The following is a 72,089-nucleotide window of genomic DNA, read 5'->3' as shown; positions in this document are numbered from 1 at the left end:
ACGGTCGGATTGATCACGATCGTGCAATCGCATAATTTCTAAACCCTAGCCCTAGGGTTCGCGATTTCGGAGTATCCGGGAACCTGACTCACAATCCGTCGAATCCTACACGATTCTGAAATTGTCTAGAGTAACATATCTGAAAAAGATTACGATCCAACGGCTCAATAGTATTGAACCCGGAAATCGCACCATATGGAAAATCCGTTCGAGGCTCAAACGGTATCCAAATTGAGATCCGCGAATTCCTACGCGCTCGTGACAACGTAAGGATCGCATCAAGACATAGTGCCACTTCACTACCCTCGCCCACATGCCGCCGCACGCGTCGGCAGCGCTGGGTGTCCAAAGCGATTACGCATCGCCGGAAAATCTCAAAACCACGGCTCCAAACTCCTACCCTAGGTATAACACCATATTTGGAACCACTTTTGTTCTTGGACCTACCCCAAAAACGGACCGGAAGTGGCCGAACACGGAGGCCGAAAATTGGCCGAATTCCAATTTGAAAACTGAGCTAGTTACGGTCAAAATCGATACAAACCTACCCAACCATTAGCTAGAGCATGGAAAATAGGTAGAAATCCATACCTTACTCGATAAATTTGGAGAAGAATTGAAGGAGAACGAGCGGGTTGAAGTTTCTGTCAAAACCGGTCGGTTTTCTGCAATTTCCGGCCAGCACCGGCAGTTCCACAGGCTGAGAGTGATCGGAAAAGGAAGAGGAGGTGGTGGCGGTTCGAACAAGACCGGTCTTGTGGCCGGTGGTGCTCTGTGGCGGCGACGGCGTCACAAAAACTAATCGGGGAAGGAGGGGAGGTCGCGCGACGGGAGGGAGGGAGGGAGAGAGAGAGAGAGAGAGAGAGAGAGAGAGAGAGAGAGAGAGAGAGAGAGAAACTGAGGGAGAAGAGAGAGAGTGAGGGTTTAAAAATCTGATTTTTTCTAATTATCGTTTTGCCCCTCGTGATATTTTAACCGCATTTTCTTCGTTAAAACTTCGATTCGAGTCCACTTCATGTCTACGAACTTGTTTCGTCGTGCTCTACGCAACGGTGTATGTGGAATTGTCATATTCCTTCTCGGTCAAAAAGTCAACTTTTCGTTAAGAAATTATTCCAAGGGCAAAATTGTCTTTCCTCATAATAAATTACTAATTAAATATGAATTTTAAGTTTGGGTCATTACATCAAGCCATACGTAGTTCTTTCAACAAAACTTATAAGTAAATCCAATCCGTCCGTTGAAACTCCTCAATCAAGGGCTATTGATGTTAGAATAATCTTCCATTTATCCCACGTGCATAATATATATATATATATATAGACACACACACACATATATATAATTAACATATTACTTATCAGTAGGAAAATGATAAAATTAATAAAATAGCATTGACCTCGTAAAACCTTAATGTCAATACGAACAATTTAAAATAAAATATGCTTCCCTCATTCACATGTAAAAACAGTTTCATCACTTAAGAAAATAGATATGAATTGTAGAAAATCCTTAAAACTTGGAAAACTTCAATCCTTGTCTCATAAAATCAGAAAATAGGTATTAAAACTTTAACTCAAGAATACAAAGGTAAGATCATAAATTTTAGTTTAAACATCTTAAACCCAAAATACTCTCCACCTAGGCGGACCCCCAGTTGTGATCCGTCAATTCCACCAATTTTCCATCAATTCCAATAATGTGCCATCAATTCCATGATTTTCTATTTATTTCCCACGTTATACCGTCAATTCCCTGTGACACATTCTCGTAGGCCTCGGTAACATGAAGTCAACTTGAGCCGCATTCCTCGCAAGACTCAAGGGACATTTAGTCAGCCTGAGCCGCATTCCTTGCAAAACCCAAGGGACACCTAGTTAGCATGAGCCGCACATCCTCGCAAAACTAGGGGACATGTAGTTAGCTCAAGAACTCATATCCTCGCACCACACGACTCATGGGGCATTGTCATAAATGGCAAAACTATTTCAAAGGCAACTGGGTGGGGGGGGAGAGAGGGAGGAGGGGCGGTGGTTACTCCCGTGGTGGGTTTGAAAACCATATTCCGCAACTTATCATAAACTTTCCTTTATTCCACAAATCCATTTTACAACTCTTATATCAACTTTCCAAAAATTAATTCTCAACTACATTTAAAATTTATACCACATTCTGTTAAGAATTAGTGTCCATGATTCATCATTTTCAACCCACTGAGTATATGTCTTAAATTTAAATATATAATAAGACATTTAATTAATTTCTCGTCCACGCCAAATCCAGTTAATAAGCCGCTCCTAACTTTACACAACCAAACATAGTATAATACCCTTAGAAAGTAAAAGCAATTACCTAATTACTCATAAGCATTTGAATAATCCAATATCACCCAGTTATATACTTTAATAATACTCATAATAATAATCAATAAATAAATAACAAGATAAACTTCGAATATAAGAATAATACCCAAGAATAACATAAAACACTAATATAAACTCATAATCCAAACATAATCAAAATAGTTCACAAACTGTCAAGCCTTGTTTACACGGTCGTTCTAGCATTTCTCAAAGGGTGAAACAACCTCGAATGACTCACAGTCAACCGATGGTCAAACTTCCTAAATTAGGTCAACCGAGCCTGCTAGGCCCATGACCTCCGATTTCTGATTCGAGAGTTTCTACAGGTTCAACAAGGTTTACTATACATGTCCTGCAAGTTTGGTCCAAATCGAACGGTTGGATCGCTCATGATCGTACGAAGGGATGATTATCGTTTATCTAAAGTTTGAATTATTGAATCAGAGTATTCGGGACTCTGATTCTCAATCCACGAATTCCTTCACGATCCTAGAAGTGCCTAGACCAACATATTTGAAAATGAAGTCGATCCAACGGTCTGAACATATCGAACCCGGATAATGCCTAATTTGCAATATTCGATCGACAATCAAATGGTAACCAAATTAAAATCCGAGCATACCGTCGTACTTAGGACGACGTGGGGATAATTTTAGGACCAAAACGCAACATAGAAACCCTGCTGACGCGTCGCCACGTTCCACCACCGTCGGCGGGTGTGTAGAGAAATTTTTTAGTGATTGGAAAACTCCAAACCGCCGGCCAATATTCATACCTACAAATCAAGCATATCAAAGGGAGTAACTTTATACCTTAGCTCGAAGATCAATTCCACCGTTAAAGCCCTCTAACGAACGATTTCCTCTTTGAAAAACCTAGAAAGTTTTGGGTTTGGATTTGACAATTTCTACTTGAAATTGGGTCGGGTCTTTGAGGGAAATCACATAGGGGAGGTAGGGGAGTGTTTTGGGAATAATTTGGTGGTGGGTGGTAGCCGAATTTGGCCGGAAATGGCGTCAGCAGCCACTATTTTTAAACAGCCCAATTTTGGCTCGAATTTTGGGTTTAATTCCTTGGGTTTGGGGGCTGGAAATTGGCATGGATGCAAAGAGGAGAGAGAGATATGAAGAGTTTGCAAGTTGTGGCGTCATAATTGGTGGCTGGATGGTGGAGAAATCACTGTCTGAAGTTTGCTATTCATGGAGGAGAAGAAGAGATGAAGAAAATCATTGGACTTCTTTTGATCGTAACTTCTTCAATATAACTCCGATTTGAGCCCACTACGTGTTTACGGACTCATCTCAACGTGCTCTATGCAATGGTACAACTAAAATCTCTAGATTCCCTTCTGAACAAAAAGACAACTTTTAAACCATTAAAATATTCCTAGGATAAAATCATCTTTTACTTGAATACATTAATAATTAATAATTTATTTAGAATTTGGTTATTACATAAACTCCATGTTTTGTTTTGTTCAAGAGTCGATACACTAGTGATAAAACAACGGTGAGGGGTAGATAAATGATCATAAGAAACAAAATTGGATAAAGGATGATGAGTACATTGACTAGAATACGACGACTCGGAGGAAAGCACGGTGGCATTGGAGCAGTGGTAATCTTGGAGGTGTGGTGGTGGGTGGCGTTCACGTTGACTTTGTCATGGAACGACAGGTGGAGTGGTCACTGTTGATGGCATGGGTGTGTCGATTGTAGTGTGTATAGGTTCAGGAGGTGGTAGTTGAGTAGAGGGTGGTGACGGCAAGGTTAACGTGGTGTTATTTTGTGAAGATGGAGTAGTTGGGTTGGGCTGGATGTTGTCATGGGATTGGTTGGGCTGAGTGTGAGATGATTTTGTAATATTTGGTGAGGAAGGTATTGGTGTTGGGTCTGTTGGTACGTGTGCCATGTTTGAGGGATTGGTGAGTGTGGGTTGATATGTGACATTTGGTAAAGGCAAAGGTTGGACTGAGGGGTCTAGGTAGTTGGTTTGTATGTCTTGGGGTAGAGTAGAAAATGAGAATATTGTTTCATGGAATGTGACATCTCGGCTGGAAAAGAAAGTTCTGCCAGAGAGATCATATAGGCGATACTCCTTTTGGCCAAGAGGTTAACCCACAAAAATACTTCTGCGTGCCCTAGAATCAAACTTGTATGAGGGTTTAGTGATAGAGCTTTTCATATGGTGTGCTTTTGGAGAGAATAGGTGTGGATAATCTGTTTATTATGGAAGCAGCAGTAAGAATGCTTTCCCCCCAAAATGTAAGTGGTAGGTGAGCTTGGAATCGCAGAGCATGAACAACATTTAAGAGATGATAATGTTTGCACTCTACGACTTTGTTTTGTTGTGGTGTTGCTGGGCAAGAATGTTTAAAAAGAATTCCCAAGTCATTAAAAAAAGGTTGCATTTGAATGAACTCAAATTCCATTGTCTACCCTAACTTCTTTAACATAGCATTGAAATTGTGTTTTAGCAAATTTTAGTATACCTTGTGTTTTGGATTTAAATGTCATAGATGTACCAAGTGTAGCGTGAGAAATCATCTACATAGTTAAAAAATAATGAGCACCAGTATGTAAATGAACGCAATGAGGACCCCAAATGTCACAATGTATGAGACCAAAAGGCGCATGTGATGAAATTGTACTTAAATTGAAAGACAATCTAGTTTGTTTTGCCATTGGGAAAATTTCACAATGCTTATTAGGATGAAAAAAAATATTAGGAACTATCTTGGATAAAAATTGTAATGGTGCAGTGGAGAGATGTCCTAGGGGGCAGTGCCATAAATCTAGAATAGTAGAGATGGTGTTGGCTCAAATTTTTGGTGGTGGCTTGATGGTCGTGTGTTTGGACAGGTAGTAGAGACCATTATGCTCCTTCACTAGGCTAATCGCCTTCATCATTTTCAGGTCATGTAAGATACAAAATTTAGGATGAAAAATGATGAAACAATGCAATCACGAGTAATTTTACTCATTGAAGTAAATTGATTCGAAAGCGAGGTACATGAATGACATTTTTTTATGAATAAATTTGGATTAACTTGTACTAAACCAACATATAGGATATCTATGTGTGAGCCATTAGGTAAACCAACAATGTCATGGTAAGGTGTTTGATGCAAAAGATGAGATGATGAGGATATATGATCACTTGCACCACTATCAATGATCTAGGCGGTATAACAGTTGGGATTAGGTTTACATATCACATTTCCACAAAACTGAGTTTTACCGAGTAAGGCCGTTATCATTGTACTCCTCCTCTGTGAATTGAGGAAAGTTCTTTTGCGCATTCTCTGCAATGGTGGGTTTGACTGCCTCGCCATGGAACTTGTGCCCTGGTGGAAAGCCGATGATGTAGTAGCAGCAATCAACTATGTGTGTATCACCCTCACAGTGTGTGCAATATAAGGATTTCCCTTTGTTGTCTTACGATTTTGCAAGCTGTCTATTCTTTGTGTTCTTTGTGCTACTCTTCATGTTTATGGCATGAATAGTGACATCACGAGCATCAGCAAGTTGTCGCTATTTTTCTTCTTGGAGTAGGAGTGAGTAGATTTTTTTGATATTGGGAAGTGGCTGCATCAAAAGGATATGTCCACGAATGGCAGAGTATGTGTCATTCAACCCCATGAGGAATTGGAGGATCTGCTCTTGCTCTTCCCTTTTAGCAATTTGCTTCAAACCTTCACAATTACATGAAGGTAGATCGTTATACGATCCCAGCTCATCCTAAAAGGACTTGAATGTTGTGTAGTAGACTGATATGGACTACTGTTGTTTACGGTGCTCAACGATTCTCATTTGAGTTTGAAATAAGGGAAAGATTCCCATATGAGAACCGCTCGTTAAGATCTATCTAGGCTTCAACGGTTGTGTTGGTGTGGGAGCAAAACAATTCGCTACCGATCAGCCACATCACGGGATTGGATTTAGGCGCAACCCAAGGCTCTCATCAGGTATAAATGTGAAGTTGCACAACCAGATAAAGGTATACGATTTCAAATTAACTTGTGCATTCAAATACATACAAAAACTGACTTGAGCGTTGGAGTACCTTTTGCAAGTACCTCATCCTCTCTCATTTGATTTCAAAGGAGTGTCGCTTGGAGATTTACTTATCATGTGTGCGGAGTAAAGTCGACAACCTATGGAAGATATTCTTATTATAAGAATTTTTGCTCTAACAGTTGGTGTTATCTGTAGGAATTCTCATAAAATCAATCAATGGCTGAATTCGCACAAGATACTCTAGCTCGATCTAATCCTCGATCCACAGATGTCATATCAAACACCGAGGAAGGAGAACCCAGCCTCGCAGCCATCCAGTTTAGGAAGTTACTTAAGGAGTTGGGTGAAACGAAGAAGATGGCAACCAAAGCTTTGGAGAAGTCCAAGGGAAACTATATGTTGCATCCAAAAGGCCCTAAGGGAAGCAAAAGGAAAGAGAGGATAGAATTAACTGATGAAAGTTCCACAAGAAGTATCCACCCTGATGATCAGTACAACGACCATGAAGACCATTAGGACCAAAGGAGGGAATTAAAAAAATTCCACAGACAGGGAGTTGGGAAGGCAAATTGAAAAGGTTGTGAAAGGGTACAAACCGCAGACACCTGCCTAATTGGTTGTTGAAGCTGTGAAGGGAATCTGTAAATCGCCCTTCACTGATGATATTTTGAAGACTAAGAAGCCCGTAAAGTTATTCAAAGGCATAGCCGACCCCATCGAGCACATCTATTAGTTTCAGTAATAAATGGTCCTCAAAAGCGAAGACGAAGCATTGTTGTGCAAGCTGTTCCCATCTAGCCTGTCTTGGTCGACCTTGACGTGGTTCAGGCAGCTGAAATGAAAATCCATCGGCAGCTTCACTGAGCTTTACGAAGCTTTCATATCTCAATATGTGCGCAATCAAAGGAGAAAGAAAGACATCACAACATCGTTTAGCACAAAGCAAAAAGCAGGCGAAAGTCTTAAAGATTATCCAAAGTGATTCATGGAGGAAATGTCTACTCTAGAGACTTATGATTCTCATACTGCATCAATTGCATTTTGCAAGGGAGTGACACCAAGAACAAAGATGCATAAGTCCTAGGTATGGCTCGAGCTGATGGAATCATTGTACTTGAAGGGGAAGAACTTACTCTGTCAAAGCACAACGCCACAACCATTTCAGCATCGAAGCACTCGTATGAGATGAGATGAGGGCTGAGGACAAATTTTCCAAGTGGAGGTTTCCACAACCATTCCAAGACCAATTCTCCCCCAACCAAACTTATTGTTAGTCTGGCCAAACTTTTCCACGAAAGCATGGGAAAAGGAATTTTCTGAACGCCTCCTACACTATACGAACCACTAGAGAAACGAGACTGAAGCAAGACTTGTGTACACCATAATGACTTTGGCCACATCACCAATGACTGTCGGAATCTTAGACATCGAGTTAAAGCGATCTAAAAGGGGGATGCTTTTGCAATATCGGGCCCAACCAGAAGATAAGTCGAAGGAGGAGAGTGCAACTGAACCAATGACCGGCAACATCGCCACTGAAGAGGGATCATTGGAAATCAATGCTATCCATGGCCGGCCTCAACCATCAGAAGGTCAGCTGGCTCTAGCCCGAACAGAGAAAAGACAAGCTAAAAGGTAAGACATGTGTGTGGAATTGCCTCAGCACCAAAATCGGCCAAATCATTGGAGAAGGTCGAGCAGCGTTGAGGTAATGTTTTGGGATACTTGAAAAAAAATGAAATTGGATTATAACGATGATATGGTTGTCAAAAGTGCGATGAATACCAAGCACCTAAGTCATCTTCAGGAAACCTTCGATGTGCTGAGGCGATATCAGATGAGGCTCAACCCAACCAAATGTGCTTTCGGTGTCTCATTCCGTCAATTTTTTTGGGGCACATTGTGTATAGGTAGGGATTGAGACAAACCCAGAGAAGGTGGAGGTGTTACGGAACATGACAACCCTGGATACTCTAAGAAAGGTACAAGTGCTAACAGGGCAGATAGCAGCAATAAGCCGGTTCATCTCACATTCCTCTGACCAGTGCAAACCTTTCTTCCGGGCAATCTGGAATAAAAGGAATGAGGTATGGAGGGCAGAGCAAGTGGAAGCTTTTGATCAACTGAAACGATACTTGACAAGTCCCCCGATCTTAACTATATCAAAGCGTGAAGATATGTTGTATATGTACCTCGCCATAACTGAAGTGGCAATAAGTGTAGCATTATTCCAAGAAGAGAACTACCCCTAACATCCTATTTTCAATGTTAGCAAGAGCCTAATTAATGCTGAAAAGAGATACACCCCTATAGAAAAACTAGTCTTGGCATTGGTAGTAGCCAAAAAGGAAGCTTTGACAATATTTCAAGGCTCATACCATTACAGTGGGACAGCTAATTGCAGATTTTCTTGTCGAATGTTATCCTAGAGAAGAAATGCAGTAGAAACTGAGTGATATGACAGAAGTAGGGTGTAGCAAGGAAAAACCGTGGGAATTATATGCAGACGACTCATCCGACCGAGCGGGACCAGGGTTGGGATTTTCCTTTCTTCTCTAGAAGGGATAAAGCTAGAATACTGTATCAGGCTGAATTTCCCCCCCTCAAACATTGCTGCTAAATATGAAGCCTTGGTGTTCTGATTGAAGATTGTGGGACTGCTAAAAATAAATAATTTGAAGGTGTACAGTGATTCCCAACTTATAGTAAATCAAGCAAATGAGGAATGCGGCCAAAGATGAAAAGATGGAGGCGTATCAGCAATGTTAAAGTGTATATCTCAACAATTCAAGATGTTTGAGCTAAAGAAAATTCCGAGAGGGCAAAATGCACAAGAAAACTGGTTGGTATGTGCAGCATCGGCCTCACTTTCAGGAGAGAATTCACAAAGAGTCGTATCTCTAGAGTGCTTGGAAAGCCCTAGTGTTGGAGCTGTTGAACCTCAAGTTATGCAAGTGGACTCGAAGGTAAGGTGAATGACGCCAATAGTAAATTACCTAACGGTAGGAACGTAACCCGCAGATCCAATTGAAGCAAGAAAACTCTGAATGAAGGCCGCTATACGCAATCATAGAAGATGTCATTTTTCAAGTCCTTATCTGCGCTCCCTAAACCCATCCGAAGCATAGTAGACCTAAAAGAACTACATGAGGGAACTTGTAGCAATCATTCTGGGGGAGGAGCTTGGCACATAAGGCAATAACGCAAGGCTACTTTTAGCCTTACATGGCTCGAGAGGCCAGCAATTTGTGCTGAAATGTGATAAGTGCCAAAAACATGCTCCTATGATTAGTGGGCCAGCAAAAGAACTTAGCCCGTGCGTGGGACCATGGCCATTCATCCAATGGGGAATAGATATTGTAGGACCGTTACCAACTACGCCTAGGGGAAAAAATATGTTCCTTTTGCCACAAACTACTTCACCAAGTGGGTGGAGGCTAAAGCATATGGGACTATAGCCCAGATTGATGTGATAAAGTTCGTCTGGTGCAACATCATTTCTAGATTTAGGATACCCAGAGCCATCGTTTCAAATAATCGGAATTAATTCAACAATCGGAGGTTTAGGAAATATTGCATGGAGATGGGGATCATTCAACACTTCTTATCTCACAGCTATCCCTAAGGAAATTGTCAAGCGGAAAAAACAAACCGAACCATATTCAATTGCCTTAAGAAACTAGAGCAATGCAAGGGCAAATGGTTTGAGGAGCTACCAAACGTGTTGCGGTCGTACCTAACCACGAGGCGAAAGCCACAGGGGGAAAATCCTTTTTCTTTGACCTATGAAACCAAAGTCATTATCCCATCTAAGATCAAATTGCCCACAATTCAAACGGTGGTGGTGGATGGTAAGGATAACGATCAACAGATTGCTCGCAACCAAGAGATGATTGAGGAACAGCAAGAGGTCGCAACGTTAAGACTAGCAAACTATCATAACCTGGTTGCTAATTACTTTAACAAGCAGATCCACCCAAGAAGGTTCAAACTTGGTGAGTGGGTCCTCAGGAGAGTAATGGAAAACACCAAGGATCTAAATGCAGGCAAGTTTGGTCTCTCATGGGAAGGACTGTTTGAGGTCACAGAGGCATACAGAGAGGGCGCCTACAAGCTGAAAGGGGTTGAGACTGTTCAGTATATACCACACCCTTGAAATGCAATTCATCTGAAGAAATATTATGTTTAAATTAATCTAATTATCCATCATTCCAGCTATATTTATTAAATAAAATCCGTACTTAGACCCTAAACCTTAAATTCGTACTTTCCATTTAAATGTCAATTCGCGCACTTGGCATAAATTTGTTGTAAAACCGACTATGTTTGAACTTATCAATAGGATCCATGTCTATCACAGCACAACCCTGAGGTTACCAATCCTCTTGGGGTAGTCAGTTGGATCCATACCGATCCTAACATCACCTAGAGGTTACCAATCCTCTGGGAGCAATGAATAAGATCCATGTCGATCGCAACACTATCCAAAGGTTACCAATCCTCTTGGTCAATCAATTGGATCCATGCCGATCCCAACATCACCCAGAGTTACCAATGCTCTGGGGCAATCAATAAGATCCATACTGATCCCAACACTACCCTGAGATTATCAATCCTCTCGGGCTAGTCAGTTGGGCCTAAGACGATCCCAAGATCACCTTGAAGTTACGAATTCTCTAGGGCAATCAATTAGATCTGCACTGATATTAACATCATCCGGGGATTGTCATTCCTAGGCCAAAAATCAAGGGAATTTAAGTATGCTTAAACTTGCACACATTGTGAGAAACCAAATGGGAAGCAGAATCCTTCCAACTTTATTCAAAAATTTGAAAGTACAAGAAACCATAAAAGGCCATGGGCTGATGCAAAATAAAACAACATTAAAATAGATACTACGAAATTGAAGATTGCACAACCAACTAGTTGGAGTCACCCCATTAGAACCCTGGTGAGAACTGGGTATTGAAACCCAACTTATTATCAGACTCCCTAATTTAATTTGTCCATCTTGGAAAGTCATCCCAATCAACGAACGAAAGTAGCTAATCCCCTGCTTGAAGCCGTCATGAATTGCCTCAGAGTGAGCAAGAGCCACAACACGGCCCGCATCTACCAGATCCTTTCTAAGGCAAGTCAAACTTTCCATAAGTGAATCTCGCTCCATGTCCATTTGATAATAACTTGTCTGTGGAGAAGCCTCTCTTTCCCTATCGGAATGCATGACGATGTCTAAAACGTGATGGGCCAAGGTCATCCCTCATTGAGTATGAAGGACCAGCATCTACTCTAGTCACCCTCTCTCTCTCTCTCTCTCTCTCTCTCTCTCTCTCTCTCTCTTTCCTGACACAATCCAGTGAGTGCCCATAATGAACCGAAGGAGGGCTAGAATGAAGTCTGCATCTGTTGTTAGATCTCGATCGAGTCCTGGATTTGCATTCGCGACTAGGCAACAAATTCTGGCCTTCAGAGCCGTCAGACGACCTAACTGGTGAACCCGATAAAGAACCTCTACCAGATAAAATATCTATTCCTCTAGCACCTCCTCTCTTGGAAGAGCATCCATTCTTGGGGATGTCAGTGCAAAGGAGGAAGTGAAGTTTCAGCCTACCCTTGTAAGCAATCATATCTAGGAAGTGGCTTTACCAGGAGAAAAGATGGGCATGAGTGATGAACAAAAGTTATAACTCGCAAGTGCACGAATCGATATGATAGTATAGCAAGCAAATACTAGAGTCTTACCCACAGAGATTTGTAAAGTTTATCAATTAATTCCAAAGATGAATACCTTAAGAAAACTAGAAAATAAAAATAAAAATTAAAAAGTAGCAGAAAATAAGATTACTCAATTTTAATCTAAGTGTTGAAAATCAAGAAAATAAAATTAACACTTTTTAAAATAAAATAAAATCAATGGATGAAAACTAGGATTCCGACTTCACCATAACAATCCTATTCTATGTATTGAGTTGAGTTTGAGAATAAAGTTCCAACTCAATTTCAAGAGTTCATTCTTTCTTTAATATGATGATTCGTTTGGCCGCAATGTCACCAAATATCCTCAATTAAACCCAACTAATGAACCCCATAGCTAAATTTAATCTAGAACCCATTAAGTTTACGAAGAACAATCAAGAACCAAGAAGTGTCTTAGCTCAAGCCCCGGCTTTAACAACAACTCATTGACTCATATTGCACATAAGATTAGGAATGAACCCCCTCACCCAACCTTATCTTAGATAATCCAAAATACCTATAATGGCTAACTACAAGTATCAAGATCAAAATTACAATAATGAATGAAACAAGGAATATGAATTGATTAAAAATAAGATATTAACTAAATAACATAGAATCATCATGTTAGTTACATTAGATTCCTAGCAAAGAATTTAGTTACCCATAGCCATTTTAGAAACAAACAATATACTTATGAACATAGAATACAAAGTTTGAATTAAGATAGAAACACCCTTAGATGAAACCACTGTGGTTGAACTCCTCCTCTGGCAAATCTTGAAGGGTATGAACGGCTAAGAAAGTGAATATGTGAATTGGTTGATTTGAGATATCGAACAATACGCTAGGGTTCTCCCAGAAGCCTTCCAAAGATATATTTATAGGCTACCCAAAAAGGAGAAATAGGTCAGCGTGGGATAGGAGAGAAAAATAAGAATAAAATCCAATTAGAATGGGGAGTTTGTTTTCCTAGTTGAGTTAGGCTTTGACTTTTGATGCACTTCTTTGACCAGACCAAATGCCAACTGATCTAGGCAATTATAGCTAATTTATAATTGACTTAACACAAGATTAGGTGCCGCCTAACTGCCCAAGGACGTCCAAAAGCTTGCTTTGCAAGAATGGTAACTTGTGATGCTAAGTTGTCAAAACTCATGCATAATTCCAACACTAACCCGCTGGTACTCAAACTGATGTAACTTCCTTTAGAAAACTCAAAATCACAAACCGTAAAATTCTCCAAAAACTAGACTTCCAGAGCTTTCCAAGCATATAAAGCATGTTATCTATTTCTTCCTGACCACATACAGTTAAATCCGTAAATCGACCCATCTGCACATGTAATTTCTTGAGTTCCAAGCTGCTAATTCCAAATTTCTGCATTCTTTGCTCTTTTTCACCATATTTTTCTCTTTTTAGCGCCAACTCCCCTCTAGGGATGATTTCCTACAAAACTTACACTAAACACATCAAAATAACTAATTTTACAAAAGAAACTAATGCAAATAATAGGAATAGGGTATATAAAATAAGTGCAAATATGGAGTTATCAATGAGCTGAAGAAATGCTCCCACGATGGACCCTACCAAGAGCAATACAACACCATTTTCCTCAGAAGTTGTGCACTCTTGTTTTGTAAATTTTCAAATAAGCCAATCTACAAGTTCAGTCATACTTAAACAAGGGGAAGGAAATTCATGAGTATATGACAATTTATTTTTCCCTCTACCACTCACAAGAGATGTGGCAAGAGGAAAAAATGGGGCAATGTGGGAGCAAAATAATTCGCTACCGATCCGCCACGTCTCAGGATTGGATTTAGGAACAACTCTATGCGGGTTCGTATGTGCATTAGGCCAATGCGGTTTTGCATGTGCATTAGCCCACTGCTAGTTCGTATGCGCATTGGACCAATGTGGGTTCATATGCGCATTAGCCCAATGAGGGTGTTTGGGCCTAAATTTGGCACGCCAAAGTTCAAAAGACAGGCCCATGGTAAAATTACCTGCCCAGCCCAAAAAACTTGAGGATAACAAAATTAGGATACAGACAGATTGGGCTTCACGCTAGGATGTCGAAAACAAAGCCCCCAGCCCAAGAAAGACCAACGTGGAAACTGTCATTTGGGCTTCAAGGATCAGCCCATAATTTTTGTTGGGTTGAAACCCAAGGGATTAAAAACACACCCACGTGACTACTCAGCTTTGAAAAGTCAGCAATTCCAACTAAGTTTAAAATATGAGAGGGACATCTCTGAAACACTGCCAACAGAAGATCAAAACCCATCTGTGTTCGAGATTTTGCTCCAAATCAATACACCATCTTCCAAGGAATTCACGGGTCACGCTTTCTAAGTTAGAACGGGAAACAGGGAGTTGTTCAGAAAATACAAAAGAAAACCAACCGCCATAAAATTTAGCCCACACAGACGGTGGCGTTGGTTGAAATAGAAAGCTGCCACCCAGGAAACCAGGGAAGGGACTGCTTTAGGAGGTGACTACTGAGAGCCTATCTGCCATGATTGATAAAAATCCCTTTTACTTTACATTATAGGAGATCTTTTTACCGCCCATTATTAAAATTAAAAAAAAAACCACCTCTTCAAGAGGGTCTCTTATAAAAGCAGAAGTAGGCAAGGAAGGAAAGGACACTCAATTCATCAATCAAAAAACACTCAATTCATCAATCAATCAAAAAAACAACAACAAGAAAACAACCAAAAGCTCACTTGGATTCCAAGAGAAACCAGTTTTAGATCAGAATTCCAAAGTTCAGACTTAGAAAATAAGTCTTCTCAAACGAAATCTCTCTCGTTACAAATTTGGTTCAGCAAAAGCCAAGGCATGCAGAGTTTGAGTTTTCACAAACGTGGAGACCTCAGCGAACTTATGAAGAGTCCTGCTCAAGCAGAACAACGCTCGTAGTGCAATCCCTAGCCCACCAAACCCTCGAGAACAGCCACTTCTGCCCCTTCAAACTGAAGAAGCTGCAGTTCTGCCCACTCAAAGGCCTCACGAAGCTTGAAGTAAACATAAAGCTCTGCCAAAATCGAACTTTGGTATCGATTTATAGCTCAGCCTAGCATCTGAAGTCACGAAGCAGTACGGACCAGCCCAGGCGCGTCCAGTCCAGCCCAAACCAGAGCCTTCCATCCAAGCAGAAACGGAGTTCCGGCCATCTTTTAACCTTCCTAGCGTCGATATGCATATTTATTGTTTTGTAAAAGGCAGTTCTGCCTAAAACAGCCCAACTTCTATCGAATATTTCTGGCCAGAACAGCCATTTGATACTGAGATAAATTATGAAAGTCCTCACCAGTCTGAGGCAAGCAAAGAACTTACTTGGGAGATATTCCTCACCCAAATTCACAATCATTTGTTTTAGAAGTCAGTAACTTGGGGCGCAAGTTATCCACTCTAAAAAGAAGTCTGCTAGGATTTACATTGCTAGCAGTGGCACGCTCACACACCAAAGAAAGCTGACTTGTCGACCAACAAATGATCTCCAAGCCAGTGGGGAACTTCGCCCCTCCATCTTAGGAGTAAACACGAAAATGGGTGAACAATTTGGCACGCCCAGTGGGACTTCTCAGTATACATACTCTGACAGAATCATTCACAGATTTACAAATACCGGAAGATCTAGCCAGAACCCACACCAGATATGGAGAGAAACAAGATGGTTCTCAGGGAAGGCCTCGAATCAGAAGAAAGCGATGCTAGGCAATCTGCCCACGGCAGTACAGGAAGTAGACGTTCCAGGACTGGCTCCAAAAGGATGAATCAAATACAGGAGTCAGTACTCCGACAAGAAATCACAGTACAAAAGAGCCAGGATACTCTCAATAACATGACAACCATGATGCAATGGTAGGTTAACAGACAGTTCCGGAAAGACCGAGAATCCGCCATGGCCAGAATCCCAAACCCGGATCCTGTAATCTAGCAGTTAGATCTCTCTTATGGCCCTCCGCCAGGACTAGCTTGGCCATACCAGGAAAACCCCCTAGTTGCATAGATGGCTGGAGTACCAGACCACAGAGAAATTCAGGCTGGTCCGAGGGAAGGAGCCCTTCCTAATCAAGAACACGAAGCCCCAGCCCGACCAGATGACCTTGCACTAGCTCAGCAGAACCAGCCAGAACCTCAGCCCATTCCACTTCATGTGGCCCCGCATGATCAACCTTTGGCACTTCTGCCTGAACCACCAGCAATGTTGCCATATAGACCCAGAAGGATGGACCCTAATCCATTCCCTCCACCCGCAAGAGGGAGAAGAGGCAGAGGGGGAAATAACCTTTTTGCTAATCATGACAGGAATAGGCCGGGGCCAAACTGGAGGAATCACCCAGACATCGAAGAGCAGGAAGAGCGCAGGGAGGAAGCTCCACCCAGACCATACAGAGCAGAGCCTAGGATCGATTATGTCCAGCCAGAACAGGGACAAAACCTTTCCCCCGTCAATGCTTTGAATGACATAGGAGCATTGCAAAGAATGATCAGAGAAATCATGGAGCCCGAGGCTAGAAGAGGGGAAAGGCCTACTTACGAAAAGCCATACCGAGCCTATATCGATCAAATACCGCTGTCTCCAGGTTTCAAAGTACCAAACTTCACCTTGTTCAACGGGGAGGACCCCCATGCTTTCTCAGTTGAACAGATAGGCAGGTTCTCCGTCCAATGCATAGCTATTGAGAACAACCCTGTGTTGAAATTAAGGCTTTTCGGCAATTCTCTCTCTGGACAAGCTTTCACCTGGTACACCAGCCTGCCAGCTAACTCTGTTCAAACATGGGAGCAGATGGAAAATGTCTTCCATGACTACTATTACAGGATTCAGCCAGAAGTCACCATCAGTGATCTAGCTGCCCTCAAGCAAAATGAAGATGAACCGGCCCAAGATTTCATAACCAGGTTCAGAAAACTCAAAATGAAGTGCCGAATCCCTATGGAAGAAAGACACTTCATCCAGATGGCCCAAGCTGCCCTTAAAATCTCTCTCAGGAAGAGGTTCGACGGAATGTTGTTCGGAGACCTGGCGGAACTGGCTGATAAGGCATCCAAATATGAGGAGTTACTCAGGGAAGAACAGCAAAGGAGGAACTCCTCCAAAGGTACATACTACAAAACCCCTTCTTCTTCAGTCCACCTGATCGAGGTGGAATCACAAGAAGATGCAGAAGAATTAGAAGAGAGAGAGGTTTCAGTGGCAGAAATGGCAAAACTAAAACATCCCATTAGTTGCAAAGCCCTTACAAAGCCACCTAAAGACCAAAAGCCACCACCATTCACAGGAGGATTCGTTCCCAACAAGCCAACGCAAAACAAGGTTTACTCTTTTGATTTGACCAAGGTTGATGCTTTGTTCGATGAAATGCTACTGCAGAAGGCAATAGAAACGCCTCACAGAATACCCAAGCCGGAAGAACTCAAGGGCAGACAGTACTGCAGGTGGCACAACTCTTGGAACCATTCTACCAATAGTTGTGTTGTTTTTAGGGACGTAATACAAGAAGGGATAACTGCAGAAAGGTTGAAACTGGCAGAAAAACCTCCAACGGTCATGACGGATCCTTTCCCTCAACCACAAGTAAATATGGTCAACTTGAATTGGCCAGAACCGAGGGAAACTGAGCCAATGACAGATGCTGGTTGCAGCAGAGGCAGAAGAATCATAAGGGAAACCAGTCAAATACCAAGAGCGACCATCTCGGCTGGGGTGGTGCTCTGTAGCAGGTGCAAATGTGAAACAGAGCTAGAGGTGGTTCTAGACAGACAAAATTAGCCCACACCTAGTGTCTTCGACAGGATTGGAACCTCATCCCGAGACAAAACAAGGTAGAAGAGCTGTCTTAGGCCTACACAATACAACGAAAGGAGGACGGAGCAACCCAGAAAGGAAATACCAGTCAAGACACCCGGAAATGAAAAGCCCTTGGCAACGATCATAGAGGGTAGATGGTACTCCGTAGGAAAAAGCGGTAGACCAACTCTGGAGCTAACCAGAACTCAGAAAGAAGAATCCAAAGGCAATACTGCACATATCTTAAGAGCTAGGATAATACGCAAGTACGTCCAAAACCCAATTCTGCCAGGAAAGGAAAAAATCCTGAAACACTTCCCCAGACAGAACAGAAAGCTTGCCAGTCAAGGGAACTGCTAAAAACAGAACCGCCAGCCAGATCTCCTATCCATCTAGCCTCGTCATCCGGCAGTCATCCCGACACCATACAGGCACCAGAGAAATCCGGGTCTACCCCGCTACAAGGAGAAGACGACTATACTGAGGAATATGAAGAAGAGCAATTGGACTACGAACCATCTGCAGATGATCGGAGTGAGCCCCTCGGGGTTGTAGAGCAGGATGACTGGACGGAAGAATACGGGGAAGAATTAATGGAATTTGGTGAAGAATTGGACGCAGAAACATAAGCTTTTGGCGCAGAATTGGAAGACCTGCTACAAGGTGATCTGGGAGTTAACATGGTATTCATCCTACCAGGTAAATTCAGGGCCACCAAGGGACAAGAAAGCACTTTGGAAGGACATGTTCTCTCTCAGGAAAGCTTTGAATGTAGATTGGCAGAAGCAAAGGAGCCACCAGAACGACAAGCAGACAATCCCAGGACAAACGGAACAGCCAAAAACCCAGCTACAGAGCAACTTTGTTTCTCCAAACTAACCAGAGAAATGGTAGATGGAGGTGCATCCATTAACCTATTGCCCCACAGAATGCTGACCAAGATGGGCATAACAGAGAAGGATTTGATTCCAACACGTTTGACCGTCACCAACTTCGCTGGGGGCATCACAAAAATTCATGGCATCTTAGACGTGGATGTCATAGTCGGAAGCAAAGAGTTGAAAATAGCATTCTTTGTGATAGACACTACTTCCACCACCTACAATGCACTACTTGGCAGGGATTGGATTCACCAGAGCCTTTGTATTCCTTCCACCCTCCACCAGCAGTTAGCACTATGGAATGAAGAAGGCTGCATGGAGATTATAGAGGCCGATCCACGGCCATTCCTGCCCTCTGCCATGTGCTTTGAAGCAAGGTATTAACATGATAACCTCGGTCCTTTCACTTTCCTTGGAGTCAACCAGAACGGCCGCCCCCATGGTGTCACGGCCCAAAGACTCATTGAAGAAGGTTTAGCCAGTTCTCTAGAAGACTGGAATAGACCTTTTTGTGCTGAACTACCAGAACTCTGATGTTTAGTCTCAATCAACTGGATAAGGATCGAGCTGCAACAATTCGATCCATCACAAAAAGATTGTTGATATACTGGGAAGAAAGGAGGCTTTTCATACAGAATCCAGCCATCAATATGGCAGAATTCACCCATGAAAGCACAAAGGAACAAGAGGAGGAAATTTTATAGAAGGAAGTATTAGATTTTGCACCAGCAGCACTGGATGACTCCCTGCCAGAAGTGGAGGATCCTCTACAGGAAATAAACTTAGGGACAGAAGAAGATCCAAGGCCTACTTTCATCAGCACACTTTTGAAGGAACCACTCAAGACTGAACTCATGGCACTTTTGCAGGAGTTCAGAGATTGTTTTGCCTGGCATTACCACGAGATGCTAGGATTGGACAGGCAGTTAGTGGAGCACAAGCTGCCAATTAAAGATGGCTACCTTCCAGTTAAACAGGCCAGAAGAAGAATGTCTATGGACACAGAACTAAAGGTCAAAGAAGAGATAGAAAGGCTGCTCAAGGCAGGATTCATCAGGCCAGCCGTCTATGCCGATTGGTTAGCAAATATTGTACCTGTTCTCAAAAGAAAAACAGGGGCAGTTAGAATCTGCGTGGATTACAGAAATCTGAATGAGGCATCTCCCAAAGACGAATATCCTATGCCAATGGCAGACATGCTAGTGGATAGAGCTGCTCATAACCAGATGCTATCTTTCATGGATGGCAATGCAGGTTATAACCAGATTATGATGGCAGAACAAGACATCCACAAGACAGCCTTCATGAGCCCAGGACATATAGGTGCTTTCGAATATACTGTAATGCCCTTCGGTTTGAGAAATGCGGGGGCCACCTACCAAAGGGCAATGAATTCCATTTTTCATGATATGATAAGACATTCCTTGGAAGTATACATAGATGACGTAGTGATTAAATCCCCCGAGAAAGGAAAGCACGTAGCAAGCCTGAGAAAGGCATTCCTAAGAATGAGGCAGCACAAACTAAAGATGAACCCCAAAAAATGTGTTTTTGAAGTCCAAGCAGGAAATTTCTTAGGATTCTTGGTCCACCAGAGAGGTATAGAGGTTGACAGAAATAAAGCAAAATCCATCATAGAAGCCCTACCACCTCGGAACAAGAAGGAACTTCAGAGTCTCCTAGGAAAAATCAATTTTCTAAGGAGATTCATATCTAATTCTGCGGGAAAAATCCAACCTTTTTCTTCCCTGTTAAGGCTGAAGCAGGAACAAACATTCAAATGGGAAGAACAGCACCAGCAGGCTTTCCAGGAAATAAAGCATTACCTCTCAAATCCACCAGTTTTGTCCTCGCCAAAAAGAGGCAGACCACTCAAGCTCTATGTATCTGCATCAGAAGTATCCATTGGAAGTCTGCTAGTTCAAGATAACAAAGAAGGAAAGGAACAAGCAGTCTACTATCTAAGCAGAACATTAACAGAAGTGGAAAGAAGGTATTCCGCAATAGAAAGGCTTTGCCTGGCCTTATATTTCACTGCTGTAAAACTCAGGCACTACATGCTGCCACATACTATCTACATCATTGCCAAGACAGACTTAATCAAATACATGCTAACAAGACCAATGCTGAGGGGCAGAATTGGGAAATGGACTTTGGCTTTGACAGAATTCACCTTCAGGTATGTCCCCCAGAAAGCTGTCAAAGGGCAAGCTGTGGCAGACTTCTTAGCAGATCACCCAGGAGAGGAAATTGAAAACATGGATTCTTTGGACATAGCAAATGCAGATCTGCTAACTAGAGCTCATGTTTGCCTTAACAATCCAATCTATTCGATTCATCTCACACCTTGGAAATTATATTTTGAAGGATCAAAGACAGATAAGGCTTCAGGAGCCGGGATTGTTCTGGAAGAACCATTAGGGGTCAGATATTGCTATTCCTTCCAGTTAGATTTCCAGTGCACCAACAACAGGGCCGAGTATGAAGCTTTGATTATAGGGCTCGAGATGTTGGTAGAATTAGGAATCCAATCCGTGGAGATCTTGGGAGATTCCATGCTTGTCCTAAAACAGATTGCTGGAGAATACAAGTGTCTAAATCCTTCTCTGGCTGTATATCTAGTAGCAGCTAGAAATCTGCTGACAGAATTTAGAGAAGCTACTTGGGAACACATCCCAAGGGAGGAAAACTTTGCAGCCAATGAACTGGCTCAGGTGGCATCAGGCATACAAATGCCCGAAGACTGCGTCCAAAGGATCATCAAGATAGGAAGGAAAAGTCTACCATCTGTTTTGACTAGAGGGATGGAGATGGAAGTCAATTCTGCCTTAATCACTGAAGATGATTGGAGGGAGCCTATCATGACTTACTTAAGATATCCCACTCTGCCCTCTAAGAAAAGAGTCAGAATCATGGCTACAAACTACCTCATGTGGAATGAAGATTTGGTCCGAAAAAGTAAGGATGAGGTGCTATTAAGGTGCCTCGGGAAGACAGAATATATGAAAGTCATGGGAGAAACCCATGAGGGGATCTATGGAGCTCACCAAGGGGGAAGAAAGATGTGCTGGTTAATCAGAAGGTATAGCTACTTCTGGCCAACCATGATGAAGGATTGCATCAACTATTCCAAGGGATGTGAGGCCTGTCAAAGGCATGGCCCGATCCAGCAGGCTCCTTCGGTTCCCATGAATCCAGTGGTAAAACCATGGCCTTTTAGGGGATGGGCAATGGATCTCATTGGCAAAATCTATCCAGCCAGCAGCCAGCAGCACTGTTTTATTATTGTTGCCACAGACTATTTCACCAAGTGGGTAGAGGCCAGGCCAGTAAAAACCACAATATCTCAAGAGATCATCACCTTTATAGAAGAACAGATCATACAAAGGTTTGGCATTCCAGAATCAATCACAACGGATAGGGGTTCTTCTTTCATATCTAGGGATATGCTAGATATGGCAGAAACATTCAAGTTCAAGCTGCTTCAATCTACTCCTTACTATGCTCAAGCTAATAGACAGGCAGAATCAAGTAACAAGGTGATTATCAATATCATCAGAAAGATGCTGGAAAAGAATCCAAAGCAGTGGCATGAGAAGTTATCAGAGACTTTGTGGGCATACAGAACTTCGAAAAGAGAAGCAACTGGCATGACCCCCTATGCTCTAACCTACGGCCATGATGCAATTCTTCCCATGGAGATAGCAGTCCAGTCTCTTAGAATTACTCACCAACACGGTCTCACTGGGGAGGACTACTCTCAAGCCATGTTGCTGGAATTGGAAGAATTGGATGCAAGCAGGATTGACACCCTCAACAAACTCTTAGCAGGAAAACAGGCTGTGTCGAGGGCCTACAACAAAAGAGTCAGAAACAAGAGTTTTGAAGAGGGAGAGATAGTCTGGAAGGCAATTCTGCCCCTTGGAGCACACATAGCTGGATATGGGAAATGGTCACCTACATGGGAAGGCCCTTTTGTAATTAACCAGATCCTCGGAATGGGGGCATACAGGTTGCAGGACCGAGATGGAGTTATTCATACTGCCCCAATCAATGGTAAATGGTTAAAAAAATTTTATCCAACCATGTGGGATTCGCAGGCTGTACAGACAGATCCCGGGATAGAAGAGGAACAAGACTGACCCCTTTTCTGTTTCTTGGAAAGAATTTTGTTTGGATCTATTTTTGCTTTAAAGTTATTTTGTTTTTGCTTTCAATACTTTATCCGTTTATTGCATCAAGAGTAAATGAAAAGCAGTGAAATGCTATTTAAGGGCAACAAATGAACAAGCTTATATAAAAATAGCCACCTTCGCGGCAAATTATTCAAAAAATAAAAAAATAAAAAAAAAACTAAAATCCTAGTTTCCTAAGGGTTTCCTGCAGGTTCGCCTTCTTGACAAAGAGTTCTTTCTGGAGCAGCACCCCCTGGGGAATTGAAGCTTCTGCGATTTCCAAGGCTGGCCTGGAAGCTGCAACCATGCTTTGAACAAGGAAAGTAGCCTTGGCTGCACCTCCCTGCACTCTGCCAGCTGTTTTTGGAGCTCTTCAATTTGCCTCTCCAGCTTGTCTGCGGTAGCCCTGGCTTCCTTGTATCCTGCCACCATCTGATCTAGTTCTGCTTTCTGCTTTGCAAAATCAGCCAGGTTGGCTTCATGGGTGGCCTTGCAGAACTCAGAAGTCTTGAAGGTGGGCCTAAGATCCTCATAATGATCATGCAAGTTGAGCACATCTCTGGCCAAGCTTAGGCCCATCTCAAAAATAGGCTTTGGAGCCATGTTCTGTCTGTGTAGCAGGTCCAAGTCCTTCATCAGCTGATCAAAGGCTTCCTTGTCTTGGTCAAACTCCAGCTCAGTGGACTGCCAGATTTTCAACCTCTCCATGGCCTCCTCCACTGCCCTAGATTTTGCCCTGCCTGGAGGAGAGCTGAGTTTCTCCAATCTATCCAATTGAGCATCCAGATCCATGGCTTCAAACTCTTCCAGTTCTGGATCAGCAAAAGAAGCCGTGGCAGATGATCCTGGAAAGGAATGAATAGGCATCTGCAGAAGAAGCATAAGTTAAGACCAGGCAGAAAGTGGAAAATAAGGGGCCTAAAAGTTATGAAAGCTTACAGCAACAATGGGAGGCTTCAGGGGGCTGGTCACCGCTGCCAGGACGCCAACAGCTTTAGGCACTTCTACTTGGAAAGGATACAATAGTTAAAAATGAAGAAGAAAGCAGAATTGCAGGAAAATATGGACAGGTAAGGAGGAGAATTACCACGACCACAGGAACAGCGGCAGTTGTTTCCACCTCAGCCTCCGAAACTACAACAGACAGTTCTGCCTGATCCACAGGCTCTGATGCAGACCGCTCCGCCTGATCCTCAGCCACTGGAGCGGCAGTAGAGTGCTCTGCCTCGGCATCCTCAAATAAGGCCAGTTCTGAGCTAGTCAGCTCAACCCTTGGACCCCCTTGTTGTTTCTGCGCCAAGGCAATGCTTTCTACAATCACCTCAGCAGGGATCTCCTCCTACAAAACAGGGGTCAGAACAGAAGGAATGGGGAAAGAGGGGAACTGATACAAATCACAGGAATAAAACTCACCTCTCCTTCCACCATTGTTGCTTCTTCCTGAGGCATTCCTTCCAACTCTGCCAGCTCTTTTTCCTGCTCCACCTCCTCAAAAGCCTCTCGCAGCTCTTCATCCGTCCCAGAAGTAGTGGTGGGGACTGCTGCGGTTTCTTCTATGGCAACATACTCCACTTCACTCCTCTTTTTAGATTTTTTCAACTTAGTAGGAGGAAGGGAAGGACTTTCAGCTGGACAGAACAAAATCAAAGATTAGGGAAAAGAAGGCAAGTCAGAATAAATTTGAAAGGAATAGGTAGAACATCACGAGCTTACCTGAAATGCCAGGCCGCGTGGTATTGTCCGGAGGAGGGGCAGGTCCTTTTCTTTTTCTTCTGCCAGAAAGAGCGGCCTCGGCAGGGGTTTGTTCCACCTGGACCTCATCTTCTTCATCTGCAGAAGGAAGCTCCAAGTCCCCGGCGGCAATAACAGAAGAGACTGCACCAAGAAGTTAGAAATTAGAAACTAATTCAGCAGGAAAAGACAGAAGAAACAAATGAAAAAGAAGCTTACCAATCACTTCTCCAGCCTGAACAGATTGCCCACCTACGTTGTTTGTCAGAGAAGGATCTGATATAGGCAGAATAGACATTAGAAATCGATCATCAAGACAGAACCAATCCCAGACAGAATCAGAAATCTACCTTCTATGATTTGTGCATTGATGTCTTTGATGGTCTGGAGCATGTGCGTTTTGGCGCCCCCATCCGCAAAAATGAGCCAGTTTTCCCAACCATCAAAAAGCACCTTGAGGGCAGTAACAGAAGCAGGCAGACCTTGGAATCTGGCTTTCCACCAAGCGTCAAAATCAGCGGAACTGCAGGAATTCAGCTCCCATGAGGGATAGAGGGCATCCGTGCTGTTGTTGATTTTGTTCACTGCACACCGGGCATCCTTGTGCACCTCCAGATCATCTGCATCCCTCCAAGAGGAGGCCCGATTGCAACTCCGATATGATTTCAGCGGAATGAGCTGAGGACAACCAAGCTGCCTTGCACAGAAGTTGGGATGATAGACTTCTGCCCCCAGATGATAATTTGGGGGTTTGCCCCCACCGTGGGTAGATCTCTGGGCAGAGTGATGCTCAGAAATTTCCTCCTGAAGTCTGTTCTGGCAGCCTCGTCTTCTGGCTCCTTCTCGAACAACCGAAATTCGGTCTGGAACCAGGGATAGGTCCTTCTGATCACCACTTGCCACTGAGCTGCTGACCTTTTTGTACAATGCCTGAAGAGCATCAAGTACTCCTCAATAGAACGCTTGGGCACTTCTGCCGATATCAGAGGAAGGGCCAGGACTTGGTCTTCAGGCAGAACTATGTCTGGGAGCCTTAGCTCTGGAAAATAGACCTGCAGCCAGATCTGGATCATCCAGAATGCGCCAGGGGCTGACAGGTTCAGTGGATTCTCCAGGGTGGCAGTGTGCAGATTCTTGAAAAGGTGAGCGAGAACTGTAGGCCCAAGCCCCACATCAGTGTGATTGTGAAGTGCTTCTGCCAAATGTCTGTACTCAAGCAGAACTGTAAAAGACCGATTGAGGAAAACGAACCGATTCAGCCAATACAGAAGGAACAACATGTGTTGCTGATCCTTGTCCTTCTCAGCACTGAATTTCTTTAGATAATTGGAGAAAGAGCAGTTCTGGTTGATCATGGCTGAAGAGATAGTGAAAGGAGTGGCCACTTTCTCTTGGTTTTTTCGCCTGTGATAATCTCCAACAGCATCAACAGGCCTACCATAGGGCATGAACCCAAAGATCTGGGCCATATCCAGCAGGGTTGGCGCCATAGGACCCACACGGAAATCAAATGTGTTGCTGGCAGAATTCCAGAAGCACAAAGCAACGGCAAGCAGGTTCTCATCTCTGTTAATTGACTACTTGGACAGGAGAATGGCATCATAAATCCCGGCTCTCCTCCAGTGACCCCCATATCTCGGGAGAAGTCTGTCAATCCAGTCTGCCCATTTGACCGGACTGTTCCTCACCTCGCTGGACGGGAAAGACCGGCTCAAATTCTTGCTAACCCAAGAATAAGAAGCCAGGGCAGAACTACTCTCAAAACACAAAGGAGCCTCGGCGTCCTTTTTCAGCAAATCTGCCATCTCAGCCGGAACAGGACCAAACCAGTGAGGCCCTAGCACCAGGGTGTTCTCGAACAAATGAAGGACATTCTCGTCCAGATTCTTTTGGGCAAAGGGATGAAGCTTGCTCTTGACTTCTATCGCATGAGCATCAATCCCGGTCCAAGTAATGTAATCGGGAGGAACTGAAACTGAAGAAGACTGAGCACGAGACCTTGGAGAAGACATTTCTGATTCAAGGAAAGAAGCAGAGAGAAAGTGAAAGAAAAGGGAGGTCCGAAGGAAACAATGGAAATCCCGAAGAAAACTCGAAAGAACAGAGTCGGAAGGATTAGGTTTTTTAGAAGCGATGGATTTGAATTTCTTTTAAAGAGAGGCTCGAAAACGTGGGAAGAGGAAGATGGGACAGCACCTGATGATTATTAGCTAGTAACTAGCTAATAAACTAGCTGTTTTCCCACGAACTCTAGTTCGTGGTGGCAGACGTGGGCTAAAAAACGGAAAAGACTGGCGCGTAAATTAATGGCAGAAGCATTAAGTCTGAAACCGTTCCAGTTCCAAAACGATTCAGAATTAGGGGGCATTGTTTGGGCTTAAATTTGGCACGCCAAAGTTCAAAAGACAGGCCCATGGTCAAATTACTTGCCCAGCCCAAAAAACTTGAGGATAACAAAATTAGGATCCAGATAGATTGGGCTTCACGCCAGGATGTCGAAAACAAAGCCCCCAGCCCAAGAAAGACCAACGTGGAAACTGTCATTTGGGCTTCAAGGATTAGCCCATAATTTTTGTTGGGTTCAAACCCAAGGGATTAAAAATACACCCACGTGACTACCTCAGCTTTGAAAAGTCAGCAATTCCAACTAAGTTTAAAATATGAGAGGGACATCTCTGAAACACTGCCAACAGAAGATCAAAACCCATCTGTGTTCGAGATTTTGCTGCAAATCAACACACCATCTTCCAAGGAATTCACGGGTCACGCTTTCTAAGTTAGAACGGGAAACAGGGAGTTGTTCAGAAAATACAAAAGAAAACCAACCGCCATAAAATTTAGCCCACACAGACGGTGGCGTTGGTTGAAATAGAAAGCTGCCACCCAGGAAACCAGAGAAGAGACTGCTTTAGGAGGTGACTACTGAGAGCCTATCTGCCATGATTGATAAAAATCCCTTTTACTTTACATTATAGGAGATCTTTTTACCGCCCATTATTAAAATTTAAAAACAACCACCTCTCCAAGAGGGTCTCTTATAAAAGCAGAAGTAGGCAAGGAAGGAAAGGACACTCAATTCATCAATCAATCAAAAAAACAACAACAAGAAAACAACCAAAAGCTCACTTGGATTCCAAGAGAAACCAGCTTTAGATCAGAATTCCAAAGTTCAGACTTAGAAAATAAGTCTTCTAAAACAAAATCTCTCTCGTTACAAATTTGGTTCAGCAAAAGCCAAGGCATGCAGAGTTTGAGTTTTCACAAACGTGGAGACCTCAGCGAACTTATGAAGAGTCCTGCTCAAGGAGAACAACGCTCGTAATGCAATCCCTAGCCCACCAAACCCTCGAGAACAGCCACTTCTGCCCCTTCAAACTGAAGAAGCTGCAGTTCTGCCCACTCAAAGGCCTCACGAAGCGTGAAGTAAACATAAAGCTCTGCCAAAATCGAACTTTGGTATCGATTTATAGCTCAGCCTAGCATCTGAAGTCACGAAGCAGTACGGACCAGCCCAGGCGCGTCCAGTCCAGCCCAAACCAGAGCCTTCCATCCAAGCAGAAACGGAGTTCCGGCCATCTTTTAACCTTCCTAGCGTCGATATGCATATTTATTGTTTTGTAAAAGGCAGTTCTGCCTAAAACAGCCCAACTTCTATCGAATATTTCTGGCCAGAACAGCCATTTGATACTGAGATAAATTATGAAAGTCCTCACCAGTCTGAGGCAAGAAAAGAACTTACTTGGGAGATATTCCTCACCCAAATTCACAATCATTTGTTTTAGAAGTCAGTAACTTGAGGCGCAAGTTATCCACTCTAAAAAGAAGTCTGCTAGGATTTACATTGCTAGCAGTGGCACGCTCACACACCAAAGAAAGCTGACTTGTCGACCAACAAATGGTCTCCAAGCCAGTGGGGAACTTCGCCCCTCCATCTCAGGAGTAAACACGAAAATAATTCCCAATTTCATTAGGTAATTCCCAATTTGGTTAGGTAATTCCCAATTAGGTTAGGTAAATTCCAATTAGGTCAAATAATTCCCAAATTTATTGGCCTAATTATTTGACCTAGGGTTCAGGTTTAATTTGGTTCCCATAAATGCCCCCCAGCTCTCTATATGGCGTATGGTGGCGTGTAGGAGATGTAAATTATTTGTTTGGCTGTTCAGCTGTAACTGAGCTTTCTTCAGTGAGTTGGACTCCTTTTCCAGATTGGGTTCCCAATTGGAGTGAGCTTTTGACTGTTCTTGGAGTTGGGTTCTCAGTAGGAATGGGCTTGCGATTCCTTCTTGACCTCGGATGCCAACCTGCGTAAATGCAGGGCTTCTCTTCACTCTTCTTCACATCGCAAACTTAACTTTTCTATTTTCTAGCTTGAGAGAGATCTTGGAGAATTTGTACTGCTTGTCGAAGAGAGGAGTCGTCGTGCATCCCAAGGTAAGTCGAGCACGTATGTTACTTTTTCTTCGCCTTTTCTTATTTTTTTGAGGCGAAGGCTAGTTGGGGGAAGCCTGGCTGGTTGTCGTCATGGCAATGGCTGGCAGTGAGCGGCAGCCGTGGTGGAGCAGGTGCGCGCAGGTGGACCAGCTGCTCCCTATTGTCGTAGGTCTAGGCTGGAGCTTGCTTGGCCTCATGCGTTGCGAGCCGCATCAGTTAAGCGGGTATCAGGAGGAAGTCGGTGGTTTGCCCCTTGTCTAGGATGTTGAGAAATGGAAGCAGAATAGTCTAGACTCTAATGATCTGTCGACTGGGTAGGAGGAGTGTTCTGCCGAAACCCCCCTAAAAAAAAAAAGGTTGTTGCCAAGTCTTCAAGAGATGAAGCTACTTCTTCGTAGGCTAAGAATGTGTATCCATTGAGGAAGAATCCAAAGCTCCCTTATGCTGAGAAGACTCAAGTGGGGTCTGTTCCATCGTCATCTACTGGGGTCAAACATCTTGTTTCTGCTGATAGCAGGAACGTTGGTGGTACACGCAGTGCTCGGGATGTTCTACTCAAGCCTCCTGCTGACAAGTTTGAAAACCATAATCTGCTCCGTAGAATAGCCCGTGCACGATCTAGCTCACCTGCTGAGAGGCAAATAGATGCAGGTATTCTTCTGCGAAGTTGGTACACGCAGGCTCTTCTGCAACGTCGGCGGCTGATCCCAAGGTGGACAAGTCTAGCTCTGTAGGGGATGCAATTGTGTCTGATCTGCTCAAGACGAACTTTCTGTCAAGTCCGTTTTCTTTCTTCAAGCTGGTTGATCATATCCATCAGGTTAGTGATCTTGAGATAGTCTCAAGTCTTCCCTAGTAAAAATGAAGGGAAGCAACATTTCATCTGCTTCAAAATGGAGTAGTTCTTGCTGTTGAAACTATCTGAAACTCATCTGTTGTTGCCCCCTCTTCTGTTGCTGACTTGGTTAGTCGAACAGATGCTTACTTCTGTCTTGAGCGCAAGAATGCATGAATGCATACAAGTGGGCTACTTGGACTGCTCAAATGAAAATGATGCTTTCCATGCCATTAAAGATGGAGACATCGGGATGCTCTCTTCTGACTTGCTTCCTATGCATAGTGAGCATATTAATATTGTGAACATGGAAGGAGCTAAAGAGAAGACGGTCGAAGAGGCGGTAGTTGAAGAGGATGAAGTAGAGGAGGATGCAGCAGATGAGGTAGTGACACACATCGCGGATCAGGCAGGTGAAGCTGCTGAGAACTTGGCTGATCAAGGGGATGCCGAAGAGGCTGTAGATCAAGGATTTCCTGCTGCGTCTCGAAGTAGATGAAGACTTCTTTATTTCTTTTCAGATTTTGTAGTCTGCTTTCTCGTTTAGGATAATTGGTCTTGTTTGACCATCTTCTTTGTGTTGAAATTGGCTCGTTGGTCAGCTTGCTTAGCGAATTTCAGTTATTTTTTCAACTCCAATTTGCCTATTGTCTTGTGAACTGCTTAAGTAACCAGCCGGTGTCTTGACGATGTGTCTCTCTTAGGAAATATATAGATGCCAGGGTCCCCCTTAAGGGACTCCGGGCGTTCTCTGCATATCCCATAGGATGGTTCCCCTTAGGAAGTTGGCGAGTGCCACGGTCCCTCTTGAGGGACTCCGGGCGTGTTATGCGCATCCTGTAGGATGCCTTGGTCGTCACCCTCGTCACCCTTAGGACACTCCTTATTGGCAACTGTTTGACTATCCTGCCTCCCTTAGGAAATGGATAGGAACCTGGATACCTTCCTCAGAAAGCATGGAGACCTTCTTTTGGGAAATTTCTGGCGCACCCTGCGTCTCCCTTAGGACGCTCCTTATGGTTAACTGTATGACTATCCTGCCTCCCTTAGAAAAGCGATAGGAACCTAGATACGTCCCTCATAAAGCATGGAGACCCTTTTTCGGGAAATTCCTGGCGCACCCTGCGTCTCCCTTAGGACGCTTTTTAGCGGGCTGTGTCTCCAAACGGACGCTTCTGGTCGTCGCCCTGCGTCTCCCTTAGGATGTTCCTTATGAGCAACTATATGACGATCCTGCTCCCCTTAGAGATAAGATAGAAACCTGGATACCTCCCTTAGGAAATTCCTGGCATCCCTGTGTCTCCCTTATGACGCTTCTTAGAGGGCTGTGTCTCCCGAATGATGCTTCTGGTCGTCGCCCTGTGTCTCCCTTAGGACGCTCTTTATAGGCGACTATTTTGCGGTGATCTGCTTGCCAATGAACTGTGAGCCATTGTCGGGAACCAGCGACTGTGGGCAGCCAAACCGGCAGGTGATGTTTCTTCAAATGAATTTTTCTACATTAGCTTCTTTAGTAGAGGATAGAGCTTCGGCCTCAATCCATTTAGTAAAGTAGTCGGTGGCGACGATCATCATGTCCTTCTTGGTAGGCGTCGGTGGCAAGGGACCCACTAGGTCAATGGCCTATTGCATGAATGGCTATGGACTGTTTTGCAGATGGTAAACTTCTGCAGGCAGGTTAGGGATCGGCTTGTATCGCTGGCAACGATCACACTTCTTGACACATTCAGCGGAGTCGTGACGCATGGTAGGCCAGAAGTAGCCTATGTTTAGAGCCTTCTGGGCGACCGATCTGCCCCCAAAGTGGTTGTCACACTCACCGTCATGAATTTTGCAGAGGACCTCAAGTGTTTTAGGGTACTTTATGTAGGTGAGATGAGGGTCGGAGTATGATCTGCGAATGAGATTGTTGCTATGCATGTAGTATCTTGCGGCCTTCTGCTGGATCTTTCTAGCTTCGGACTTGTCTGTCGTCAGGGTTCCATTCATTACGTAGTCAATGACGGGGTCTTGCCAGCTAAGGTCCTCGTCAATCTGCATTGTGTTGATCGGCTGTATTTCTTCAATGCTTGGTCTGTCAAGGTGTTCGAACGGGATGGAGCGTCTAAATTGGGTATCCAGCATTGACCCTAGGCTGGGCAGTACGTCTGCATGCGCGTTCTCTGCCCGGGGTACTTGTTGGATGGTGAAGGTAGGAAACGCCTTCAATAGCTCTTGGACTTCATCAAGGTACAAGATCATCCTTGGGTGCTTCACCATATATTCACCTGAGGCTTGGTTCATGATTAACTGGGAATCTGAGTAGATGGCTAGCTTCTTGATCGCGAATCCCTTTACCAAGCACAGGCCAGCGAGCAATGCCTCATATTCTGCCTCGTTGTTCGAAAAGGTTCCATCCGAGGTGGTGATGACGACACCTGCTCTAGCTCCATTTTGGTTCGACGCTCCGTCTACGCGCAATTACCACATGTCTCTAAGTTGGCTAGGTTCAGCGGAGGTTCCTTCTGCTTTCGAACTTTCTTTCTTTTTGTCGACCACCTTCTCTTCTTCGGCTGATAGGGTGAATTCTGCTAGAAGTCTACTAAAGCCTGGGCTTTTATTGCAATTTTTGGCCGGTAAAGGAGGTCATACTGGCTTAGCTCTATAGCCCACTTCATGAGTCGCTGAGAAGTGTCAGGGCTGTGTATGATTGATCTCTTCGGGAAAGTTGGTCATGACGATGACTCTATGAGCTTGGTAGTAGGGTCGCAGCTTTCTCGCGGAAACTACAAGAGCCAAAATGAGCTTCTCCAATTTCGGGTAGCGAGTCTCTGTATCGAGGAGAGCTTTTGAAGTGTAGAATACCGGATTTTGGGCCCCTAGTTCTTCTCGGATAAGAGCTGAGCTGACGGCTAAGTTGGACACTACTAGGTACACGAATAAATCTTCACCGGGAACTGGTTTTGAGAGTAGAGGAGGTGAAGTGAGGTAAGCCTTCAGATTCTGGAAAGCTACTTCGCACTCCTCATCCCATTTGTCTCTTTGTCCTTTCTTCAAAGCTTTGAAGAAGGGTCTGCACTTGTCGGTAGATCTCGAGAGGAATCGGTTGAGGGCTGCTGCTCTGCCCGTAGACTTTGTATTTCCTTCACTGTGTAAGGCGACTTCATCTCGAGAATGGCTTTGATTTGTCGTTGGTGTGCCTCGATACGTCGTTGTGTGACTAGGTATCCCAGGAATCGGCCGGAGGATACACCAAAAGTGCATTTTACTTGGATTCAACTTCATGCGATATTGGCGGAGCAAGCTGAATGCCTCAGTGAGGTTTTTGATGTGATCTGCACGCTTTGGGACCTTGACCAGCATGTCGTCCACGTAGACCTCCATTGTTTTGCCGATCTGCTCCTTGAAGATTTTATTCACGAGCCTTTGGTAGGTTGCTCCAGGGTCTTTCAACCCAAAGGGCATGACCTTGTAGTAATAGGTCCCTCTCTCGATGATGAAAGAAGTTTTCGCCTTGTCGTCCTCGTTCATTAGGATTTGGTTATAGCCAGAGTAGGTGTCTATGAAGCTGAGCAACTGATTGCCAGAAATGGAATCCACGAGTTTATCGATTCTCGGCAATGGGAAGTTGTCTTTAGGGCATGCTTTGTTGAGATCAGTGTAATCAACACAGACTCTCCATTTGCCCTTTTCTTGTTTTGCCACCAGAACAATGTTGGCAAGCCACTCGGAGTATGAGACCTCTTCGATTAAGCCGATAGTTAGGAGTTTGTCAATCTCGGCTTCGATGATAATGACTCGCTCGGGTACGAAGTTACGTCTCTTCTGCGCCACTGGTTACAGGCTGGGTTAACGTGGAGTCGGTGGCAGATGATGTTAGGGTCGATGCTAGGCATGTCTGACGGCGACCATGCGAACATATCTTTGTTACTCTGGAGGAAGGTGGTAAGCTCCACCTTCTTGTCTGGGCTTAGGCGCAAGCCGATACGCGCTTTTCTGTCTAGCGGGTCAGGATCCAAGGGTATTAACTCGACATCCTCTTCAGGTTTCCATCCTTCTTTAGGAGAGACCTCTAGACAGATTTCCTCAGCTTGGTCTTGACGCTTTGATTGCTATAAGATAGCAAGATTCGGTTGTTCGACCTCTTTCAGATTGTTTGGCTCACAAGGAGGAACTGCGCTTGTTTGCTTTTCTTCCGCCCCTAGGCAGAGCATTTCCTCACTATTGCTTGATTGCTGCTGATTTGGCCTACACCGCCTCCAAGAATGGCGTTGATCTTGCCGATCCATGGTCTGCCCAGAATGCCGTTGTAAGGTGAGACCTCATTAATGACCATGAATGTTTGCTAGCTGATTACATGTGGGGAGTAGACGTCGAGGTCTATCGTGCCCACGGTAACCGTTGTTGCACCATTAAAGCCGGTCAGCGATCTGGCTGATTTGGTGATCTTTGTCTCCAAGCCCATCTGCTGGATGACCGTCAGCTACAGGATATTGGCCACACTGCCCTCGTCTGCGTGGATTCGGTCGACCATGGCCTAGGCAATTTGAATGCTGACAACAAGAGCATCATTATGTGGCATGTTGAGGCCGATCAGATCTTTCTTTTGGAAGCCGATCATAGGATCGTCTTCTGTCGATGGAAGGTCGATTGAGACTTGGGAGATCACAGTGGTCGGTTTGATCTTTCTCTTATTTTTCTTGCTGGTCAGCCCAGATTCCTCGGAATCAGCTAGGATTGTGTTAATCCTTATGACCTTCTGAGGTGGCTCCTTGGCGGTGTCACGATCCTCAATCCATCGGATGGCCTGCTTTGCAATGAATTCCATGCAGTGACCTCCTCTCACGAGTTCTTCAAGGTGCGCTTTCCAGGTAAAGCAGTTGTTCATCGTGTGTCCGTGCGTCCCATGAAAGGCACAGTATTTGCTAGTATCCCTCTTGTTTGGATCTCCTTTCAAGGGTGGCGGTCTTCTTACCCAAGGTTTGTCTTTCACTTGGGCTAAGATTTGATGTATGGGGATGGTGAACTTGGTGTAGTTCTCTCCTGCCATAGCATCCCCTTGTGGGTGCGACCTGCACTTGTCTTTGTTCCTGTTGTTAAATTTGTCGCTTCTTTGGCCTGGCCGCTTAGTCAGCTGATCTTCCTGCTTTGTAGACTTCTTTGCGGCGATTCGATCGTCATCCCAGAGCCCGTAGCATTCCGCAGTTGCCTAAACCTCTGCCAGAGTCTGGCTGGGAGTGATAGTCAACTCGCGGTACAAGTCATGCTCAGCTGGAAGGCCTTTCTTGAAAGTAGAGGAAGCAATTCGGTTGTCACATCCTACAATGTTGGCCTTTTCTGCCTTGAATCTCTTGATGTAATCTCGAAGGGATTCGTCGGACTTCTTGCGCAGGTTGTACAAGTGGTCAGGGTTCTTCTTGATTGTCTGGTAAGAGGTGTATTCTTTAGTGAAAACGTAAGCCAGCTCCTTGAAGCTGCTGATCGACCCGGATGGTAGGGTGTGGAACCAGTCTTAGGCTGCTCCTCGCAAGGTCATTGCAAATACCTTACACATCAGCGCGTCATCAGCCTAGTGGAGGATCATAACACTTTTGAAATGTTTTAAGTGGCTCTCGGGATCGGAATCCCCTTTGAAGTGTGTGAACGAGGGTGTCGAGAATCGCTTCGGGTGAGCAGCCTACTCGATATCTTGGGTGAAAGGCGTAGAGTTCACCTGGTCCACTTCCTTATGTAGTGAATCCTCGAAGTTTTCTCCGGTCTTTAAGTCTCGAAGTCGGTCATTCACGAGCTTCTCAACGTCTTCTGCACACATTGCTTGTTGGCTACTTTGGCGACCTCCACGATATTGACTGACTTCCTCATTGTCCTCCGATGGTTGACCTTCTCGCCTATGCTGCCAAGGTGGAGCGTTAGTGGACTGTGTTTGTGAACAATTCTCTGTAACTTGTTGGTGAGAGTCAACTCTTTGAGAGTGAGCAGTGGAGCGCCTTTCTTCATGATCCTTATTGTGAGGGTTATCTAGTTGACCTCCCTAGGGCCTTGCCTTTCGTGAATGCTCCTCTGCGAGTGGATAGCTAAGCGTCTTTCTTCATGATCCTCGTTGCGATGGTTGTTTAGCTGACCTCCCTGGGGACCTAGCCTTTGATGTACATTTCCTTGCGGGCCCAGGCGGGCGTGGATGTCAGGTCATGAACCCAGCCTCTAGCGCAAGTCGTTCCTCAAGCTCAACCTGGATGGGTGACTTCATCTGCTCTGAGTGTGGCTTGCGGATGCTTGCGACATGTCGGCAGGCCGATCATGTTATTGTCCCTTGCCTTGTCTGCTTACTCCTGCTCGACCTGCTTGGTACCCGTCGTGCTGCCTTCCGTTGCGTTCGTCCATCCTTCTCTCTTCGCCTAGTTGTCCAAGGCCAAGGTTTTGAACTAAGCTTATTTGGTTGAGGAGCTGCCATATCAGACTGCTTTGGTCGTCCATTCTCTGAGCTAGTTGGCCAACTCTCAAACTAAGGTCTACTTGACTTCGTGGATCGGGAGGAGAGAAGTGTGTAGAGCATGGAAGCAATGGAAGAAATGCTTGAAGTTGCTCTAAGACCGGGCCTAAGTCGGCGGTGGTAACGAGCCCGCCTTGATGGGAGGTTCCACCATATTCGGTGGCGGTGGTTGGTGTAGTGGTCTTAGCTGGAAGTCTGGTAGGTGGCCCGGTGGTGAGAGGTGATGGCGCCACCATGTCGATCGCGGGATCGTGGGTGGAATGGCTTTGGTTGATTGGAAAATAGGAGAAACGGATTCCTTGAGCACGCGTTGAGTATAACCCGTGCTCTCCATGAAAGCACCAATTTGTGGGAGCAAATTTCCCCACGAGAATATTTGATTGGAAAGATTCCCCTTTCTTCTTCGCCGCCTCTTTCTCCCTGCAAAATAGAACAAATAAGAGGACCACACCCGGGGGGGGTTAGCCAAAGGCCCTCCGATGCCTAAATTAGTTCAATTGAAGCGTATAGAAAACAATAGCTAATAGGGTACGGAGATATGTTAATAATATAAACCAGGCGGTCGGAGCCTTATGTAAAAGAGAGAGAGAGAGAGAGGAGGTAGCTGGGGTCTACGAAGGAAGATCTCTACAAAGATTTTAGTAGTAGTTCTGACGTACCTCATCCTTGTGTGCAGCCAAGTATTTATAGTGGCCTTGGAGAGGTTGGTGGGGTTGGTGTACTTGGTGAGGTTGGTGTGGTTGGTGTACTTGGTGAGGTTGGTGTGGTTGGTGAGGTTGGTGTATTTAGGGATTATGGATTTAACCGAATCCCTAATTAAGGCGAGGATCAAATACATCCAACTTGAATTAGGTAATTTCCTAATTAATTCAAGTAACTCCCAATTTGATTAGGTAATTCCCAATTAAGTTAGGTGATTCCCAACTAGGTCAAATAATTCCCAAATTAATTGGCCTAATTATTTGACCTAGGGTTCAGGTTGAATTTGGTTCCCACAATCACAATGAACATGGGCGGAACCACATAGTGGGCTCCACTGGGCTGTAGCCTCTAGAGCTTTTCTATGGGAAAAAATAATATTACACCTATGTGGTATGTTAACTGAAAAGTAAATAAAGTTATACAATTTCATACATTGTTAGAGGTCTTCCACATTTGTAGCTACTGTCAAAGAGTGTTCCAACACCAATACGCATACTAAGGGTAAAATCCTTAGCCCTATAATTTTTTGCATGATTTGTCTCCAAAAAAAAAAGAAAAAAAAATGAAATTCACCATTTTGCGAACAATATGACCCTAATTCCATTGTTCTTGTTTTTACAGCTAATATGCATCATAAAGTTAATTATTTATATTTTGACATTTTGTATTTGGGAAGCTTATTTAGGTGATGCCAATAAATTTTAACGGACTCAAACTGCAAATGTCATATTTTCATTTTGACAATATGTGTTATTTGGTTCCATTTAATATGTATTTTTTTTAATCATAAAAACACTTCATTTTTTATTTATCAAAATAAAATCCAAAAATGGGAAAATAAAAAATGGAGGAGCAAAATAGTGGCCTCGTTAAAACCTTGCCTTAAAAAACCCCGAAGGAAGAAAAATCCGGTCAAGGAAAAAGAGTACCACAGCTCCCCCCTACCCACAAAAACTAAAAGCTCATTCCCTCCCAATCTTTTGCTAAGAAGGCCGATAACCACGTCCGCGCAGCATCATCTCAAACAAAAAACTACCCATGTCGCAAACCAAATTGAGCCAATTCATGAGCAACAACATTGCCCCTGTCATGGTCGATAGATGACATTCACAGCACCTACGACGGAGGTCGGCGACTACATTGCCCACATTACTCCACGAGTCACCTTGAGTCGATAGCATAGGCACCAATTCCATGGAGTCAGAAGCAAGGATGAGTTAGTGATTGCCCCATGAGAGCAACTCCAAACAACCCACTATGGCAGCCACTAGCAGAGTCTCTAAGACATCCAGTCCCAGCAGTCCTTCTCTTGCAAATCCAAAAAGAAAGTCGCCATTATGATTTCATTGGCATCTCCCACTATTCTTTGGCTTCCTTCCGTGCTCACCGCTCCATCAACATTAAGGACTAACAACGGGTAATAGTGTTTTATCCATCGAATATGTTTGGGTTCCTTTGGTCGTTTCACACGGGCATTACACTCCTTATATCTCCCTAGCATTTTAAAGGTCCCTTCCACCGCTTCTGCCAATTTACACACAGATTTCCCATGTATCCAGTCATTTCACAGCTCCCAAGCTTTCCAGCACAAGCATGCAAATTGTTCTAAAGCCAAAACAGAGAAATTCTTAGCTATCATATCAAACAATCAGCAAAGGAGCCTTCACTTGCCACCACGCTAGCTCCAAAAACTGAACAACCCCGGAATTGCTTGATCTTTTTACAACTCCATATTTCATGAAGTGAATATTCTCCTTTTTCCCCACATCTTCCACATAAAGGGGATTGCAGCACATGTCTCTAGAACAAATTAAGAGCTATTGGTAACACATTTGAGCAAGCCCACTAGATAAAGAACTTAATCTTGTTTGGCACTTGTTGTAAGAATATTTTATAAATATTCTGTGTGGCCCACATGAAGTGACCTATGTGGTAAATAAATTGTTTAATTGGTTTAATAAATATTATTCAGAATAATTATATTGGTCAAATAAAGAGAAGTAGTTTCCTATTATTACCGTAATGGGTGGTAATTGATTATGGGCTTCACTAGGAAACGGGTCCTCTCTCTGCCTAGAGAGAGAAATCTATTTTCTCCACACTGACGGCTCGCCTACGGATCGCTCAAGACAAATATCTTGATATGGTAGAAGACTAATCATTCAAGGTATGTATGTAATTTAAGTCTAATTGAATTTCCGCCTAATGCTATTGTGAAAATCATGAAGTTCAAGATCTTGGGTCATGGATTGGGTTCTTATGGTATTACCCAATATTAAGTTTACATGTGGTATAAGAGCATGGTTAAGAAATTTCATGATTTTCCATTATGAATTTTACGATTTGATTTATACTTATTTGAATCATATATATGTATGTACTGGTTGTGCCGTATGAAATATGTACTATTAAACCAAGAAGGATTACTTTCATTTAGTTAGCAGTATGAATGGTCAATCTTATGAATATTATTTCCTTCTGGTTCTGGTGCTGTATCCATGAAGTCGTTTTAACATGCTTCTCTATTCATAGAATGGATAAATAAATAAAAATAGGAATTTGTTTTGGTGAAGAAGTTCTACGTGCAATCATATGGATGTGCCAGCAATTATGTATTTTAATTGCATTAGAGAGATATAAAATATATTTGTATATGCGATGATATTGAGACATATTATGTCTCGGAGTAAGTGCTTTTGGTTACATATCAATCAGTTTTGCATAATTGATTTGGATGCCTAATGTTCCCTTTTATGCAATATTAATTTTGGGAAAATTGCATGATGTTTACACCAAATTAAGAATTGCAATTATATAAAATGAAATTTGTAATAGGATGATGTATTAAATGTATGACCACTTATGAACTCATGGAATGATCCTGGTGTAGACATGTACAGTAAATTAGAGTTATGTAAAATTAATAAATAAATGTACACTAATTGTATTTCATTGTCACTGTACATTGTCTTATGAAGCGAGGCAATCTAAAGGTCTATTACCCACTACTGTGTTAAAAGGTCATATATTTATCGGTTAATCTAATGATCGGTTAACCATTAAAGTGTATTAATTGATCTTATGTAATCGATTAACTATTACAGCTGTTAATTTAATTTGACATTCATATTATGAATAGTTTGTTAGTCACCAAAGTGGCCAAGCTAGAACGTTCCTTGAATATCAAATTAATTAATCTAATGATCGATTAATCATTAAAGTGTATTAGTTAATCTTATGTGATTGATTAACTAATACATTTGTTAATTTAATTTGATGTTCATATTATGAATGGTTTGTTAGTCACCAAAGTGGACAAGCTAGAATGTTCCTTGAATATCAAATTAAATGATAATTAATCAATTACTTGTGATTTAAGGATGCATATAAATAAGGTTGAACCTTATAATGTTTTCAAGGTTCGAACGTCATGAGTATATTGATTTTCATCATTCATAAGATATATGGATCACCCAAAGGTGGATCCACTATTCATATGATTGATGATATAAATGAGGTAACTTGTATATGTCTTATTTAGATTTGTTTTGGATATTCAAAGATATCAAAGCCTTTCTAACTAGGAATATACATTTACCAATAATGTAAAATAAATGCATCGTAATTGTTAATTATTGGTACTGTCATAATTTATCCCAAAGGAGAGTTATGATGATACATCAATTGATGTTCAAACTATACAAGTCTTATATATGTTTGTACGTGTTTATTACTCTAAGCATTAGTATTGTGAGCATATTACAAATTATATTGCAATGTCACTTTTAGGTTCGCTTCATTCTCAGGTTTGATCTAGTTTAGATTTAATTTCTCATTTTGTTTTGAACAAGTCCAGTATCACCAAAGTGTTCTGGGTCTTGATTAGGCATTTCAAAATGAGAAACTCATTGCTATTATGGTAAAGCACTGAGGATTAAAGACTTCCCATAAAGACTATAGAAGATCAAACATATTGAGCTTTATGTTTATGCGAATAAATAGACATTGCAATATAAATTAAGGCTATCCTCCATTAATGTGAATAATGCTAAAGAATTTTTGAGAATTGCTAGTCCATTACATGGACAATATTGGCTGACCTTACCATCATGAAATTTGATGGTATGTGAAGCATGAATGAGTGCATTATTGAGCAGACTAATTTAGCGGCAAAATGAAGTCCTTTGGATGAAGAATATAAATCAATTTCACTTATGAAGAAGGCGAAGCATTTACACAATACGATTCGAAAAGAAAGACAAGTCTTCCTCTTTTATGTGTTTCGAATCAATTGTTTAGATGAATTTTCTTATGATGCTTGATGGATCAAATTATGTACTAAAATTCATGTTTCTAATAGTTCAATGCAAAGTTGCTTTTGATTTCACTTTTGGGAATTATATATTTAATTTAATGGCCATGATTTAGATTTATTGAAAGCATATTATGTTCTTACCGTTTCAAATCTAGTTGGAATTTTGTTTGGAACTTAGCAATAATATTTTATCCTTTAAAGTTTGGTGATGACTGTTTCAGTCTCTTAAAGAATGCCTATTTTGTTAATTATGGTGTTCTATTAATGATTTACGAAATTAAAGTATGATGACATTTTTCTTTAAATGTTTTTGATACTTTGCATGATTGATTCAGAAGTGACTGCTTTTTGACAAATTGAAATTTAATGTTCTTATGGCATAAATGACTGGTAATGTGTTCAGAGAAAGAACTAAGGGATCAATAAGGAATGAGGTTCTTCTGAACCTATATTTTATTGATCTCTTATTGGTGTGTAAGTGGATTGTATTAAGGAAAACAATTTAAATATGCCAAGAAAGATGCCATAGTTGTAGTAACTGAAATTATTTATAAAACATGTGTTCACCTTATAATGCTCTGTCCTTTGGTTAGGGGTATGTGAAGTAATTTATCGTTACGTATACCATTATGGATACATGTTCTTACTACAACTATTATGCTAATTGGGTTCTTATTAAGGCAATTTCAAATAAGAAATTATTTGAACTGCGGAAAGTAAGGAAATCCAGTTTAAGGCACCATTATGTTTTGGGTTGCTTAGTGGGAGTAAGAATGTAATGTTCACATGAGAAGGGATTGGACCTTCAGAATGTTTTCTGATAACCTTATTGGTTACTTAGAAAAGTACCAATGGTATAGATTTTATTATCCTAACCAGGGTATGAGATTTTTGAAATCAGTAACGTCAGTTTCATTTTAAATGGTGAAATTAGTGGGAGTGGATAACCAAGAAAATTGGTTTTATGAAAAGTTAGTGTGCAAATTTTTTGCATGCATACTTTATAATGAAATTGTTATTCCTATAGTTGTGAACAGTTTTAACAACAATGAATAACTAATCACTCCATTATGACTACTTCGCCAGTGAAAGTGTAGTAGAGACCCACAAAGAATAGCATTAAGATTATATCAAGACATTAAGCCTGTTGGTATCTGCTACTCTAAGTGATTATTTGGTATATCTACAAGAATCTAACTGTGAGTGTTAAGTAAGTTTTTTATTTTATTTTCACATGTCGTTAAACATATATTGATTATACTAAATAGATTTATGCTATGAATGATGAGTTGAAATCAATTTGCTGGAATGAAGTTTGTGATTTCATCGATTTGCCTGCAAAGGACGAGTTGTGTGTAAGTGTAATGACTCAAACCTAAAATTCATATTTAATTAGTAATTTATTATGAGGAAAGACAATTTTGCCCTTGGAATAAGTTATTAATGAAAAGTTAACTTTTTGACCGAAAAGGAATTTGACAATTCTACATACATCGTTGCGTAGAGCACGACGAAATGAGTTCATAGACATGAAGTGGACTCGAATCGGAAGTTTAACGAAGAAAATACGATTAAAATGTCATGAGGGGCAAAATGGTAATTAGGAAAAATCAGATTTTTTTTTTAAAACCTCATTTCTCTCTTTCTCTCTCTCTCTCTCTCTCCCTCCCGTCGACATTTCCTCCAACCGTCACCTTCCAAGCGCCAGAACTCCCGCCACTGACCACCTCTGCCCCTGCCGTCGGTGCCAACAGAACTAGCTCGGTTCCGTCTTCAAGCCCCGACCACTCTCTGCTGCCAGCCGTTGCTGTTTTCGCCGGATTCCGTCCAAAAACGAGCCGGTTTTGCATAGTTTTGCAACCGTTCGTTCTCCTTCAATTCTCCTCCAAATTTGTTGAGTAAGGTATGGATTTCTACCTATTTTCCATGCTCTAGCTGATGGTTGGGTAGGTTTGCATCGATTTTGACCATAGCTAGCTCAGTTTTCAAATTGGAATTCGACCGATTTTTGGCCTCCGTGTTCGGCCACTTCCGGTCAGTTTTTGGGGTAGGTCCAAGAACAAAAGTGGTTTCAAATATGGTGTTATACCTAGGGTAGGAGTTTGGAGCCATGGTTTTGAGATTTTCCGGCGATGCGTAATCGCTTTGGACACCCAGCGCTGCCGGCGCGTGGGCTAGGGTGATGCAGTGGCACTGTGTCCTGATGCGATCCTTAGGTTGTCACGAGCGCATAGGAATTCGCAGATCTCAATTTGGATACCGTTTGAGCCTCGAACGGATTTTCTATATTGTGCGATTATCGGGTTCAATACTGTTGAGCCGTTGGATCGTAACCAGTTTTAGATATGGTACTCTAGACAATTTCAGAAACGTGTAGGATTCGACGGATCGTGAATCCGAGTCCCGGATACTCCGAAATCGCGAACCCTAGGGCTAGGGTTTAGAAATTATGCGATTACACGATCGTGATTAATCCGACCGTCCGATCGACACCAATACCCTCGGGACATGTGTCCTAGATGTATTGGACCTTCTAGCGGCTTCCGGATCATATTGTGAGGTCATGGACCTGTGGGGTCCCGGATTGAATTTTTGGACTTTAACGCTATTTGAGTCCCAAGATACCGCTAAACTATCCCACGTGGAAGGGAAGCTTTTATGGGCATAGGGATAACTTTAAATTGATGCACGTACTTTTAGGAGCCGGGGGTAGGGTTTTTACTTTAATGCTATATTGTATTAATAGAATATTATGGTCATTGAATCAGGCACCCGGACACCAGTTGACCTGCAGGAGGGACTTTCAAGAGGTCCAGCGAGCTCGGACTTTCAATGAGTGGACTCTTTGTTTTTATAAATGAATTTAAGCAGTTCAGCTTCAGTTATAAGCTGTTTTATTCTGTTAAATATTTTATGTTGCATGCTGCCGAATGAAATCTCCTTGAAAGAATATAGAAAAAGATATTCTCATTAATTATCAGATAAATGGCAGCAGAATTTTAAAGGTTACAGAAAGTTAATTATTCAACAGTTTTGCTTCAGAAACTTTATATTTTCTTAAACCACCTTGTACCCAGATATTAAATGTTGCCTTCGGATTATATTTGTTGCCTTCGGTTTAGTCAGCATGCTTGACAGTTGCCCCACGAGTTCCTTGGTACTCGAACTCGTGTGGAGCGAGTAATGCGGATCAGGTGAACTACGGTCTCCTATATCCTGCGAGTTGCGGCTCGGACTGATCTCGTGTCACTGAGACCTGCGAGTATGTGTCACCCATGGTGATGCAAGGAATTGACGGAAATAAGGGTACACCTAGGTGATAGTTTTAAACTGTTTTCAAATGTATAATTAGATACATGCATTGATTTCAGAAATAAAGAACATAAGCTAGTTTGTATAACTGTTTTTACAGTGGGGTTAGTATGTTCTTATACTATTTTCTCAACTTTGTTTTTGGGTCCACTCACCCTTTTTGTTGTTTTGCGCCCCCAGGCAGTAGACGTGCATAGGAATCCACCACCGGGCCGTTTCCCATCTTCCGCGCCTTTCTTTGATGTAGGATTTTGTTTTGTAAAAGGATTCACTCCTTTGTAAATTCTTAGTAGTCGCTCTGATGTTTTGCCCTAGATTGACACTTGAACTGTTGGAATGTATATATACGTATGCTGGCAGTTGGTTGTATATATATATACTTGTTTGGCAGGTGAAAATGTTTTGGTATTGAGCCAGTTACAAGGGAAACTCTGTCAGTTTTTCGGTAGAAGTCAACCTTGTATTTTATCATGTTTTGTGTAGAAGGGCAAATAGGTCATTTGTGCCCGACATTCGCCAGGTGTCGAACACGCACAGGGTCTAACTCAGATTCCAAAGTGAAATTTGGATCGGGTCCTGTCAGTAAGAGTGTCTTCATGACTACATACAACTCCAATGGCAATATAGATGGATATAAAGACAAACTATTGGCCAACGATTTTAGTAAGAAAGACGGCATATGTTATAAAGTGGCATTCTCACTTGTTTCTAAGAATAACTCACTTGGAATCATATAGTGGTATTCGTAACTCATTATGAATTAGAGTTACACTGTATGGATGTGAAAGATAAAAGATTAGATGAGTGTTTAATAGAGAAGTCTGCATGAATGAACCTGAAGACTTTTCTTTTATTGAAAGAAACACATGCTTTGTAAACTGAAGAATTCACTATATAAAATTAATAATTTTAATTTTAATTTTAATGAAAGCACTATTAATTGTTGTATGTATCTCAAGGTCAGTGGGAGTAAGTTTATATTTCTCATTTTGGATATTTATGCTATTTTGCTTGCTATATATTGGTCTTGGTTTTCATTGTTGAAACCATTAAGCTTTTCTCTAAGAAGCTTGAATGAAATATATGGATGAGACAATTTTTGTGATTGGAATTGAAATATTCCAGAATGGATCACATAAATTGTTAAGTTTGTGTCATTAAGCATATATTGTAAGTGTTCTAAAGGGACATGATATGGAATAATGTTTATCCATTAATGTTCCTCCAATTCAGAAAGGGGACAAGTTTAGCATTATGTAATGCCCATAAGAGTGAATTGGAACATTAACAGTACAATGAGAATTCATTATGCATAAATGGTTTTCTTTGAGGCCATAGTTGATGAATTGAAGTTGCGGGTTTTAATCTTAGGACTTGGTGTTTATGTTTTATTGCCACGCCGCTAAGAATTTATGTTGATACCGCAATTGTCCTTTTCTCCAAGAATGACAAGTGTTCTAAGAGTGCTAAACATAGTGGAATTAAATACCTTGTCATTAAGGAGGTTTAGAAATAAAGAGTGTCTATAAAGACAAAACTTATGCTTGCAAACCAAGTAAAAGGTTCTGGCCAAAGACATTAATAGTTATATTGAGAGGACTGTTCTTGGTCATAAACATGATAGTATTTATGATGTTGTGGTTTGCATAATGACAATTTATTTATTTTGACACTCTGAGCTCAATAATTGAATATGTTTCTGTTATATCCTGTTTTCCCTTATATGTATACATGAATGAGATTGGATGAATGATAACAAGAGTAGTCTCTGACAAAGACATTATTGGACCTTTTATGATACTTCTCACTTATAGACTATTTTAGGTGATTTGCTAATGTTGTGGTACATGGAAGGGATTGTATCGCTTATTGGTGCATAACCACCATGACTCGCATTAGACAATTGCTTAAATGCGATATTTATGTCGACCATATGAAAGTGAGGATTATTCTGAATGTATCGCGCGCCTAATGTTTATTTATTGAACCATAAAGTAAATTTATCATATGGGCCAAGTGGGAGAATGTAAGAATATTTTATAAATATTCTGTGTGGCCCACATGAAGTGACCCATGTGGTAAATAAATTGTTTAATTGGTTTAATAAATATTATTCATAATAATTATATTGGTCAAATAAAGAGAAGTAGTTTCCTATTATTACCGTGATGGGTGGTAATTGATTATGGGCTTCACTAGGAAATGGGTCATCTCTCTGCCTATAACAGTGCACATACCCATCTTATGTGTACGCTAATGAAAATACGTATTAGGGTTTTCTAAACGTGCAAAAGGCTAGAGAGAGAAATCTATTTCCTCCACACTGACGGCTCGCCTACAGATCGCTCAAGACAAATATCTTGATATGGTAGAAGACTAATCATTCAAGGTATGTATGTAATTTAAGTCTAATTGAATTTCCGCCTAATGCTATTGTGAAAATCATGAAGTTCAAGATCTTGGGTCATGGATTATGGTTTTACCCAATATTAAGTTTACACTTGTAACTTCCAAACTTTATTCCATAAAGCAACTTGAGGACCCGAATCAGACCCTCCTACTTATTCCGCCCACTGTAACTCACACTGGCTTAGTGCAATGTGGTAGCCACTGTTTATAGTATATTTTCCATTTTTTGAATAAAACCAGTACCTGCTATCCCCGGCCTTTACAAGAAAATCCAAAGAACTTCTGAATATCGCTGCCTGATCTTCGTCCCCAAAGAGGCTTGAAGTTTTACCACATCCCATACCCCAAACCAATTCAAAGCTTAGAAACAGTGGCATTTGGTCGCACTCCAATGGTGAATAATGGCTTAAAAGTGGATGGTTTTGGAATTCATTGATCTTGTAATATCCTTACCGAGCTGCCATTACCGATTCGCCATACCATGCCTTCCTCAATAACTTGTCTCCCCCACATAATAGATTTCCAAATTAAAGAAGTAGAGTTGCCAGTAACAATATTCATAAACTCACTGTGCGGAAAATACCTTGCCTTGAAAATTCTTCCCACCAAGGAGGACAAGTTCTCTAACCTGCGCCACGCTTGCTTTGCCACCATTGCTTTGTTGAAGGCTTCAAAATTCTTGAAACCATTGCCCCCAAGACATTTTGGTTGACATAATTTCCCCCAACTCATCCAATGAATTCCTCGTTTTCCTTCCTTTCCCCACCAATACCTAGCAATCATAGCCCATAGCTTGTGACTGCGGCACTTGAAAAACTGCCATTGTGTAAGTAGGCAACACTTGAGCAATTGCTTTGATGAGCACTTCCTTTCCAGCTGTTGACAAAAGCTTTGAATTCCATCTATGCAATGTTTTCCAAAGTGTCTCACGGACATGACTAAACATCTGGCTTCTGTTGCGCCTTGCTAGAGTGGGCAGTCCCAAAAAAATTTCATGGCTGTCCACAATCTTCACCCTAAGAAAAGAAGAAATCAGGTGCTTCATGATGGGATCAATGTTGGGGTTGAAACAAACGGTTGACTTATCAAAATTGATCTGTTGACCTGAAGCTTATTCATAGAGTCGAAGTATATGCAGTAGCTGCGAACAATCAAATAGATGAGCATTACAGAATAAGACTCTCATCAACAAAAAAATAAATGAGAAAGGGTAGGAGCTCCCTAGGCAACTAAGACTCCCCAGATTCGTTTTGCACATTGCACACTAGTAGGCAAAGCCAATAATCCTTCCGCACAAATAAGGAAAAGATACGGTGAGAGAGGATCTCCTTGTCGTAGGCCCCGAGAAGGCACAATCTTTCCAGTAGGTACCCCCAATACTTGCACTGAGTAGGTGACGGTCGTTATATAATCCATTATCAAAGCCACCCATCTTTTGGGAAAACCCAATTTGTTAAGCTTCTCTCATAGGAAGCCTCATTCAACTCGGTGATATGCTTTTGACATATCAAGTTTCAAAATCATCTTCTTCAATTGACTTTGATCCCGACGCCTGATAGCGTGAATGCTCTCAAATGCAGCAATAATATTATCTGTAATCAATCTAGATGGAACAAAAGCACTTTGAAACTCCTAGATGATCACCGGCAACAAAACCATCATTCTGTTAACCACTAATTTAGAGATAATTTTATACAACACAGACAGACTAATTAGGCGGAACTCCATAACTCTTGTCGATTGAAACACCTTTGGTATAAGTGTAATAAGAGTCTCATTGATGTCTTTAACACTAGCCCCACCGTTTAAAACATTGAGACAGAAAGCCATCACCTCATCTCCCACCAAATCCCCGTATCTCTGATAAAACAGTGCCAACATCCCATCAATCCCCGGAGATTTTGTGGGAGCATCATACCTAGAATGGACTCAATTTCTGCCCTTGTGAAAGGAAAGCAAATTGCCTTTGCTGCTCTCAAGAAACCACATTCCTTATACCCTCCAAAATTTCACCATAAGAATTACTACCATTTGACGTGAATAAAGTTTGGAAATACTTGCAAAAGACACAGCCAACATCCTCACGGGATGTACACGACTGCCCCTGCTCATTAAAAATCCCCTTTAGTCTATCTAAATAGAGTTGTACATTACCGTCACCATGTCGCCTATTGTTCCAAGTAAACTTAAAACCTTTGAACTGGAGTGACAAAAGCCCACAATCCTGAACAGCAGCCCTAAAATCAATTAGTTGTGACATAGGTCTAAATCTCCTCCCCTTATATTCACTGGCCGTTAAAATTTCATTAATTCTCCCCCCACCAGCCAAAGTCCAACAACATCTAGTGCAATATGCCGCAACAAGTCCCAGGAATATTTGCGAAATTCATCTCTGGTTACCGTAGAAGCTAGTAAACTGAAAAGTGGCATTCATCAATCCCCCAATTATTACATCAATATGACCTTGCGAAAAGGACCTAATAGTCACCTGGACATCTTTCTGCCATAATAAAGCTAAACCTCCTGCCATCCCATCACGACCATTACTAAAACCTCCAGAGAAACCCAACTTTCGGAGCACCAATTCCATTTGACATTCAATCTTCTTCGTCTCCATTAAGAAAACTAAACGAGGCATTTTCTCTCTGAGCAAAAACTCACAGCCCTCACGAATTTTCCAGCTGGATCGGTAGTAACTTTAGATTCTACAACTCCCTTTTGCTTATTAAGAACTCCCTTGGTTTGGCTTCCTCGAGGTCGAGCATAGCCCACTATGGAACCCCTACTTCTCCCTTTTGTACTTTTTCCTCCAGGGGATGGAGGCTCATGTGAATCGACAGTTTGAGTTTCGAATCCCAAATCACACTGTTTTTTAGACCACGGTGCAATAGGAACATCCTCCCCATCACTTTTCTCCCCCGCTAAGGAATAGGTAGCCATGATTGGCACGTCATGAAAGCCAGTCATAATATTTGCCACAAAACGCTTAACCTCCCCATCCTCACTAGAGGCAAACATCACTCGTCGTTTCTTGGTATTTTGCTGTACTAGTGGCACTTCTGACGCAATATTTACGTTCAGACTAGTCTCAATATCTGGCAGCTCTTGTATGTTGCCTGGGCGCAGCCTCATAGCATCGATAATTTGATTGAGCGAGACCCGAGGAGGATTTTGCGCTGAGGTACTCCTTTCCAACTGTTTGGGCCTGGTCGAAGTCCAACCATGGTCTTGGAAAACCAATAGGCCAAAATATAAATTGGTGGCTCAAGGTGCCTAATAGTATCGAAACAAGAAGGCCCGGACTTAGGGGTCATCAAGCACCCCACATCGTTTAATCTTCAATAAAGTCTATAGCTTTAGATGCGTGATGTTCCACCATAATTCAGACCAAGAACTTAGAAGTCCACACCCAACTTCCAACAATGGGTTGAAAACATCTGTCTTCCAAAGTTGGAACATCTAGAACTTCTGAAGTGGGTGTTTAGTTGTGGTCTAAAATTCAGCCAAGGTTAAGTCCTCTGATAAGCCAAGGTCAAGTGCAATGACCACCCAAGATCGAGTGCTTCGATCAGCCAATATCGAGTCCTCCGATCAGCCAAGATCGAGGCCTTTGATCAGCCAAGGTCAAGTCCTCTAATCAACCAAGATCAAGTCCTTTGATAAACCAAGATCAAGTCTTCTAATCAGCCAAGATCAAGGTCTCTGATCAGCCAAGATCAAGTCCTCTGATCAGCCAAGGTCAACTCATCTAATCAGCCAAGGTAAAGGTCTCCGATAAGCCAAGATCAAGTCTTCTGATCAGCTAAGGTCAAATCCTCTGATTAGCCAAGGTCAAGTCCTCTGATTAGCAAGATAAAGGCCTTCAATAAGCCAAGATCAAGGTCTTCAATTAGCCAAGATTAAGTCCTCCAATTAGCCAGATCAAATCCAACTCCAAGTCGGGTCGAGCAACTCCAAGTTGAGGTGGAACCCAGCTTCAAGTTTGGGTGGAATCCAACTCCAAACTAATTTCAAGTCTGGGTGGAATCCAACCCTAAACCAATTCTACGTCTAGGTGGAACACAACTCCAAGTCAACCCCAAGTCGGGGTGGAACCTAACTTCAAGTCGAGGTGGGAACCTAACTCCAAATCTAGTCGAGCAATTCCAAGTCACAAACATCAGTGGGTGTTTCAACCAACATCAGAACTCCATAAGTTATGATGTCTCACCATATGTCAAGCTAAAGTCTCAGAGGTCCAAGCCCAAGCCACAGATCCGAACACAAGATTTTCGGAGGATCGCATGCACGTGACGGAGGCTTCATAAGGAAGGAAATCAAGGAGATTAACGATAATTCGGAGTATTCGAAAAGAAGAGAGAATCAAGCAATCAGAAGGTCTCCATCAATGTGATCCCACATATTGTAAGTTTTATTTCCTTACAATTTACATTATCTTGCTTTTAAATTCAAGTTTATTTCTATTGCTTTACTTTTCATTATTATCAAAATTTTATTAAGTTCAATTTCAAGTTTAATTTAGTTTATCGTTCTTATCGTTCTTATTTCGTTCTTCATTTGTCGCTTTGATCTATTTTATCGCACTTTAATTCTTGTCTTTTAATTTAATTTAATTGCATCATTTTCACTTAAAACTCATAAGAATCACAAAAACATCCATACGAAGCTTAACAATCCTCGGGCCCGAGGAAGTGAAAGAACCTAGGCCAAAAAGAGGTTCCTTGCTTGGCCGATCAATCACTTGATCAAAAGTTAGAAGTGCAACATATCCATCCAAGCCATTCAGTGGCTTGATGGTGGCACACCTATGCAACTCAAGAGAAGAATGACCGAAAGTTCTTTTCGTCGACCACCTCAGTCAAAAAGAGGTAAACATAATTTGGCAGGCCTGGTAGGACACACTATATAAGCATCGAAAGGAATGGCAACTTTCCTATAAGCTAATAAACTACAGCAACTATGATTCTTATGGCTTGAGTAGCCAATCCATCGGCCAACATAGTGGCCAGACCACTATAGCCAATCCAATGGCCAACATGGTGGCCACAACCACAATGGCCAATATAATTTTACCCATCAAGGTGGGTTTAACAACCAATATGATTCGAGTAGCCAATTTGGTGGTGAATATGGTGGGCACAACTACATTGGCAGATGTGATGTTATGAACCAAAATGGTTCGAATGATCAACATGGTCTTGGTGGCCAAACGAGTCAATTGGCATGGGGGCAATACACTTACCCATTTTGCCAAAACGGATACTGTAATAACCCGCATTTTTAATTATTAATTTATTATGAGAAAAGACTATTTTGCCCCTAGAATATTTTATTAGATAAAAAGTTGACTTTTGTTTAGGGAGGAATTTGGACATTTTTGTTGGACCGTTGCGTAGAGCACGGCTATATGAGTCTGTAGACACGCAGTGGACTCAAATCAGAATTGTAACGAAGAAATGACGATCAAAAGAAGCTCAGTGGCATAATCGTAATTTTTATGAAGTCAGATTTTTTTTACAAAAAGCTGAAACATCTCTGTCTCCTCTCACGCAAACAGACCTCTTTTTCTCTCCTCTCTGTTCAGGCCAGCCACGACCTCCATGGCTTCCGATGAAGATTTCGGCCACATCCGGCCGCCTACGACCACGATTTTGAATTCATTCTCTTCGTCTCTCTCTCCTCTACACATCTATACCAATTTGCATCCCCAAATCTAAGGAAATTAAAGCCAAAATTAGAGCCAAAGTGAGCTAAAAAATGGGCTGTTTCAAAACAGTAAATTTCGGGGTATTTTTCGGCGGATTTCGACCGCCATAGCTCAAGTAATTACACCTAAACTACTCTCCTACCTTCCCTTTCTGTCATCCCTCGAAAACCTAACATGAATCCATTCCAATTTCGTTGATTTTGAAACTAAATTTTCTAGGCTTCCAAGTGACAGAAAGCTTCGTTCGAGGGCTGTAGAGATGGAATTGATCGTCGAGCCAAGGTATAAAGTTACTCCTCTTGATGTGCTTAATCCGTAGGTGTGATTATTGGCCGGCGGTTTGGAGTTTTCCAATTGCCGGAAAATTGCTCAATGAACCCGCCGGCGGTGGCGGCGCGTCACCGGGGTGTCAATGTTAGGTTTTTGTCCTAGAATGTTCTCCACGTCGTCCTGAGCATGACGGTATGCTCGGATTTCAATTTGGTTATCGTTTGGTCGTCGATCGGATATCTCATATTAGGCGTTATCCGGGTTTGATACATCTAGACCTTTGGATCAACTTCATTTTTAAATATGTTAATCTAGACACCTCTAGGATCGTGTAGAAATTCACGGATCGAGAATCGGAGCCCCGGATACTCCGATTTAATATTTCAAAGGCTAAGTTAAACAATAACCATCCGATCGTATGATCGTGAGCAATCCGACCGTCCGATTCGGACCAGGCAGGACATGGTTATTTAAATGTGAGGAACTTATAGGAACTCTCGGATTGGTAATTGGAGGTCGTGGACCCCACGAGGTCCCGAATTGACCAATATGGAAGTTTATCGCTTAGTGAGTCTCGGGTCTTTTAAGACAGCTCTAACCATCTGAAATGCTTAAGTAGGCATAAGAATGACTTTAAAGTTAGTGCACACACTTCTAGGAGCCGGGGGTCAGGGTTTAATTAAATACTTATACCGAGCAGTTTTATTAATTAAATATTCATGGTGGTTTAAGCAGGCACCCGGGGCCAGGCAGACCCGCAGGAGGGACCTTCAGGAGGTCCAGCTAGCTCGGACCAGGAGTGAGTGGACTTTTATTTTATAAATGATTTTATGCAAATGAATTTCATTATTTGATCTTGAATAAGTTTTATTGATTATGGTTTTCCTAACATGATTTGTTGAAGTTAAATATTTTTATTTATATGCTGCCTAGTTAAATATGCTAAAAAGATATGGAAAGTAAAGATTGAGATATATATCAGATAAATGGCAGCAGAGTTCTAGATTTAACAAAAATTCAGTTCTTCATCAGATCTTTCAGAAAGTTTATATTTTCTTCAGCCACCTTAGGTACCCAGTTATAGAAATAGGTTGCCTTCGGTATATGTTGCCTTCGGATATGACGATGTCCACGGACATCCAGGTTGCCTTCAGTTTTGTCAGCGCGCTTGACATTTGCCTCACGAGTTTTGGGGACGCCGGAACCGTGGGAGTCAAGATTGCGGATCAGGCTGACTACGGTCCCCTGAATCCTGCCAGTTTGCGGCTCGGGTTGACTTTGTGTCACCGATACCTGCCAGGGGAATTGACAGATTATCAGGAATTGACGGATTATCGGGAATTGACGGATATCAGGAATTGACAGAATTAAAGGGATACACCTAGGTAGTAGTTTTAAATTGATTTCAATGCTTTTAAGAGAGTTTTATTGACCTTAAGTATGATTGGCATATACGTATATAAATATGTGAATGCATTGATTTTAGTACGAATATAATGAAGAGAAAAATTCAGTTTTGCATAACTGTTTTTAAAGTGGCGTTAGTATGTTCATATGCTATTTTCTAAACCTTTATTTTTGTCCACTCACATTTTTGAATGTTTTGCGCCTCAAGCAATAGACGTGCGCCAGAGCGCCACCACCGGGCAGATTCCATACTCTGCTCCACTCTCCCTGTTATATAGAATTTTCTTTTGAAATCAAATTGTTCTGTTGTATATTCTTGAATGATTTGCTCTGATGAATTGCCCTAGGACTTTCTGTGTGGCCAGAGGCCGTTTAGTTTATCAGAATTGTTTGGATGTAAATTGGAAGCATGCTGGCAGTTGGGATATGTATATTTATGCTTTTGACAAGTGGAAATTCTGGGAAATGATCAAATTGCTGGGGAGATTTAGTCATTGTGGGACACGAACAGGGTTCAGCTCGGATTCCAAAGTGGAATTTGGGTCGGGTCCTGTCAGATACACCTATATGTACAATGAGCCTAATTATTGTTCCCAACAAGCATATCATCCTATTGGCTATGATGGCCAATATAATCTCAAAATGGGTGAGAGGCCATCTGGTGGCCTTACCAATATGGTGGAAGAATATACGAATAAGATCAAGAAAACATCTAAGATAGATGTTTTACTAAAAGAGTTCGCAAATGGATTGCAAACTTCCCATGACCTTTTCGTCCAAAGTTTGCGTGAGATTTCATTTTGACTTTGCCAGTGTAACACCCCGACTCCAAATTGAGTGTCTATTTTAATTGATTTAAAATAAATTTTGAATTTACCCTTGGGGTAGGGGTAAATCGGTCATTTTCTTATCCGGAAGGATTTTGGGACCACGAATCATATTTTTGGGTAGGTGGTACTGAGACGAATTCGTAGACATGCGGTAGGCTTGAATTGGAGTTGTAACGAAAAAGTTACGATCAAAACATTACCAGTGGCAAAACTGTAATTATTTCGAAAAGGGTTAGAGTAAAAATCAGATTTTTCATTTTTACCTCACTCTCTCTCTTTCTCCCGATTCTCTCTCTCTCCCGTGTCGTCCCTTCCCTCCTCCACCAACTGCAATTCACGTAGCCACCGTCACAGGCCACAGCCAGCCTCTAGATCGAACCCAAAACATCCAACCCGACCTCGTCGACGTTCCCCAGTCCACCTCCAGCCGTTAGCCGCCGCCAAGTCGCCGGAAAATACTAATTTCAGGCCGGTTTTCGTCCGAATTTTCAGTCACTCGATCTCTCTCCTCCGACCACTATTTCCGACGGGTGAGGTATGGTTTCTCATCCATTTTCCGAGTTCTAGCTGATTGTTGTATAGGTTTGGACCGATTTGTTGTCTAGAAAATCAATTAGAAAAACTAAGTTTTGTCCGGATTTCAAAGTAAAATTCCAGCCAGTTGCCGCCCGAATTGGACCTTCCCGTAGTTGAATGAAGTGATCCTGACCTTGAGTAGAAGCTAGGATAGGAAGGGTGAGCTCGGGTGTGGAGTTTTTCCGTCACCGGAATTACTCTACACACCCACGCGCTGCCGGCGCTTGTGGCGGCGCGTGGGCGAGGCTGGTGAAGATGCAATTTAACCCGATGAGATCCTTAGGTTGTCACGAGCGCATAGGAATTCGCGGATCTCAATTCGGATGTCGTTTGACTATCGAACGGATTTTTGCATATTGTGCGTTATCCGGGTTCGATAGGTTCCGACTGTTAGATCTTTTCCGAATTAAAATATGTTGTTCTAGGTATTACTAGGACCGTATGGGACTTCACGGATTATGAATCGGAGCCCGGATGTTCCGATTCAATAATGCAAAGTTTGCTGGTTAGCGATAACCGTAAAATCGTGAACGATTCCTAAACCTGTAATCGGACCTTAGGATACCTTCTTAAACGTACACGTATTGGGAATTTGGGGATTTAAACATTTAATTTGTGATTTCCGCTTCGACATAATTTTATATTAATTAACGGTTCGTATCTCGAAATAGGTGTTTCGACTGCACGTACTCAGCAGGCAGGACCCTCACGTGGTCAGGCAGCGTGGGAATATTTGTGAGTGGACTTTGTTTTCAATTATATGCATGGTTTTATTGATGAAGGATTTTTGCATAATATTTTTATGGCTTATTAAATATATTATATTCATGAGATGAATTTGATGTTGTATAGCGCTTTGACAATATATTGTGAGTTTGGCATTTTGGGTATTGAGAGTGTATTTTTATAAAGGTTGTGGGGAAGTATATATATATATATTCTCTCTATCGACGAGATACTTGGGTTGTTGAAGGGTGTTGTGGAAGAACTTGATGATGAGGGGTTATTGAGAGAAGTTGTATGATTACACTATGTAAGTACCTTCTCCAGTATTAGACTTTCCACACGCGGCGTTGGATGTTCCAACGTGTGGGAAGAATAGGTTATCCGTCTCACTCGCGGCGTTGGATGTTCCGGCATGTGAGACACTTTCCATATGCGGCGTTGGATGTTCCGGCGTATGGAAAGACTTTGTATAGTGTTTAGGGTCATCACCCATGGCGTTGGATGTTCCGGTGTGTGATGATCCAGTCTGCGCGCGTAGGACATAGTTTGGGAGCTACACATGGTGTTGGATGTTCCGGTGTGGGAGCTTTGGAGTTTCGTCCCCCGGTTGGACCGCTCATCCCTAGACGCAGGACATCACTTGTTTCCCCGGTACCTAGGTAGTGTGATGGGTATATCATATAGCTATGTATAGTTATATTTATATGTATATGTATAGTTGAGTGAGTGAAGAATTAGAGTTTTTCAGTGGTTTGGCAGGAGTTGTAAGTTTGAAAGAATGGGGTTTATGAAGGAGATTATTTGTATTTTGAAGAGTTTTAAATGAATCATGTTTTGAGTAATTCAATATTGAATTGTGAACCTGCATGATTTGAGCATTATTTTTACACGGTGGGGTTACTATATTGTTTTAACTCTAAATCTGGTTTTTGTCCACTCACATGTTTTCTGTTTTGCACCCCCAGCCAGTAGTCGCTCCAGGAAGCGTGCAAGTGGTGTTTGAGGCTCGAACTGTGAATCTTCCTAGTTAGGAATTGAGTAATTTCTTCTACTCAACTGTTCTTGTAATCTAAATTCAGTAGATACCCTGTTATCGCCCATGGTAGATTTTACTTGTGAGGCCGGAGGCCATTTTAGTATGACTTGTTGAATTATGAAAGCATGCTGCTGGTTGGGATTTTTATTTTATGTATGTTGCAGCTTGAAAAGTTGTGATGGGTTTGCTTAAATTACAGGGGAGACACTGCCAAAATTTTGGTAGAAAGTCTCGGTTTCTTAGTAAGTGGGCCCGGCATCGGGAAGATGTCGGAACAAAGACGGGGTCCGCTTCGGTTTCCCAGAAATTCCAGGACGAGTCCTGTCAGCCAGTGAGTCGAGGATCAAACTCTCAACCCCAACCTTGATTCTTAGTCAAAATAGGGAAATTCTCATATGGTTGCAATTCGGTCACCCATTCCACCTAGAGGAAAATGAGATTGGTAGAGAAAACAAGAGTGAGAAAGATGTGGACGAAACGACCTTAAAATTGAATATTTACCTTATTATCTAGAACTTGACATTGGTTGAAGACACCCAAGAGGATGAAACTCAAAAGGTGGTTAACGTTGAGGATGGAAATATTGTCCAACCCAAAGCAACCATCATAGGATGGAATGACCTACAATCTAGTGAAAGAGAAGGTCGAAGCACGACCCCAAGTGCAATCATGGTAGACATGAGTGTAGGAGAAAAGCTCGACATTATGAGACCACAATTACTAATGGTTAAGTTTATTGATCCTCAGTCAAAGACAAAGATTGGCTAACCAAGTGGACTTGGGGGCATGAAGGGTTGGCCAAACAAATCTCCTCTAATTTTATCAAACTCATCACCTAGACGTACAAGAAAATCATAAATACGTTCTTTCTGTATCTCAGCCTGTCGAATCTTCACATCATCAAGGCACTTCATGTTGATTGGATGATGACGGTTTAGTTTCAACCAAACGCTCTCTAGCTCAGCAAAGTAGGATGCAATATCGCGACCTCCTTGAGCAATATGGGTTGCTTTACACTGTAATTCATAAATCTACGACTCATCAGACGCATCATAATACATCTGGGCTGTACTTTCCCAAACATCTTTACCTGTTAGTAGATCTAAGAACAATGCTACCAAATCAGGTTCCACGGTTTTTATCAACCATCCTTTAAAAATGGAGTCCTCAATACACCATGAATCAGAGCCCGGAGCGTCTTCCTCCACTTCAGCCACCTTCCCTATCAGATAACCTCTTTTTCCCTGGCCTAACACATGAAGCAACATCATCTTCGGCCAAGTTTTATAGTTCTTTCCATTCAACCATATCGTGAATGGGGCAGCGGAAGTATCATTGCAAACTGTAACAATTAGTAACGCCATGTCAAGATTTTTGCAGGTTTCTAAATCACTGGATTTTGTGGCTGTGATGGGGTTGTCTAGGGTATCTTCAAAAATCATGGAGAAGAGAGAAAAAGTTTGGATGGTTGGTGTTGTAGTAATCTTTTGCCGCACTAGGTTTGTGACGACAAGGTCTTAGCCGCTGTTTTACAGCAGTTGGGGTTTTTTTTTCTTTTTTTTCTTTCTATAGTCAGCGCCAGAGGATGCCGATGGGTAAGGTTTGCATTTTTGTTTGAGAGACCATGATTAACCGGTAATGATACCAACTCAAACTAAACACATGATAGAATAATTGTGATTGATATTATATTCCTCCAAGAGGAGGATATATATACAACTACAAATTGACTTTTCCTACTAGGAAAAGTAATTAGCTAATTACAAGGAATCCTAACTAGGTAATTATTCTAATTAGGTAAGGTGAATTACACCAGAAAATCGGGGATCACGGGATCCATGAATTATGGCTTATGCCAACAAGATGATCCTACAGCAAGAGCTGCATGCGAGTCTCTAAGATTCCTTAAGTTCCCTAGGAATTGCAATAAATGCAAGGAAAACAAAGATGCCTTATTAGAAATTCATGCTCATACCAATAGTACTACTAAAAATGCAGCATTATACAATTTATTAATTTGCATTGATGCTCCATATCCAAGTAACCTCACCTGACCTAGAAACTCCACACCCCCTTGCCCCTTGCCCATTGCACCTACACCACACACTCTCACACGTAAAAACACACACACACAAGGTCATCAGGAAGCAATACCATCACTATAAAAAAATAAAAAATAAAAAACAAAAAATGGCAACAGTCACCATTATTTGGTGATATTTGATGACACTTTTTTTTTGTAGTGCATGTTGAAGAGCAAGAGAGAGAATGGGATGAGAGAAAATTCAATGGACGATTTTAGTGTAGGTTTTCTGCTACTGTTGGGTTGAAGAACATGGGAGGATAGGAAACATATGGAGAATGGATGTTCCATCTTCTGAAAGAATTTGAACTAATTGTGCCACAGTTGAGCGTTTCTGTCCAATTGCTACATAGACACAACACAAGACAATGTCTCTCAGAGGCGGCCCTCGAGTTTAGGGAAAAGAAGAAATCCTTTCCTGGCCTCAGGGGGAATGCTTTTCCAACTCAAGGGAAAAGTACCTCGCCAACTTTCTTTTCTATGTCCTCCCTCCTACTTCAAAACAAAGAAAATTATTTTTCCCCACCCCGACATTCCTTCCCCTCCAACACAAAAGGTAAATAATTTAACTAGGCATTCAGTATGCGTCTAACAAGCAATTGGCAACGCTAGACGAAAACCATGGAGCTGGGGTACCTCCATCATGTGTGTCCAGGGACATATTTCCTACAAAAAGCATGACATTTGAAGGGATAACAGATTGTCAAAAGGCAGAGTATATGAAAGGAAAGAGCAGGTCAAACCTTAGTATAAATCGTATTGAATGATCTTGCAGTTTCTAGGAAAGATGCCAAATGTGCACACACCTCTGCATAATCCTCATCTGGATTGTATGCATATGCTATATGCAATAGCACATAATCAGTGCAAGAAAAAGAAGGAATATAATCAACAGCACAACTTGGGGGGGAGTTCATATAAATAAAATGTACACTGAGTTGCTAAAATGCACATTGAGTTCATATGAGGAATTAATTAATCAAATTGTTAAGTTTATGCATTTTGAGTTTTTCTTTTGCCTTCCCTTGACAATATTGTAATAGGACATACATTATAATCACCCAAGCTCAAGTTTAGATTAAGAATTGTTTCTCTAAGTGTTCTTATCTGGCTGCTATTTGAGGTGAGGTTTTGAAAAGGTTTTTCCTATCCTTTTGCTCTCTCTTCTTTCTCAAAAGAAAACCACCATTTTCATCTATGAGTTTTCTAAATTAATTTTTCAAAAACTACTTTTGAAATATGAAATATGCATCTAGATTGAACAAACACATTCTCATATACATCTAGGTTAGATTCAAGATTAGTTTATTCAAGAATATGGTTTCTTGAACAAATTGGCCATTTCCATGAATCCAAATTTTGGTTTCTGTCTGAGTTTGAGCTGGCTAGCTAATGTCATGGGATAAAAGAGCTGAAGAAGGAGCTGCCATTGCCATGAAGGACTAAGCTACTAGTTTTGTTAAGTTGGAGAAGAAGATTGCAGAAAGGAGGTACAACTTATCTTCCTAAATAGATCTAGGATTTCTTGAGCTTGCTTGTGTTTCTTTGTAAGAATCTTTGCTTAGTGGATTGCCTAGTCAGTTGATGACCCCCAGTTTTTCCCAGTGGTGGGTTTCTGGGTGAACAATTTTTGGTTTGCAGCTTCGTTATTTTCTGGGTTTATGTTCTTGATAGTTGACTAGTCATCACATGATGTTCATGCATTTTTGGGTTAATGTTCTTGCGGTTGACTAGTCAACATTATTTGTTATTTGTTGTTTACTTGATTATAATGTTTCCACACACACTTTCACCATAGTTGTTGCTAGCATAGGGGATGCCTAGATTGACGGGTCCTTCTAAGTGCCTAGGTTGTCACTAGTAATCTTCTAGGCTTGCAGGTACAGATTGTTATACTCTGTATGTGTTCTTGGTTATGGTTTTTCATGACTAGCAGTTGACTAGTCATAAGTATATTTGGTCAAGGTTTAAAGTGTGTAAAATCACTGTGTCTAATTGAATAGCATTTAAATTTACCCCTCGTCACCTAAGTACCAATTTCACAAATAAAACTCACATTATGTAGATTCCACGCTAAATTCATAATTCAAATATGTAAAAATAAAATAAAAATAACAACCTGCATATTCTATCAAATACAACATAACAAAAGTCCAATTTTTTATTTTTTTTTAAAAAGAAACATAAGTCTAATTGTGCTAATTCAGTATGTCATCTCCCTTGCACATCGAGATTGCTATATATTAAATTGTTTAATCCGCATCTACAATCGAAACGATTTTTGTAGAATTTGTCACAGTTGATGCACTTGTGGTACTTGAATTGTCCCCAGGAACAACTTCTGGCATCTGTTGTGGATACAAGAAAGGCTTTGGAGGCATTTCAAGGCTCTCAATTTCTCCTTCAAGCATCTCAACTGCTTTATTCATGGAAGGACGGTCACTAGGTTTCATTTGCACGCACCACAATGCTACAATGATCATCTTCTTTATGATCTTCTCTTCCTCATCTGTGGCGTCGCCAATTTTTATGTCCTTTCCATCACTCAATTGGTCAAAAGCCAATGTTGGAAAGTATATTTGGCTCGACTTCTCTATGGTTGCATTTAAATTCTTTCTTCTGCAAGCCATTTCCATCAATAGCATTCGGAAACTATAAACATCAGCTTTGTATGAAATACCTCCAATGTTTTTATAGAATAACTCTGGTGCTATGTATCCGAGAGTTTCTCTTGCTGCCATCAAAGATACAATGCTATTATCTAGCGGGCATAGCCTTGCTAATCCAAAATCAGACACCTTGGGAAGAAAATTATCATCAAGAAGAATGTTATGAGGTTTGATGTCAAAGTGCAGAATTTGCATTTCACATCCTCTGTGCAGATATTCAATACCACGAGCCACTCCAAGCGCGATTTCAAACATTTTCTCACAATTCAAAGAGATAACTCCTTGTTGAGAAAATAAGTATTTATCAAGCGATCCACTAGGCATGAAGTCGTATACGAGAGCACGCTTTGAACCCTCAACACAGAAGCCAATGAGTTGCTCCACGTTAACATGGTGAATCCTTCCAATGGTAGCAACTTCGTTGATGAAGTCTTGCCCATTAGCATTGGACTTACCCAACATCTTAATGGCTACAAGGCGACCACTACGAAGCTTTGCCTTGTATACAGAGCCATAGCCTCCTTCACCCAATTTTTCCTTGAAACCTTTGGCCATCTTTTTTATGTTTGAGTAAGAGTACCTTACTGGCATGAGCTTATTGTTCTGCAAAAAGTCTTCTATATTGTCATGCATTGACAAGTGCCTCCTTTTCCACTTGTATATTATTAATGCAGTTGCACAGGGAAAGCCAAACACATATATGACTATGTGCAATATTCCTGCGCAGTTCACAAAAAGTGGACTCAATAGAGATCTTAATTGATTGCTTCAATACTATCAACATTTTCCTTAGTACAACAGTTTTCATTAGTCAAGGGCCCGGCCATCTGGTAACATTTTCGTGTTTAGTTTTTAGTTGTTACTTTTTTAGCAAAGATGGAGAAACAAATTTATGGGAGAAATAATGGAGAAAGAAGAGATGGGGAATGGAAAAATGAAGGAGAACGTAATAAACAAAAACTTGAAAAGAAGAGGTATTTGAAACTGCTTTTAATTAGTTTTCTTATTGTGCAACATTTCATTCCATTTTCTCCCTCTCCTCCTTTCTTTCTCATTTTTTCTCTCTATCTCTTTAACTTAAAAACCAAATGTTGAAAAGAAAAAAAATAAAATGGTTATCAAACGAGTTCATGCTTTTCTTCTTCAGTTATCAATAGTTAAAACTGAAAAATGCTGCACAGTAACTGATTTCAAGTAGTTCACATTACCTAAGTAAGGGATTACACAGGTTAACGGAAGCAGATAAAGGGGGATTCCCCTGTAGCACTCGTGGGTGAGCCCATAGAAATACAAAGAGATTACCCAGCCTGCAACACAAGTGAAAAACTCGATCATAAATTCATAATTCAATGAAGTACACTTTGATGAATGTAATGCCGGATTAAGAAACTAAGTACTACACATTTGAATTATATGTAAGTTGGATTAGAGAGTCGGCTAATTTGCCTGGTATAGAGCGTATGAACTCTAAGATCTTCTTGTACAAATGTTCTGCATTGCAAAAGAACATGTGATTCATATTTGCATACAAAATGATCATAATATATATGTATATATTAGAAATCAACATGTCATAGTCTCCTTCTGACCACCAAATTATTTGAAGTGAAAACACCATAAACTAGCCTCCCGTACTTAGTTGATAAAAACTCTCTTCCTATTCCTTTGACCAGTATCTCTAACATAATATATCTGTAGTAGATGACTGTAATATATCAAGCTGTACACAAATGGAAGCAAAAGCCTATGTGTCCTTTCCACACACGAGAACAGCATGTTATTTGACAACAAAATCTAGTCAATGTGTAAAGAAAAATACAATCAAGAGAGAAATTGACAACTAAGGAAATTAACCAAATATGAAGAATTAAAGTCAAATGGGTGGGTTCTACCATTACTTGGTTTGAGGAACCTCCAGACTTGTGATCTCTTATTTGAGGAATGTAACATGTAATTTTTCTACAGGCATGATCTTAGGGGACATGGGGTACGATCTATTAGGGGTTAGGTTCCTGCCCCCTCTTTATAGTTGAGCAGCTAAGACTACTCAGTTAGTCCGACGACCGAGCCTGTATGTATAAATAAATTCGCCTAATCCCCAACGACATGGTCCCATTTTTTTGGGTACTATTACTTATTCCCTCTATCAATCAATAATACAATCGGCCGTATCCATATTCGTGTCCGTGCTTCTTCACTGAGGAGAGAGAATACATATGTTGACTCTAGATAGCATTATTGAATAAGTGAAATCATTAACAGATGCACTATAGTACCTTTGGTTATTGAAGGGCACTTGGTTTTACTCACGTTGTCGAGCGTGCAGTTCTCCTTATGCATTCCACATTTTAAGTAACATGCAGCGTTAAACCATGAGAGCCACGCGCTATTTCATTATATATACCTTCACAGGACAAGTTCTGGTGCAGATCTGTAGATGTTGAAGATGACACCACAACCATTTGTGTTATTTTGCAGGACTCCCCCAAATCGAAGGGACTTATTATGGAGCCATTCAAGCCAATTATGACATAAGAAAACATTCTTAAAGTACTGGACAAAGAAGAATTGGTAGAATTGTTGATGCATGGAGCTGTATCAACAAGGCGAGGAGAATGCATTGGATTTGCACAGCTGATAAAAATTATCGGCACTTCACGTATTACTAGACTATACAGTCGGAGTTCTTGAATAGATGTGTCAGTAAACTGAAGAGCGTAGGAGAAAGGATTTCCATCACTAAGGTTCAAGGAGGTTAAAGAGTAACGTGGGTTGGAGAAGTAGTTGTCTTTCTTCTGAACACCAGCATCCACAACTTGGATTGTCCAGTCACTGTAATTGATCGCCTTTACGTGATACTTTCCCGAATACAAGCATATTATGGTAACATTTTCCTCACAATATAGCTCAAAAGTGTTGTAGCCACATTTTTTAAGGTCTCCATTTAAATCGAATGGAGACCTTATGTTAATATTGCCACAAAAGAGGGCACTATCTTCCACGGTGGATGTTTGGAAACAGAAGGAAGGAGGAAGAAGGAGAAGGAGAAGGGCTATGTGTACAGCAAATAGGAGACTTCCTCCAGACATAGTGAGAGAGAATTACTACTACAAAAAGTGAAAAAGACGACCAGAAAACAACGACGGTCTAAGTGAAAACCGTCGTGGTTTATAAAAAGACGACGGTTCTAAAAACACCGTCGTGTAATACAACCTTAGACAACTAAAAAATGGAGATTCAAATGGCTGTTCAAAAACAACGACGTACATAATTAAACAACCGACGTCTATTTGAAACAGATTTCCGCAGTGTAAAATCAATGCCAACAAAGAACGGCAGAAGTTATGAATCGACCGACGTAGAAAGTAAAGACGACGATTTCAATAAAAACTGCCGTTTTTACTCATAAAATAACACGACGAGGTTTTCGTATAAGACGCCGTATAATTACAAACAAATCCACGGCTTTAAAATACAAAATATCGCCGTATTAAATTAATTTACAACGACGGAAAATATAAATATATCGACGTCATTATCGTATAGTTCTACGACGTTATCTTTAAATCGTACAATAAAATTTAACGTCGTATTTATTCATTTTATACGTCGTACCTTTAATTTTAACGGTCGTCTTAATAAGAATTTTTGTTAATAATTTTTTTCTTTGATTTTCTTATCCTACGTCGGTAGATCTACTTAATGACAAGAATTGAAATAACCACGACGGTTTATATAGAACACCGCCGACATAATCAGATTTGTCTGAGATCCCAAGGGTTACGAAATCTTACCAGATGGAACTCTGTTCCACATCATAATCTTAATAGATGACACAGATTTGTAAATATTACGTCGTGTTAGTTTACAAATTCTAGAACATTAATTTCCCTCATTTTAAATTTCCTCGAGAAAGAAAAATCTATTTATCACGCTTTGTAATTGAAAACTAAAACTGAAAGAATACGGGAAAAAAAACTCTATTTATAATTTAAAAATAAAATCCACGTTGGTTGTAGTACACTTAACGACGTTTAACAAAATAATCTACGTCGGTAATTATAAATCTACCGCCATCTTACCTTAATATAGACGACGAGAAAAGACGACGGTAGAACAGAAAACCGCCGTTGTTTCAGTTTCTTTAACAGTTTGGTCCTTTATCTTTCTGCAGGACTTGTATAGTTCAAAGCATTGACAATGTCTTCATCATATCTCCCAGCAACTACTGATTCAATTGCTCATGCTTTAGAGGCCATCTGAAGCCATTTCTATTCTTTATCGCATTCTTGAAACCCATCTTCTTCTTCTGAAGCTCTACGGATAAAGGAAGAGGCTATCACAAATCCGACGGATCTTCTTAGGCAAGAAAATCAAGCAGAGGATCAGGCACATATGATCTTCAGATTTCCCTGAGAAGCGAACTTTCCTTCGACAGCGAGTGGAGGCCAGGCTTGCATCTCTTTCGATGGAAAGCAAGGAGTATTCAGAAGCACTAAGTGTCCTATCAGGCTTGATCAAGGAAGTGAGAAGGCTAGTTGACAAGCTTCTTCTTGTGGACATATATTTGATGCGAGTAAGCTCAATTTCTCTTTGAGAAAGACATCCAAATTATTGTCTTTGAGACGTGAGAGACTGAGAGAGGAAGAACTTGGAACCTTAAATGTAAACCGAAAGCGACAAATTTATAGAATAAATTTTTAAAACCAACGGCGGTCCTTACAAAAAAACCGCCGTTTAAATTGTAAAATCAACGTCGGTATGATCGACGTATATTATAGAAATCCACGTCGGTAAATTAATAAAAACGACGTGTTAAATAATCTACCATGACGCGAGTTATTACTTATGTACTTTAATTTTTGAGTTTACTACGACGGTACCTACAACACTACTGTCGTATTTATTTACCACGTCCGAAGTTAAATGTATCGTCGTATTTTGTAATTTATACGTCGTAGTTATATGTAACCGCCGTATTATTTTTTTGAAATGGTTTTATATGTAAGCAACTTTTCGTCTACCTGACATACACATGCGCTGTTTCCAAACCCGATTAAAAAGTTCAATCTCCAAGAGAAAACTTTTAGACTTTTTTCCTTGTCAGAGTATCTCATCGTCTTCCTCTCGTCTTCTTCGTCGTCTCTGAACTTAAACATAATCTTCCTCTTGCTTTCATTGCACGCAAAAGGTAAGCTTTCATTTTCACTATTTTGGTTGCTGTTTTGCATGCTCATACGTTTTTTGTTTGAAAAATCTTTTTACCTTTTTTCTGGCCAAAATCATTTTACTTCTTTCCAAGTTCGATAAAATATACAGACAAAGAGGGAAAGTTTCCAACTTTGAAGACAACTACCTCAACTAAATAAGACGACGGTAGCTTCTTATGTACGTGGTTAAATATGTAGACCACGACGGTTCGTCAGTCGTTCTAGCGTCGTCTGAAAATTGACAAAGTTGTTTTTAAAATTATAGTCTTTTTTTTATTTGCTTGTTTAATTGCAGGTTTGATTTCTCTGAACAATGGTTTTTGTTTTTCCCTAATTTGATAAAATATAAAGAAAAAGAAAGTAGGGTTGGTATCTAATATAGACGACAGTATCTTATTGTTTTACGTCGTGTGAATGTTAATACCACGACGTCATATTCAAATACCGTCGTCTATATAAGATTCCAAAACTTTCTTTCTTGGCCTTGTATTTTATCAAATTAGAAAACAAAAACCATGGTTCAGAAAAATCAAATCTGCAATCAAACATTCACAGAGAAAGAAAGAAGGGTTTTGGATCCTTATATAGACGACGGTATATTACGACTGACGTCGTGTGAACATCAATACCACGACGTTATATAAATATTTCGTCGTGTATAGTTAATTATCACGTCGTTTATAGTTAAATATTTCGTCGTTGTTTAATTACCTTGGTTTTAAACATTTATTACGTCTGAGATTATTTCATTGCGTCGTTTAAAATCATATCATACGTCGTATTTTATTAATAACTGTCGTTTGTGTTCTTAATCTTTTCCTGAAATATTTTCACTTGCAGTTTTGTCTGTAAAAATGGTTTCTCACCAAGACCAAAGTAAGGATTCTGGCTCCAAGAAAAATGGAGGTAAGGACCTTGGAATGGTACCTCCTCAAGTGAAGCCTTCGAAGAAGATGAAGTTTGCTTCATCATCTGCTGAGACAGAACGAACCAGCACGACAACAATCTCTGATGATTCAAAGTCTGGTCGAGGTATGAGCACAATGCCTCGTGTTGTGAAGAGAAAACTTCAGAAACTGAGGCCAATTGTTGAGTACAATAAAAGGGGGAAAGGAATTGGCCAAGCACATAGTGAGATGCAGTCCTACATTGGTGTGTTGGCACGCTCCAGAGTTCCACTTGTGGACATGAAATGGGCTCAAATCCCCAAGGATATAAAGGAGCAGATTTGGGAAGCAGTTGACCTTGCTTTTGTGGTAGGTCAAGGGGGCAAGAGCTCTGTGTTAGCTTCTGCTGCCAAGAAAGGGAAGGATTTCAAGTCTACACTAACGAGGCAATATATCCTTCCATACACCAATGACAGGGAGAGATTAAGCCAACCCCCTGAAACATATAAATTCATAGAGAAAGCACAATGGGATGCCTTTGTAGCTTCAAGGTTATCCAAAGATTTTGAGTCTGTGCATTCTCAACATGCACAGATTAGGGAGAAACTCGAGTACAATCATCGATTGTCTCGAAAAGGATATGCTGGTTTGGAGGATCAATTGGAGGAAACCATGCCTGGGGTAGAAATTGATCGATCTACCTTATGGAAGAGAGCTAGACAGGACAAACATGGTAACATCCCTGATCCAAAGGTGGCAGAGAAAGCAAAATTAATTGTAAGCCTACTCACTATGTTTTAAATTTTTATTAAACTGTGAATAATTCTTATTACGTCTTATGTTATATTTTGCGTCGTGTGAATGATATTACCACGTCGACATATTTTAAAAAACGTCGTTAAAGGTCTAAATCAGGAATCACAACTCTGTTTTCTGTAATTATAGCATAAGATGTCGGTGGTTCATTTTCGCGTCGTCTGTAGTAAATTACTACGTCGAAATGTTTTAAACAACGTCGTTAAAGGTGTGACTATTGAATCATCCCTCTGTTATCTGTAAATAAAGCATAAGACGTCGGTGGTTTATTAATTTCGTCGTTTTAAAAAGATAACCACGTCGGTATAACTACCGTCGTGATAAATTATAATAACGTCAATTTATATGTTATTGCGTCGTGTGAAATTATATAATACGTCGTTTGTATATAAATAACCGTCGTGTGTTTTTGTTCTTACTTTTGTATATATCTTTGTTTTAGGATGAATTGCAAAAACAAGTCTCGGAAGGCAAAGTCACTGTTTCTGGCAGCAATGATGTGCTGACCATGGCTTTGGGCCCCGAGCATCCAGGCAGAGTCAGAGGAGTAGGTGCTGGGATCTCACCAAGGCAATATTTCAATTTACCCAAACCACAGAGAGTGAGCTTTGACGACCGTTTGAAGGACAGTTTAAGAGTTCTCCTTCAAGAAGAGACTAAAAAGATGGAGGCTAAGGCAAGGGAAGAGGCTTTAAGGATGGAGGCCAGAACGAAACAATTGGTAGAGGCTGAGAGGGAGCATTTCCTGAGTCAGCTTTCCCAATTAATTCCCAATTTTGATCCAAGCATGCTTAAACCCAGAATTAGCCAAAGTCCCAAAAATCCAATGTCTGACAAAGCAAGCTGCTCTGGAGGTAATGTGAGATCCCAGCATTTTGAGGATGATACTACCAAAAATGGGAAACATCAGGAAGGAAAGGTAACATATCTGAATTTTGAATTCTCTGTTTTTTTAAAAACCATTAGACGTCGTTATTATTAATAAAACCGTCGTTTGAAATACATACCACGACGATTTTAAACATAAACCGTCGTTTGTATTTCAATACCACGTCGTGTTTAGTTTACTTGTTTTACATGCCATTAAACGTCGTTATTTTAAAACTTTGTGGTTTTTAGTCGACGGAGTTAGTCATTCCCGACGTAATAGATGAAGGGAAGACAGAAGAAAAACATGATGAAAAGGAGAAAGAAGATGACGACCAGGTATGTTCACATAACTTTGCCTTTTTTATTTGTTTTTCAAAATTCCAGACGTCGATATTTTTCTTTGAACCGTCGTTTGTTTACAACTTAGACGGCGGAATTTTCTTTAAGACGTAATAAATTATTCACCACAACGGTTTCTTCAGACGACGTTTAAATTGTTTTCAGACGACATTTTATTCCTTAAATCGTCGTTTTTATTGAATTACCACGTCATTTTTTTTATTTCTTTAAACAGGTTATTAAAGTTGTTGATTATTCAAATATGGAGGCGCCATCTTCTTTAAACTCCCTTTGTCGTTATGTGGAAACGACACTCGTGCCTCAGGATAAGACCCTGCACTTTACAATTGATAAGGAGGTGTTTGGTCTAGAGCGCGATACCTTCCTCCTGCCTGAAGATATTACACAATTTGCAGGCATGGAAGAAATAGGAGCCACTGTCATTGCTGTATATATGAGGTTTGTCATTCTAAAATAATACGTCGTTGGTTTATTTATTGCGTCGTCTTAACTAACTAACCACGTCGTTAGTATTTACCGTCGTGATAAATATATTATAATGTCGTTGTCTATTTCAGTACGTCGTGTGAAATTTTATAATACGTCGTTTTGTTATACATAACCGTCGTGTGTTTTTTTGTGCTGACTTGTTTATATTATTTTATATATTTAGGCACTTGCACGATGTTTTGAAAAGAGCAAATATGTGCAATATGGTTGGCTTTATCGACCCTGCTACAGTTAGTGCCAGCTCTGGCACAATAGCTGACAGATCACGCCTACTGGCAGCTCGACTTCAGAAGACTGACGGTGAACAGATTTTCCTGATGCCTTACAATCCAGGGTTAGTCTCCTTAATAGGATTTTGTTTTTATGATTTTCAATAAATTACAGCGTATAAACTAACCACGTCGGTGTTTTATTTTATTGAGTCGTTTGAAACTACTAACCACGTCGGTAGTTATTTATCGTCGTGATAAATGTAAAATGTCGTCGACTGCTACTTTATTTCGTCGTGTGAAATATTATAATACGTCGTTATTGTAAATAACCGTTGTTTTTATATTAATTTTGTGCAGCCGTCATTGGATCTTGCTGATTGTAAGAGCTAAGAGAGAAACCGTCTATTTTCTGGATCCTCTGCCAGGAAATCGTGTGGTCGATGAAGAGGCCAAAAACATTGTGAACAGTGCTATAAAAATGTATAATTCTCACATAGCCAGACCAGGCCGTAAGGCAGTCATTTGGAAAACTCTGTCAGGCACACCAAAGCAACCCAGCAATGTCGAATGCGGGTATTATGTGATGCGCTTCATGAGGGACATCATCATGGATCCTTCCTTGGGGTTTGAGAAGAAGGTAAGAAGAAATTACCTTCATACATTTTACGTCGTTTTTTGTATTATCAACGACGGTCATGTAAAATTACCGTCTTTGAATAGATATAGTACGTCGGTTATGAAAAATATCGTCGTC

The 72,089-nt window shown here is 41.3% G+C and overlaps 3 protein-coding genes across 3 annotated transcripts; 1 reads left to right on the top strand and 2 right to left on the bottom strand.

Moving 5' to 3' along the window:
* On the top strand, positions 21,910–22,947 carry LOC109947294 (protein NYNRIN-like). The gene has a single exon (XM_020557227.1). The coding sequence runs from the start codon at positions 21,910–21,912 to the stop codon at positions 22,945–22,947; it is 1,038 nt and encodes a 345-aa protein (XP_020412816.1).
* Positions 34,497–35,009, bottom strand: LOC109947293. Its single transcript, XM_020557226.1, has one exon. It carries the CDS (start codon positions 35,007–35,009, stop codon positions 34,497–34,499), a length of 513 nt encoding a protein of 170 aa, XP_020412815.1.
* LOC18785645 (rust resistance kinase Lr10) lies at positions 62,075–65,580 on the bottom strand. Its single transcript, XM_020557225.1, has 3 exons — positions 64,896–65,580; positions 63,700–63,798; positions 62,075–63,210 (listed from the first exon to the last, which is right to left on the bottom strand). The coding sequence occupies exons 1-3, from the start codon at positions 65,578–65,580 to the stop codon at positions 62,075–62,077; spliced, it is 1,920 nt and encodes a 639-aa protein (XP_020412814.1).

This window comes from Prunus persica, chromosome G2 (genome assembly GCF_000346465.2).
Source record: "Prunus persica cultivar Lovell chromosome G2, Prunus_persica_NCBIv2, whole genome shotgun sequence".
NCBI lineage: Eukaryota > Viridiplantae > Streptophyta > Magnoliopsida > Rosales > Rosaceae > Prunus > Prunus persica.
This window is presented reverse-complemented; position numbering and strand designations above follow the sequence as displayed.

Bases quoted from the DNA above. Each gene is read 5' to 3' on its own strand.
- LOC109947294 (XM_020557227.1), top strand. From the start codon at position 21,910: ATGATGAAGGATTGCATCAACTATTCCAAGGGATGTGAGGCCTGTCAA.
- LOC109947293 (XM_020557226.1), bottom strand. From the start codon at position 35,009: ATGGCAGGAGAGAACTACACCAAGTTCACCATCCCCATACATCAAATC.
- LOC18785645 (XM_020557225.1), bottom strand. From the start codon at position 65,580: ATGTCTGGAGGAAGTCTCCTATTTGCTGTACACATAGCCCTTCTCCTT. The intron at 63,799-64,895 runs GTATATATAATG...CTTGTGTTGCAG, and splicing joins CCAGAACTTGTCCTGTGAAG to GCTGGGTAATCTCTTTGTAT. The intron at 63,211-63,699 runs GTAATGTGAACT...TGAACTGCGCAG, and splicing joins CTGTGTAATCCCTTACTTAG to GAATATTGCACATAGTCATA.